Source organism: Drosophila willistoni, unplaced genomic scaffold (assembly GCF_018902025.1).
Source record: "Drosophila willistoni isolate 14030-0811.24 unplaced genomic scaffold, UCI_dwil_1.1 Seg88.1, whole genome shotgun sequence".
Taxonomy (NCBI): domain Eukaryota; kingdom Metazoa; phylum Arthropoda; class Insecta; order Diptera; family Drosophilidae; genus Drosophila; species Drosophila willistoni.
In genome coordinates this window covers 1-72,089 of record NW_025814776.1, presented here as the reverse complement: position 1 = coordinate 72,089, position 72,089 = coordinate 1, and the positions used below count along the sequence as shown (strand labels likewise).

Here is a 72,089-nt window from a genome sequence, read left to right as displayed (position 1 = left end):
AGAGGCACGAGGAATGATCGCCCAGGCCCTGCGAAGCAGTACCCAAAAGTAGTCCCGTTTGACCCGTATTCGTATCCACCTCCCCCCCTCTAACTTCACGAGTTTACTGTATTTTTCTCTCCTTGATTTGTGATGCTTAAAATTTATTGTTTATTATATTCTTTTTTATATATGTTACGTTAATAAGTTGTTATGTATGAGTAATAAATGGAATTAAAAAAAAAAAAAAAAAAAACACACACACACACACACACACACACACACACACACACAGAAAACAGAAAAACATCGAAGCTAGAGGAACGACGCTGATTCGACGCTCCGTTGCAATCCGGTTTTTTCGCTAGTCTACGGGACGTGTATTATCTGCAAAGTAAAGCGGACAGTGTGAGACGGTGTTGGCTACGCAGGCCTACTCACGGTTATCCCGAATCGTCAGGCACCCGGTCGCGATTTCGTTTTAAAACCTGCTGGGGCTGCTGCGGTCATCCGTCCAGGGGGTGAGGGGCGTAAATTGCTCTCCTCGCAGCTCTCGCGCGCGTGTGTGTAGTAGTGGGGTGGTCGCACCCCTATCACCATCATCGACATCGATAACACCAACTGAAGTGTCTCCTGGTTTGAGCCATCGCTTCTAATATATATATTTACATATATACGTACATACACAAATATTTTTTGGTCTCTGTTTTTCTTTTTCTTCCACCTTTTTTTTTCCACAGCTGGACAGCCGACTCGTGGTGCAGGTATCAGCTGTGCACTGGTCAGGCCAACCCGGGCTTAAAGCCCCATCATTGGCACCTGCCAACTCCGCGAAATCGCTGAAAGCTTTAAAGCGGAGCTTAAAGTGAGCTTTAAAGTGATCGCGCAAAGTGCGGCATACTTTTAAGGGCCCCCATAGTATTTAGCTGTGTTTCAGCCCTCCAGCTGTAAACTCGGTCTGTGGGCCCCAAGACAAGCACTCTGCCTTGTAGGCGAAAGTACCAGGCTCAAATCCGCCCTGTGGAAAATTTTTCAATTGGAGTACTTTTTGTTTTTTGTATAGAGATTAATTGTCAGAGACAAGCACTCTGTCTTGGAGGCGAAAACACCAGGTTCAAATCCGCCCTGTGGAAAATTTTTAAAATTTTTTTATTAATTTTTTTTTAAATTGATTTTTTTTTATTAATTTTTTTAAATTAATTTTTTTTATTAATTTTTTTTAAAATTAATTTTTTAAATTAATTTTTTTAAATTAATTTCTTTAAATTAATTTTTTTTTTTTTAAATTATTCAATTAATTTTTTAAATTTTCAATTAACTCGGACCGACATTCGAATTGTGTGGAGCCGAGCAGGGAGCGGCATAACTCCCAAAAAACCCCAGGGGAAATACCTGGCTTCAAGCATTGAGGGCTTGAGATCGGCTGCCTTGATGGCGGGGCCAAGTGGGCGGCGTCAGTCAATGGCGCTCGCCTCAGCACCGGCTCTATGGTCTGAGTCTGTTTGCGCCGACAGTCCATGCAGTCAGCTTGCGATAGAGGCTCTGTTCGGTCATGAGCGAGTAGGAGTAAATGAGTTGTTTGGCGTGACCGATACGCCAAAGAGGCTGCGTGAAGTTTCCCAGAGTCCTCCAGCAGGCGGCGCGATGCAACCAAAGAAATCTAAGTTGCAACAAGTAAGGGGCAAGAGCGAGTTGGCAGAAATGGGAGCGTTACTGGAGGAAATAGCCGAACGCATCAAGCCAGAAAAGGAGGGAGGCAGGCGAGCCATTACGAATGCTCTCAGAGAGAAAGTCGACAGACTTAAAGAATTGCAGCAGGCAGTGAGTAGCATTCTGTGCAGCGATAGCGACCCGGAAACAGTAGCGGCATGCCCCAAGTGCACTAAAGTGTCCCTCGTCACCAGAGGGCAACAAACGGAGAAGCCGCAACAGCAGCCTAGGATGCCCCGCCAGAGAGCAGTCGCCGCCGCCGCCAACACTTCGGATACCGTTTCGCCGAAAAATCGACGGCCGCGAGAAACTTTTTCGTCGCACGACAACGAGGGAATTGTGCCACAAACAGAGCCTGCATGGCAGACAGTGACGACGAGGCGATCGACACGGACTCTACCAAAGAAGCGTCCTGCCGCTATTTTGGTACAACGGAAGAGTGGGATGACATATAGCGACATGCTAAAGCTGGTGACAAGGAGCCAGGATACCAAGCTGCAGGCAGTGGGCGAAAGCGTGCGCTCCGTGAGACGTACCGCCAAAGGAGACCTCCTACTGGAACTAAACGCAGCAGGAGCAGAGAATGTCACCCAGCTGAAGGAGGACATAGGATCCGCGCTTGAAGGTCAAGTCGAGGCAAGGGCACTATCGAATCTGACCAGATTGGAGATTCTGGACATGGATGGCGGAACCACCAAGGAGGAAATCGTTCAGGCCGTCTCCGACCAGCTGAGTCTGAAAATTGTTCCCGCAGATGTTAAGAGTCTGCGCCCAGCGCACGGAGGAAATCAGAGGGCAACAATCTGTGTCCCAGGAGCGGTAGCAGAAGCAATCCTGAAAGCAGCCCACCTGAAGATTGGATACTCGGTATGCAGGGTACGCGTAAGCACTTCGGCGTCTAGATGCTACAGGTGCCTAGAATTTGGACATATGGCGGCAACGTGCAACAGCCCCGTCGATAGGACAAACTGGTGCATAAGATGCGGCGGCAAGGACCACAAAGCGAAGGAATGCAGAAATGGTTTCAACTGCTGTATATGCGAGTCAAGAGGGATCACCGAGCGAAAACACGTAGCAGGCAGCCAGCGGTGCCCCTCAATAACGCAGGCTGGGCCCATGAAGTCGTCTCGACCAAGACGAAATGTTTAGCTTTACCCAGCTAAACTTAAACCACTGCGAGGCCGCCCACGAACTACTTAAGCAGCGGGTGCGAGAGACCAAATCTGACGCGGCAGTAATCAGCGAACCATTCCGCAGGAAAACCTCACCCAATTGGGCGTATAGCACGTCGGGCAAGGCCGCCATCTGGGCATGTGGCAACCCGCCCTCGCAGCTCCTTTCCAGGCTAGCTGGCGAGCACTTCATCAGGGCACAGGTCAAAGGGATATGGCTGTACAGTTGCTACTTGCCGCCCAGTCTGTGCCTTACGGACTTCTGCAAGGCGCTAGATGAACTGACGACCGACGTAAGGACACACAGCCCACCATAATCGCGGGAGACTTCAACGCATGGGCACAGGAATGGGGAAGCTCCTCCACAAACGCGCGAGGCCGCGCTTTGCTCGACGCTTTTGCCTCCCTAGACGTCGAACTATTGAACCATGGCACCCAAAACACGTTCAATCGGGCTGGAAGGGGATCAGTGATAGATCTTACGTACGTAAGCAGTGGCCTTGCGAGGACATCAGCCTGGAAACTGGATAATTGTTACACGGCGAGCGACCATGAGGCGATCTGTGTTACTATAGGCCGTGAAACGGACAGACGACAGCACGCAGCGCACCCCCTCCCTATCGACATGCCCTTCAAAGAAGACACGCTGGACCCCCAGGCGTTCTCTTCAATGCTGACCCGGCAAAGTCTCACAGCAACCACGGCACAAGAAATGGCGAACGAAGCCTGCAGTATGTTGGCTGCTGCCAGCACGGCAAGTATGGCCCAATCCAGACCATTCAGAAGCCACCACAAACCAGTATTCTGGTGGAACGGAGAAATTGCAGTTTTGAGGAGATCCTGTATGGCTGCAAGAAGGAAATACCAACGAGCAAGGAAGCGCATGGACTCGGACTGGACACACCACCACGCCCATTACAGCTCGGCTAGAAGGTCCCTCAAGAAGGCCATCCTTTCTGCGAAAAGGGAAGTTTATTTGCAGCTGTGTGACTCCGCAGAACACGACCCATGGGGAAGAGCATACAAAATAGTGGTCAAGCGGATACATGCAAACCGCCAGCTCATCCCATCTGACGCTGAAGAAGTCTCTCAAATTATCGACGGCCTATTCCCCAATCGCCCGGTTTCCCCAAGCATAGCTCAGCACCCAGTTCCAGCTTCACACACCATTGATGCGATCTCGTCGGATGAAGTCCTGGTGGCGGCCAAGTCGCTCCAACTCGGCAAAGCACCCGGTCCAGATCGGATCCCAAACCGCGCCGTTAAACTGGCCCTGACTCTACGACCAGAAGTCTTCGCGGCCGTCTTCAACCGCTGCCTCACCGAGGGAGTCTTCCCCGAGCAATGGAAGATCCAGAAGTTGGCCCTTCTCCCAAAGCCTGGGAAGCCTACAGATACTTCGCCCTCCTATAGACCGATTTGCCTGGTGGACTCTATAGGCAAGGTGTTTGAAGGTCTCATCGGAACGAGACTGAACGCTTACGTCAGCGAGTGCGGCGGTCTCTCAGCCAACCAATTCGGTTTTCGCAAGGCAAGATCCACCATTGACGCAGTCAGCAAGGTGGTTGGCATTGCCAGCAGCGCCATCGAAGGAACAAGATGGAAAGGAGGCTCCAAACAGTACTGCCTTGTTGTCACGCTTGACGTAAAGAACGCCTTCAACACTGCGGATTGGAGCTGCATACTCAGTACCATTCATGATCTCGGCGTCCCCCCGTACCTCCTTGCCATCATTCGGAGCTTTTTTAGGCAGAGGATCCTGAGATACGGCACCTCCGACGGCCCTAAGAGTCGTTATGTGTCTGCTGGAGTACCACAAGGCTCGGTTCTGGGTCCGCTTCTTTGGAACCTGATGTACGACGGAGTGCTGCGTCTCCCACTCCCGCCAGGTTGCGAAGCCATCGGATATGCTGACGACGTGGCTATTGTTGTTGTTGCCAAGGAGCTGGAGAAGGCAGAATCAGTGGCCTCGCAAGCTATAGCCAGCATCACGCGGTGGCTTCAGTCGGTTGGCCTAGCCCTGGCAGCCGAAAAAACGGAGGCGGTTCTGATCAGCAGTAGGAAAACAGTTGAGCATGCCTCAGTGCAAGTAGAAGGTTCCACAATCACATCAAAGCGAGCCATCCGGTACCTGGGCGTGTGGCTAGACACCCGTCTATGCTTCAGAGAGCATTTGGAGAACGTTCAACGGAAAGCAGCGAGCACAGGACAGGCGTTATCGAGGCTAATGCTGAACACGAGAGGACCGAAACAGGAGCGGAGACTACTCCTGATGAGTGTGCTGAAATCGGTCATTTTGTATGCGGCACAAATCTGGGCCAACGCCATACACACTACGGCGTACAGTAGGGGCATTACCGCTACCTACCGTCTCTGCGCGCTAAGGGTCTGCAGCGGTTTTAGGACGGTCTCTGAGGATGCTGCGCTGGTGGTTGCAGGCATGATCCCCATCAACTTACTTGCGGACGAGGCCAGGAACATCGCGGACGCAAAGAGGAACGGTACACCAAAGCGGACAGCTAGCGACGACGCAAGGATGCAAAGCTTAGCCATCTGGCAAGAGCGATGGGATTCATCTAGCAAGGGTAGGTGGACCCACACCCTTATCCCCACGATCAGGCCATGGATTGAACGGAAGCATGGACAGGCGACTTTCCATCTGACACAGTTCATCACAGGACATGGCTGTTTCAGATCCTATCTCCACAGATTCGGACACGAGGCTGAGCCGTACTGCCTGACATGTGGTGAAGGAATGGTAGAGGACGCGGAACACGCCCTCTTCGCATGCAGGCGATTCACTAGTCAACGGCGGCTCCTGGAGGAAACGGTCGGCACTGTGCTGACTACCGAGAACCTGGTGCCCACAATGCTGGCAGACGCGGCGGCGTGGGAAGCAGTGAGCAGCTTTACAGGCTTCGTGGGAATCAGCCTAAGAAAGGCAGAACGTGAAAGAAATGGCCATACGTAAAGGGTTATAGGTTTTTGCGAAGCAATTCCCCATGGGACGTCCCGCAGAAACCCCCCCTATACGTATTTGCAGCTTTAAATTTCTAATATATATATATTTTGTTGTTATTTATGTAATAAATGAATTAAAAAAAAAAAAAAAAAAACACACACACACACACACACACACACACACACTGTGATAACAGAGAGAGTGGAATGTGTACTTCGTCGCGTCCCGGTTTTTTCTGTAAAATTCCCGTCTTATCCGTGCTTGTAAATCTCGTAGTCCTGCAACATAATAGTTTGTTAGTGTAGCAGTCAACTCTTGTTGTTACCTACGTTTCGCCGGCCGCCAGTCTGCATCGCAAGTGGAAAAATTAAAACATAATTTTTTTTTTCTCGGCCTCCCGCCGCGTCGGTCTTTTGGTGGTTGGAGGGGTGCGGGGCGCCTCCTTTCTGCATCACCCAACTTTTTCCTCCGTATTGGTGTTAGTGGGGTGCCAGTCGCACCTTTAGATAAATAGCACGCTGTAAGTAAATACACAATTGGTGCGAAAACCAGCTGTTGGCGGACCTGCCAAGCTGGTCTCGAAAGCTCTCCAGGGTCATCTTTTGGGAGTCGAGCTTTCACCGCAAAACTTCTAAGCCGGGGTTCTCGATCACCTCCCACCAGACTAGCAGCATAGCAGCGCACCAGCCTAAGGCTTGGTGACGTAAGCGGTGGCGTATCTGGCAGCGGTGCTGCCTCTCATCGCCTGGTACATGGTTCAAATCCGCTGAGTGGAGCGAAGAAATTTTAAATAAATTTGGAGCATTTTTATTTTTTCTTTCGGACGCGGGCCTCCAAGTACCTGGTTCGACTCCGCTGTGAGGATTTAGAATTAAAATTAAATTTCAAATTCTTTTAGAGTTGAAATTTGATCAATACTAGTGGTTTTTTTCTGCGATACTCCTAGGCACGGTAGGGGTTCAAATCCGCGGCGGGTAATCTTGGATTCAAAAAAAAAATTTATTTTTATTTTATAATTTTTTTTTTTTTTGTTGTTTTGTTTATCCGTCCATTGCACACCGAGTGGCCCATATTCCCGCTGACTGCCTGTATTATCTAAAAGAAGCCGAGCCGGAGCGGTATAACTCCCAACGCCCACCAGGGGGAAATACCTGGTCGTCAGGCTGTAGGAAATGGTCGGCGAGGAGCAAATGGTGTTTGGGCGTAGTAGATTGCTGCTACATTCGCCTCCAATCCATAGTGAGTTGCCTTTGCGAGCGGCTGCTAGCCAGCAGGAGGACACTCCAAAGAGATCTAGGGACGCCATGAGTCCAGACGGAGAAGCAGCAAATGCTAACGAATGTGCCCCATCGAAAAGGTCAAAATTGCAGCCTGTCTGCAATGAGCTAGCGGAAATGGGCGTACTGTTGGAGGAGATCTCGGAGAGGATCAAGCCCGAGAAGGAAGGTGGCAAGCGGGCCATCACCAACGCCCTTCGCGAAAAAGTGGAGAGGCTGAAAGAGCTGCATGCGGAAGTCAGCTCCCGGCTCAGCGGGCACCCGACCGAGACAGTTCCATTGGAGGCGTGTCCCAATTGCTCGAAGGCGCCACCTGAGCGTGCCAGTCGTGGGCAGCAGACCGATGAAATGTCCCCCACGACCATGCTTTCCCGGCCCACCCAGACTTCACCACTGGCAAAGCGAGAAGGCAAGGCACCATTTTCGTCTGAACCAGCTGGAAAGCAACTGCGGCAGCCGAGTGCTCACGCATCAAAGCAGCGTCCAAAAAAACGGCACCCTGTGGATCCCCAGCAGCAGCAGCAGGAGTCACCTACTCCTCAAGGCGATAAACCGCACCTCACAATCGCGGATCATGGATCATCCGAGGACAACCAAGGATGGAAAACAGTCGGTCCACCAAAGCCTCGACGTGGTGGCTCCTCGAAGCAGGCCAAACCCAGAATCAGGCATAGACCGGATGCAATTCTGATCGAGGCCAGCAGCGGGCTTAGCTATAGCCAAGTCCTAACGATGGTGACCAGGCGTACGGATGATAAACTAATCCACGTCCGTGAGCATGTATCCAGAGTACGTCGCACAGCTAAAGACGCGCTGCTACTGGAGCTTCGCAAGGACTCTGCTACGAGCATAAAATCGCTCCAGGATGACATCACCCAAGTGCTGGGTGCAAAAGCCGATGTGAAGGCCCTCACACAGCTTAGGACGGTAGCAATCTACAACCTAGATGCAGCGGTGACCCCTGAGGAGCTTCTAACGAAGTTATCCTCGCAAGCTAAGGTAGACGTAAACGCGCTAACCGTCAAAAGCCTTCGGACAGGTCTCCGGAATTACCAGACGGCAATTGTGAGCGCACCTGAGTCTGTGACCCGGACGCTCATCGAACTTGGTCGCGTAGAGATAGGCTGGGCAAACTGCCGTATCAGAGAACTCGAGCAGCGGCCTTTGCGCTGCTTCAAGTGCCTAGCTACTGGTCACGTCGCCGCGAAGTGCCCTAGCAAGGTGGACAGATCAAACTGTTGCTTCAAGTGTGGTGTAGCAGGCCACAAGGCAGCTGTCTGTCCCTCTATAGAACCGCACTGCTTCCTCTGCGTTGCACAGGACCTAAGCCCAACAAATCACCTTGCGGGTAGCCGTCTATGCCCAGCTACAGGCGAATCGAGGACCCCCAATGACCTCCAATGACTCAGCCAGCCCTGAAGATCCTGCAGTTAAAGGATCAGCCCAAGACCTGCTGCAGCAGACTGTTCGGGAGATACGAGCGGATATAGCCCTGCTAAGCGAACCTTATAAAACCGGCACAGGTCCCTGCTGGGCCAAGGACTCGAGCGGTAGAGCAGCGGTTTGGTGTTGTGGTAGCAGCGACGGCGTATTGCAGGACATTCTACGCGAGGATGGATTTGTGAGAGCGAGGTTTGGCAGTTATTGGCTCTACAGCTGCTATCTCGCGCCTAGCTTAACCCTGGAGCAGTTTGGCCGGACGGTAGACAAAATCGCCGATAACATTAGAGGACGACAAGGAGTGATTATAGGTGGCGACTTTAATGCTTGGTCAGTCGAATGGGGAAGTACACGCTCTGACGCTCGAGGTAGATTGCTGCTGGAAGCTTTCGCCAATCTTAACATCTCCTTGCTAAATGTTGGCTCCGAGAATACCTTCAGAAGGTCCGGCACAGGATCTATTGTGGATCTTTCTTTTGCCAGCGACAGTATCGCCGCCTCAGCCACATGGCACGTGGGATCAACATACTCGGCGAGTGACCATGAAGTCATCACCTTCACCATTGGCGACAGCAGGCAACCGCTCCCTAGGACGCAGCATTTTCGAAGGGTTTTTAAGGCAGAAACCCTTAACTCGCAGGTCTTTGGCCACAACCTGGAGGGCCTAAGCGTTAGGGACAACATGAGCGCGGAAGACGCCGCAAATTCCGTAATGGCACGGATAGTAGAGGCATGCGAGGCTAGCATGTCTCAGAGTGGCACATACACACGCCACCACACCCCAGTCTTTTGGTGGAATGACGCTGTCGCTGAAGCTAGGAGATCCTGCCTTCGCGCAAGGCGTCTCTATCAGCGCGCACGTGGTTCGACAAACTTCGAGGCCCTGGGCCTGGAGTATAAGAGACGTCGGAATATGCTCAAGATTGCGATCCGTTCCAGCAAACGTGAATGTTTCCTCGCTCTGTGCGACTCTGCTGAGCACGACCCCTGGGGCAAGGCCTACCAGCTAGTGGTCAAGCGTTTAAACTCCAGTAGAAACCCACCCCCAACGGATGCGCAAGCGGTACGTTCAATTGTCGACGGACTTTTCCCTGTGGTCGACGAAGAAATGCATGTGCCCCGCCTGACTCCAGTCCTAGACTCGGCGGAGTGTACGCTAACCGAGATCCTTGAGACAGTGAGGCGTCTGAAGCCCAAAAAGGCACCAGGTCCGGATTCGATCCCCAATAACGCATTCAAGCTCGCAGTGCTGCTCTACCCACACGTGTTCGTAGAGCTTTACTCCAAGTGTCTTAGCGAAGGTGTTTTTCCCGATAGATGGAAACTACAAAACCTGGTGTTGCTGCCGAAGCCGGGGAAGCCGCAAGGAGAGGCGTCTTCTCATAGACCCATCTGCCTCATCGACACAGCTGGCAAAGTCCTCGAGGCAATAATCTGCTCGCGTCTGGAAACAGCAATCATGGCAGGGGGCGGCCTATCTGAGTACCAGTTCGGATTCAGGAAGGCGAGATCTACGATCGACGCAATAAACCGGGTGGTAGGATTAGCTGCAAGGGCAATCGAAGGTACAAGATGGAAAGGTGGTGCCAAAGAATACTGCCTAGTGGTAACTCTGGACATCAAAAACGCCTTTAATTCAGCGAGATGGAACAGGATCTTGGAAGCGCTTGGGGCCTTCGGGATTCCGAGCTATCTCATCAAGTGCGTAGCCAGCTACTTCTGCAACAGGAGGATACGTTTCTGGACGGACGCAGGCTTGGAGGAAAGGGTCGTATCTGCTGGCGTCCCACAAGGGTCTGTTTTGGGTCCCCTGCTGTGGAATGTCATGTACGACGGAGTCTTACGCTTGGATTTCGACCCTGGCACCCATATAGTTGGCTTCGCAGACGACGTAGCACTTGTAGTGATAGCCAAGGATCTCACGGCAGCTGAAGAAATAACCAACAGGGCGATTAATAAGGTTGGCCAATGGCTCTCTGCAGCCGGACTGCAATTAGCCGCGCAAAAGACGGAGGCGGTACTCATAAGTAGCCGCAAGCGAGTGGAGACTGCCAGCATCAGGGTCGGCGACACCACAGTTGTCTCCAAGCGGGCTCTAAAGTACCTCGGAGTCATGATCGACACAAGGCTGACTTTTAGAGAGCACTTAGAGTACAGTAGCAGGAAAGCTGCATCGGTAGCGCAATCGCTCTCTAGAATATTACTAAACACGCGTGGACCGAAACAAGGACGGCGTCTCTTGCTATCCAGCGTCATCCGTTCGACTGCACTCTATGCGGCGCCTTCGTGGATAACGGGGATGGAAACTAGATCCTACAGGCGGAGCCTTGAGTCGACGCATCGCTTAAGCGCAATCAGGGTGTGCAGCGCTTTTCGCACCATCTCTGATGACGCCGCACTGGTGATCGCTGGGCTGCTGCCCATCGATGAGTACGCTGCAATTGCATCGGCCACCTTCACAGCGTCGAGGCAAACTAACAGTTCTACCACTAATCAGCAGAGAGGCCTCGAGCATCGGAGGGCATGGCAGTCAAGTCTGCGCAGATGGCAGGAAAGGTGGGACTCCTCCTCCAAGGGGAGGTGGACTCACACTCTGATCCCTGACATCACTTCATGGGTTTCGAGAAAACATGGGGCAGTGAACTTTTACCTCACACAGCTCCTGAGCGGCCACGGTTGTTTCAGAAGCTACTTGAAAAGATTCAACCACGACGTGTCAGACGAATGCACATGGTGCGGAGCGGGCATTGTTGAGGATGCAAGCCACGTGCTCCAGCACTGCCCTCGCTTCGAAGTAGAACGGTGCCGACTGCAGAATGTAATGGGCGAAATGGTGACGGCGAGAAATCTGACGAGGATGATGATTGCAGATCCAGACGTATGGGAGGCGGCCAGCGCCTTCGCCGTGCGCGTAATGGTGGCACTTAGGAAGCTGGAGAGGGAAAGGTCTGCCCAATAAATTAAAGCCCACGGTCTGCGATGCAATACCGGCAGGTCGTCCCGCAGTAGCCGTTATCTTTTATTTTTTTGTTCTCACCTCATGTTCCCTGTCATTGTTGCAACTTTTTGTATTAAACGTTTGTAAGTTCTAAGAAATTAAAAAAAACACACACACACACACACGCACATATACGCCAAACATGCCATAGACTAAAAATAGGAAGCGAAAAGAGAATTTTCCCCTCCAAAAAGAAAAAAAGAGAAAAACCAGAAAAAATGAAAATGCAGTCCAGAGGGGGTAACTGCAGTTGGTTTAGGTTAAATGTGGTTCATGGTTTGAATTGGGGACTTGAAAAATGTTTCCAAGTTGAATGAAGCGTATCAAACCTCAGTCGATAAATTTAAAAGCCAAAGCTATTGACTTGCAAAAATAAAACCAAATAATGCTCTGACCAAGTAAGTTGGGAAAGGTTAGTAGTTGATAGCAGGGGTGAGGGATATTGGAGTATTTGAGAGGTGGCATTGAGGTGTAAGGCAACTACTTTCTCTATACTGTGACATTTTGCTGACAGCACAAAAGCAGCATCAGCAGTAGCAAAGTATAGAAGCCGTAGACGGAAGTCCAAGTGTTGACAGCGTTCTCTATGGAGAGGTCAAAAAAATAAAAGACGAGAAAAAAACGAAGAGAAGCTGAGTGACTGGAACGAAAGATGTAGACGACGACATCAACAAGGATGAGGAGAAGACAGAAGAGGACATGGTGATTGGCTACTAACTCTTTGGAAAACTCTTCCCCTCTTTGTCTCTCTTTTTGCTGACTGACTCCATTTCTATATCACTCTCATCGAGCAGCTGCTGTCGAAAGGTGGGCATATATGTACATATGCATATACATGAGAGTGGGCGTGGCACCCTCATATGGGTATGTGTGTTGCCCTTGACAAACTTTGTCTTTTGCATGCTGTCGAAAGTTTTATAGAAATTGAATTTCTATTACTATATCTAGTTTTTTTTTTTTTGTGTTCATTCTGTTGGCTGGAATGTTGCATATGTCGTTGAGTTCGATTGAAACAATAAATTTTAAACTGAAAGGTCCCACCATATCCATATCGAGAGCTGTTTGAAAAAAGTGCTGATGCATGAAAGAGAAGAAAAAAGACACTCCTTTTACAAAGTAAAAGTTTACAGAGTCAAAAATTCGTTTCAAACTAATTTACAAATCAAATTTTCAACAACTCGGTGCAGTTGAATGAAAGGCACAGCTTACTACAGAGTTGGATTTTAAATGTACGAAAATTACTTTTAGTAATATGAGCGATTAGTATTAGAAATATATAAAATTAGTCCTCTGAGAAGTAAGTACCTTTACACTTTTATACCATATGAAGAATTAAGTAAGGATTTACTCATTTCAAAAAATTAAGTTATGTGGGGTTTGTAAGAATCCATAGTTTGATTAAGGAGTTATTTATTAATCTTAAATTTCTGTGATTAAAAATCTAAACAGTTGTTGCTAATAAAAGCTGATCCATGATGTCTAAGTCAACAACTATTTAGCCCCAAAAAGTTGGCAACAAAATTTGTTCATGGGGACTTTTTTAATTGGTTACCGATATTTGCTTTTCAGATCGCCTAAGTAATTAAGACCAAATCATGTCTCCCTTTTTGTATGATGTTATCTGATCAAAAGTTTTGTCTGAATGTATTTTTTCCACTGTTGTTATACTTTTGCAAAAACGGTATATTAATTTTGGTCAGAAGTGTGCAACGCATTGAAGGAAGCAACTCCGACCATTTAACGTATACATATTCTTGATCAGCATGACGAGACGAGTTCATATAGCCATGTCCGTCCGTCTATCCATCCGTCCGTCCGTCTGGATCAGCGCAAACTCCTCCTAGACAGTAAAAGCTATAGAGCTGAAATTCGGCATGTAGGCTTGTATATACTGCACAGGTTGTATATCTCGGATTCAGCCGAATCGGACCAATATATCATAAACCTCGCATACAAACGGCCAAGTCACGAACACTGATTTTTCTCAATAACTTCGTTATTTTCTTGTTATTGTCGTGAAATTTAATACTGGTGAGTTTATTACACATATTAATGACTATGCCAAATTTGATAAAAATCGGGAGACTGTATCACATAGCTCCCATGGGAACGATCGGTCAAAAACAGTGACTTTGATTAATATCTTCGTTATTTCCTATACTAAGATTGTAGGCCGTTCTTTCGCAAACATAAGCCTTTTTAGCTTAAACGTTTTTCCACTTTAATGGTTATAGGTAAGGAAGAGTTACCAAAAAAGTTGCAAGAATATACAAACTTTGACGCGGGCGAAGTTAGTCCTCTGGTTTATTTCTTTTTATCTCTCAACTGTTTAGCTCAAGCTCAATTTATTTGGCGTAGTCGAATTCATAACATTAAATGCCGAAACACCAATATTTTTGCGTCCGCGCAGACTACCGTTTCAAGAAACAAAAACAGTCTACGAATAAATTGAAGAGTGGATAAACAACGATATAATTGAAGAATCTAATTCAGAGTTTACAAGTCCTGTAGTCCTTGTCAAAAAGCGTGACGGCTCACCGAGACGTTGTATTGATTTTAGACGCATCAATAAGGTAATTGTAAAAGATCGTTTTCCCCTGCCTCTTATTGAAGACCAACTTGATAGACTCCAAGATGCAAAGGTATTAAGTACAATAGAAAGAAAGTACCTTTTGGGCTCTCCAATTCGCCTGGTGTGTTTGTATTGTTTGTATTGTGTAACGCAATATTTCGACCCGTTACTCGCCGAGGTATTGCACTTTCCTACATAGACGACGTAATAATTCCAGTAAAAGATGAAAAAGAAGCTATTTTAAATTTAAAAGAAGTCATTACTACCTGCAAAGACTGGAACTCAACATTAAGAAGTGTCATTTTTTGAAAAGACGAATCCAATTCTTAGGACATATTATTGAAAATCAGATGTTGTATCCGACCACCGAAAAGATTGTTCCTTTTACCAATTTATTTTTATTTTGTAAATTAGATTGCTCTGGTTGCGCTTTTCGCCATGGAATTTGCTTACCCACAATGGGGCTTTGGAGGCCACAAAGAACAGCAACATGAAGGATTTAATAATGAGGATGGAATCAACAACAACAACAACAATACGATGACTTTTATAGGTTATTTTACAGGCTTTGGAATTTTTGGCTTTGGAGGTCACAAAGAACAGCAACAAGGAGGATTTAATGGTGAATTTGGAGGATGGCATCAACAACAACAACAACAATATATGATAGTTTATTTTACTGGGTTTACAGAACAGATTTCATGCATATCAATCCGTAGCGAAGGGGAGCCGATGGTTCCGTAGCTCTTTCGGGTGGGGGTGAGTTTGTTATTCCACTGACTCTCCCTCTACACAATTTTAATTAAGGATCCCTACATAAATTACGTTGATAAGCAAAAGCCATAAATGGTAAAAAAAAAAAAAAAAAAAATATAAAAAATTAATCTATATACATATATAGATCAAACTATATCTAAAAATTAATAAGGGAAAGGGGCGTGGCTTTATACATACAAAATGTGCGCATTTACCAAGCATTTATACATGCCAAATATGGTGTCTAGCTCGTTTTTGAGATAAACGCTTTTTTTTAAATTGCAGGGGCGGAAAGGGGCGTGGCCCTTGAACTAAACGTGATCACTTTACATACTACACGAGTCTACACATCAAATTTGGTGGCTCTATTTCTTATAGTCTCCGAGACTTACGCGTTCATACGGACGGACGGACAGACGGACAGGCGGACATGGCTAGATGAAGAATATATATACTTTATGGGGTCGGAAAAGCTTCCATTTGCCTGTTACATATATTTTGGCGACTTTAATATACCATTTCACCCTAAGGGTGTATGGTATAATTAAGCTTAAATTTATACAATATATGTGTATTTTGTGTTTTGCAAGGTGTTGAACCAGTCTTCTTAAGGGAAACATTTGTGACCTTCGATTAATAAGAACTGCATGACTATGCCTTGTAATAGGCTATACAGCAAAACAGGTCAATTGAAATGGAAAATCCTTTTGAAGCGCAATCGCAATTCGAGTGTGAACGAGGTCACTAATTAATTTAACTTTTACAAGGCAAAATGCAATAACAAAGAAACTTCAATTAAATTTCAAATTTAAATACCATAACCAAGGTAACCTATTAAAAGCAACTGCAAGAAAGTGTACAAAAACACAGATATTTGTTTAAAATTAATTCGCCTATCTGGTTCAAAGTTAATTTGAATTTTTTGTGTCAATATTTAAATACTTAATAAAATTGTAAGTTGTTTTTTACTGTATGTCTGTTAAGAAGAATTAAATTTGTTTATTATCTTTTATTAGTTAGTTTTTTTTATTTAAAGTTTTTGCTGATGTTCTATGAATGTTTTTCATAGCGGCATTAAATGGTACAATATTTATTACAAATATAAGTAAAATAAAATAATGTGTCTATCTTAAATTTATTAAAAACGTAATTTCCGAGCAAATTAAATTGTATTTCTGCATTTTATAACCCAACAAAATGTTCAATTTATATTTAAAACTTAATCTGAAACAGATGTTAGAGAATTTGAATTGCCTTTTTTCCTGTCAACTCTGACTAAATTCAAATGCTTATTTGAGACAAATGTTTTGACTGACCACATTAAGAATATCTGACTAGTTTGTTTGTGCGTTTTCCAATAGAACTGGCTAGTTAAAAACAGAAATGAATAAGAAGATTTCAACAAATTGAAGAACAAGGACAAAGAGATTTTCGTACCCAAAGTAGGTTAAGAATCCAAAAAAAAAAACGTTGAAGTCATTTCATTAGTTAGTTCTTAGCTTCTACTATGAATTTCGAAAACTTTGTTCAACTATTTGTAGGTTTAAAGAAATAAAAGGCCATTATGTCATAGTTGTTGTCTTTTTTGTAGTTGTTGTTTTTGTCATGTTTGTATGTTTAGTGTTTTTTATTAATCAAATGGATGAATGTGTCCTGGTCCTTGGTTTTAATATATATGTATATGTTTGGTTTTTCTTTTATTGTTACTGCCGTTTGCTGTCTCAGCAGAGCAAACAAAGCACATAGCTGTTGTACAATTAATAAAATTGAGTGAATGACTTGCATGCTCCTTTTTTTGTCGCTATCTCTTTTGCTTTCACTCTTTTGATTCTCCTTCTCCTTCTCGTTCTCTTTTTCACTTGTTTAGTGAAAAATGTCAAGGCAAGTTCTCAACTGAAGCCCAACTTAACCCAAAAATGCAGCAGCTACAACAAATATTTATTTAATTCTTCTGCGGGCAGCACTCACACACACAGTTACATCTACACACAGTGCGTATGCGCAATTTATTTAAGCAGATTTATGGGACATTCCACACTAGGCCAACACGGCTCTCATAAAGCTTTAGTATTTATTTGCTTTTCATTTAGCAATGTCAACAATTTTAGTCCAACGATTAGCTGAAAGATATTTGTATAGAGAATATGCATTCATACTTACTTGTATGTATGCAAAGGCTGCTATACTCATATACGTACATCATACATACATACTATTTACTTATCCACAATATTTCAATTTGCCAACAGAAAGTTTTAGTATAACTTTCTTTTTGTTCCTTTTTGGTGCTAATTTCATATAAAATTCGAAGTTGAGCAATCCAAAATTGCGAAAACTTTTACTGCATTTTTATTATTTTTTACAATCATTTCAGATATGTTCGACATTTGTTCTTTAAAACCATATTTATTCATAATAGAGCATATAATTAAGAATACTTTTCAAAGCGCTAAAATTCCTAAAAAAAAAATAGACTGGCAAAATCGTTTAATTATCTTTAATACAAAGACTTGTCTTTACAACAATGGTATTAGAAATATTTTAAGCCAGAGCCGAATACAAAACAAATGGCGCAATCCAACCATATACAGTGGCGGACACGAATTTAAGACGTTTTTTTTTTTTTTTTAGTTCTAATTTTCTCGGCTCCTAAATAACTTAATCGAATAATTAATAATCGAATATAATAATAATCTGTAATTTGTTGGTTATTGTGTTCAGATTATGAACCGTAAAAATGGTGTTCATAGTTTAATCCGTTTTTTTCACAGGTGCACAACAAAGAGAAGTCCTTTTTTGGGGGGCATTTATTTAAGACGTTTTTTCCAAAGTCTTAAATATTGAAGATAGACGTTTGAAATCTTCGAAGAAGTTGAACATCTAGCAAAACTAAGATAAACTGCTTACCACTAGTTTTGGATTTAGCCCCAACTTTCAATTTGAGGCCAATTGAAAATCTAAATTGTGTATGAAAATTTTTGGTCCTTTGGGCGAGTCCATTTTACGACACTAATTCATACTAAAGTACTTTTTTTCTTGAACTACGAAAGAAAGTAAATTGAATTTCCCGTCGAATGACATATTTTTCATTAAAATCGAATAAAAATTATATAGTTTTTTTTGCCTATCAATATGAGACATTTTATGCAAAACTGCCCTTCTATTCTCCGTCTCTTTCTTTTTATGGGTACCTGTGAGTTCAATTGCAGTCAAAGTCCCTTTTACCTAAACAGCGGAAAAGGTCATACCGATAAAAAGAAAGAGACGGAGAATAGAAGGGCAGCCAAAAGGCAAGGAAAACGAATTATAAAAAGAAGGGGAAAAATAGAGGGAGGTAAAATAAATTAATAAAAGTAGAGCATTTTTGTTGTTGTTTTTTAAATGGATGGAAACTCTGCCTGCTGATCTGCCATGAAATTAACAAAAATGAAGCTGCTGCAATTGCTGTCATTGTAGCTATCACTGCAGAAGTCGCTGGCAGGATCTACATCAGAACAATAGAAGCTGTCAACCACAATGAGGAGTTCCTTGAATAGGAGTGTAGTCAGTCGAGTGGAGTGGCTGCCGGTGGAGACGTTTGTATGTATGTACGTGTGGATGTATGTAGGTGGAGTCAGTCTGGCTCGCTTAGTGACATGTGCAGCCTGCATGGCATAACAGAGCCAAGGCAAACAATAAAGGATAACATTTACACAAGCCAACCATTCAAGCCACCCACCGCCCATACATGTACACTCAAATATGCATACAGATACACATGCAGCCAGAGAAGGGTCATAAAATCCCTTGACCAAGTCTGCTTTTGTCTTCGTCATCGTTGCAGTCTGTACTTTGCATCCTCGTACCACTCTTGCATTGTCTTTATGCCGGTTTAATATGTGTCAAAAGGCGTGAGTTATTACAAATCAGCCCCGCCCACCAAGCAGCACCAGTAGCAGCTCAGTTCAGTTCAGTCCAGCTCAGCTTAGCTCAGTCAGTCCCTCCTCCCAATCAACCAACATACATGAGCAAGATAGAAGGTCTGGCCAAGTCAAAGGTTTATCTTTAGTCAACGGCTTTTCTGTTTCTGGCATAATCAGCTCTCGTTGATCGGTTGTCCATTTCGAGGACCTAACTAAATGTCACACGCTGCCCCTGATAATCTTTACATCAGCAGCTTTCATCTCTGTTTTCCACTCCATTCAGACTGCAGGCCAACTTAATTAATGCGAGGGCCATTCAAAGAATATTGTATTAAATAATTATAGAAGTCATAAAAAATAATGGAATCATAAAATAACAAACACAAAATAAAAGAAACCATTACACAAAAAGCTTATAATATAATTCCCTTTTCACTACTTCTTTTCTCAAAATTTACTTTGTTACGAAGCCAATATATATGAACAAGCTCTATAAGCTTATTTCACAGAGTGTATTCTAAAATCGATGAATCTTCCCAATTGGAATTCGGTTCTAAATTTGTGCAATCGAAAAATTCAGAAAATAGAGAATATCTAATAATTATTTATAATTAATTATCAATGCCTAAGTGAAAACTAACATTTGGGTTTGAGAACTTTATTTGAACTTGATTCAAATCATAAAAATTGTTTGTTTATTTGTTCCTTTGGGGTTATATGAAAAGTGATTATATTTCCGATATATGCACTTGTCTTCGTCTCAAGAGTATAAAATTCAAAAACATAACAAACTTTAGTTTAAAGAAATTCCCTAAGTTATAGGCTACTCTAAGATTTTTTTAAACTATCATTTTGTTGACTTGAGTAAAAATTATATGTAGTTTGCATATTTACCATTACTTTGAGCTCACCTTTAGAAAAAATGAACATTTACGAAATGATTTTGTCCCTTTATTTCGCTTTCCACTCACTGTCTCTCTTACTTTGTTCCAGTTTTCTCTCAGACAAGCATCATGCATAACATAAATTTTCTTGTAAACGAGTCGACTGAAAGGAATATTCTATGCATTTTATATTATGCTCACAGCTAAAGGCTATATACCACATACATATACACACACATACATCCATATACATATTGTCCCGTATATGGAGATCTCGGCACCAATTTGATGCATCTTTCACCATGTAATATATTCATATGGAATTCTACTCTGACATTTTCTATGCGTGGCAAAGCATTCCCCATGTAAATAAGCTAAAACCAAAAAAGGAAGAACATAAAAATCGAAAATAAACAAAAAGAGTAAGTTTTATAGTTGATAGGCTAACTTGAAAACAGTCTAGACTTATTAACTATGTGAGGTGTGGAGTATGCAAGAGATGCAAAAACATTTGATAAAAATATCCAATTTGTAGACCAATTCAAAATATTTGAAACAAAATCAATCAAATAAAGCTAAAACCAAATTAGGATAGTTATTCTGCCATATCCTCGATGCAAATTTATTCTCATATGTTGACACAATTCTTTTTATATAGATGCCAACTTTTCCCTTTGGTTTTCCGTTAGTGTCGTTGGAAAAAAGAAAAAAACTGCCTAACCGCACTATGTTTCAACTTTTTTGTCAATCTCTTACAGAAGGACACAGTAGGCGGCAAAAGTTAACGTCACACTGTTCGAAGTTGTGTTTGCTGCTGGCTGGCCACCAACTCTCAACTTTCAACTTTCGACTGAAAGAACGAACGAAGGACAACGCCATCGACTACGACTACGATGAGGACGAGGACATTAGCGGCAGCAACTGTTTTGAGTGCTCCATCCTGTGTCTGTCCTTTCATGTGGCATTCGAGTGGCAGCCATTGTGCACCATTACGATGGAACTTTGTGTTGCAAAATGCAAATATTTGAAAGGTAATTGAATTTTAACTTTCCCGTCTCGATATGACTGGCATCGGTTTGCTTAAAATGCCACGATATACACATTAAAGTTAACGCCGCCCATTTTCCGAACCAAAAACCAAAAATATCAAATATTTACCAAACCGCTTACATGTTTTGTATTTACAAGAGCCCAATTAGTCAACACAGACACACACACACACACACACACACACACACACCACAAGCGACACAGTGAAGTTCAAGTTGTGTTTTTTCCAAGTGCTCCGCAGGTTTGTCGGGTCTGTGCCTATAATTAAAGTATTCTTAATTCAGGAGTGGGACTCGGCGTGCCACACGACTCACCCCAAGCAGGCTTACATCGGCGGCACCTGGCCAACGCGAGGGCTTTGGGACTTTTCAAGCCAGCTTCGTTCTCGTTGGCGCTCGAGGGGGGGGAACTTGGCGCGTTTTGTCTCCAGCCGCCGCCTTCGTCATAGTATTGGTGCGTAGATCTCTCCCATTCTCTCTGTTATCCGGAATCCACTCCGTTCTGGACGCACGTTCACTTGTGGCAGCGAAATAAACTTGTAGAGTTGCCCCTCAAAGCGCCCCTGATCAGCTGAGCGACCAGTGTTGGACAACGCAAATAGGCTTTGGGCTGTGCCCAAGGCTGCATTCGCCAGGTGGCGCCTACGCGCCGTTCCCTTGCCGTTGCATTTTTAAATTTAAATTAAAATTTAACTTTGAAACAATATAGGGAAATGGACAAAATGACTGCGTCGATGGATCAAGCCCGCTGGGATGGTGTGGCCACTGATCAGGGGGGCGAAGAGATGGCGTTTAGAAAGAGCAGTAGGATGACGCGGTCGCCAGTGGCTTCGCCGGCCAGGCCACCGTTACCACCGTCTGATAGCCATGCGAGTGCGACGCCGGTACTAAGCCCGGTTGTACTATCGCGCATTCCGGAGCTTGACGACTTGGGCAATCTCCCACGCCAACTGGAGAACACTTTTAAGAAGAAGGATGACGGCAACCCGCAGGTTCGGCATGTGAATCAAAACACGATGCACGACATAAGGCGCATGATAGAGCTGCAAACAGCGATCTGCCATTTAGTTCTTGGCGGAGAATGCGTAAAAAACACCACAGTGGATGTGGCCACGCAGGCCACATGGCCGGCAACCAAAGCCAAGCGTATTGAGAACTCGGTAGCACACTCCGACAGTCCAAAGCGCCCGAGAGAGGAGCCAGCCGGACAGAGAAATACTCCACCCAAAAGAAAGCGAGGCAGCGGGCAGTCTAGGCCCACGTATGCGGCCATGTTAGGCGGTAGTGCACCCACAAGCGCTAATGCTATTGAGGGCGATACTGTGGGTACTCATGGGCCATCCCCAGATTGGCAAGTGGTCTCAGCGAGGCGCAAGCCGCGCAGAGGTCGGCCAGATGCCATTATAATCAAGGCGGAAGAGGGCATTTCGTATGCGCAAATGTTGGAAATGGTAACCCGACGGGACGACGGGCGGCTAAATTGCATTAAAGACGAAGTGGTAAGGGCCAGGAAGACACAAAATGGCGATCTGCTTCTGGAGCTTAAAAGCAAAGATGGAGACCGGAAAATACAAGAGGAGCTATGCAACGTATTGGGCATGAACGCCAAAGTTCGAACTGTCACTGACTTGTCATACATCGAACTGCGGAAGCTAGATTGCCTGGTAACGGAAACTGACATCATTACGGCCATTACAAAGGCAACGGGTATATTGGGAAGCGCCATCACAGTGAAGACGCTGCGACCAACCTTCAACGAGACCCAAATGGCAGTTGTATGTCTGCCACAGACAGCTGCGGCCTTTCTTGTAAAGAAGAGAACACTGGTAGTGGGCTGGTTCAGCTGCCACATCAGGGAAAGAGTGGCTCAGCGGAGATGCTACAAATGTCTCAATTTTGGACATGTGGCTTTCAACTGCAAGAGCACAGTTGACCGAACCAGCTGGTGCTTCAGATGTGGGCAGCCTGGACATAAAGCTGCGGCTTGTGAAAACGATCCAAATTGTTATAACTGCGTCGAAGCAAACCGCACCGACAGGAAGCATTTTGCCGGCAGTAAAGACTGCCCGTTGACAAGATCTGGCGCCCAACTAACAAACAAACCGGGATGAAGTTTATTCAACTAAACCTCAACCACTGTGCAGTGGCACAGGATCTGTTGGCGCAAACAGCGCGTGAAGTAGACGCCGATATAGCGATTTTGAGCGAGCCGTATAAAACAGGCGATGGCCCACTGTGGGTAGTGGACTCGTCTAAAAAAGCTGCCATTTGGGTATGCGGACAAAACGTACCGGCTATGGAGTCGATTTATTCGTCCCTTGGCTACGTTCGCACGAAAATCGGGGATATGTGGTACTATAGTTGCTATCTAGCCCCCAGCCTGAGACTCACGGAATTCGAGAGAATAATTGACTCCATCGCCGCTGATGCAAGCTCAAAGCAAAATGTTATAATCGCAGGTGATTTTAACGCTTGGTCTGAAGAATGGGGCAGCAGTTCATCTAATGCTAGGGGTATAGCGCTTCTCGAATCCTGGGCGATCCTCGATATTGCTGTGCTAAACACTGGATCCAAGCATACGTTTAGTAGGGCAGGATGCGGCTCTGTAATCGACGTTACATTCACAAGTGCCTGTCTTTTCCCTCACTCAATCTGGAAACTTTGCGATTTTTACACTGGTAGCGATCACCTGGCTATTATATGCTCCATCAATAGAAGCGCACACCAAATGCCCAACCAACCGCGAACAGATCAAGGAGGCCAAGCATTCCGCGTGGATACTCTTAATCCATCTATTTTTACGTCGGCACTCAACATTCCCCGACTAGACGGAGATGCTTCAAGCCAGGCGGACACCATTATGGACGCAGTGAGGGCGGCATGCAACGCTAGCATGAAGGCCCGAAGAGGGCATAGCCGACATAGAGCCCCTGTCTACTGGTGGGACGAGAACATTGAGGAGGCAAGAAAAAAGTGTCTTCGTGCTAGAAGGCTCTACCAAAGATCGCGTGGCAGATCAGAGTTCTTGCTGCTGCAAGCAGAATTTGCAGCCAGAAGAAGGGACCTTAAAGAGCTTATTAAGTCACGAAAAAAAACCTGTTTTCTCGAACTTTGTGACTCGATAGAAAATGACCCCTGGGGCTTGGCCTATAAAGTAGCCATGAAAAAGCTTAGGGCTGTTAAGCCGGCGGCTCCTGACGAAGGGCGCATGGCTATGATTGTGAAAACTTTGTTTCCGGCCACCTCGTCAATAGGCCCGAAACAGATGCAGCATACTGCTTTGCCAGTAGATTGGCCCATCACTGGAGAAGAGGTGTTAGTGGCGGCAGCGAGATTGCAAAATGACAAGGCTCCTGGCCCGGATACCATCCCAAACAAGGCCTTAAAACTAGCCATTGGCCTACAATACGAAAGATTCGCGGATGTTTTTAACGCTTGCATGGGTGAAGGTACATTTCCAGACAGATGGAAAAGACAGAATCTGGTACTGATTCCAAAGCCAAATAAACCTGTAGAAGACCCATCTGGATATAGGCCAATTTGTCTTCTGGATGCGGCAGGCAAAATTTTTGAGAGGCTACTCAGCACCAGAATTGAGGCAGCAATCAAGGCGGCTGGCGACCTCTCGCCTATGCAATTTGGATTCCGCAGAGCTATGTCGACTGTTGATGCCATCAAATCTGTCGTCGACACTGCTGCCAAGGCTATAGAGGGGCAACGATGGAAGGGAGGGCAAAAGCAGTATTGCCTTGTCACCACGCTGGACGTTAAAAATGCCTTTAACACAGCAAATTGGAACAACATTCTTGCAGCATTGCGAAACTTTAGAGTCCCGGAGTATCTCACAAGAACAATGGAGGACTACTTCAGAAACAGAGTTCTGTACTACAGATCACACGGAGGGACGCATACTTATGATGTAAAAGGAGGCGTACCCCAAGGATCCGTTCTTGGCCCTCTACTTTGGAATGCAATGTACGACGGAATCCTGCGCATCCAACTTCCGAGTGGCGCGCGACTGGTGGGCTTCGCTGACGATGTTGCCATAGTAGTGGTGGCTAAATATCTGGCACAAGCCGAGGAAATAACTGCGCGTTCCATCGGAATGGCCAAGGACTGGCTAGCTTCTGCAGGTCTCGAGCTTGCAGTACAAAAGACGGAAGCTGTGCTAATAAGTAGTCGTAAAACGGTTGAGGTTGCCAACATCATCGTGGACGCCACCACGATTACCTCTTCACGGGCCATCAGGTATCTCGGTATACACCTGGACACGCGCCTGTCCTTCAAGGAGCATCTGGAGCTTGTTGGAGCCAGGGCAGCTGAGTTGGGACGGTCACTTAGCCGCATCATGCTCAACAGCAGAGGCCCAAAACAGGGTCGGCGCCTGCTCCTGATGAATGTCATGAAGTCCACGATGCTCTATGGGGCACCAGCCTGGGCTAATGCCATGACGGTCAAGACATATAGGAGACGCCTAGAGACCACATACCGTCTTGCGGCGCTGAGGGTCTGTTGCGGCTTTCGCACAATATCAGACGATGCAGCTCTTGTCATAGCAGGTATGACGCCCATCGACCTGCTAGCACATGAAGCACAACGCATCTATGCCACCAAGATGGAGTCAGCGCCGAGTCCTGCTGAGCTAAAGGTTGTCAAGGCTGCGGCACGTCAGGAAAGCTGGGACGCTTGGCAACTTCGCCGGACGAACTCGATTAAGGGCAGGTGGACATTCAGGCTTATTCCCGATCTGAAAATGTGGCTGCAACGGAAGCATGGCGAGGTAACTTTCGAGCTGACACAGATACTCAGCGGTCATGGATGCTTTGGGGAATATCTCTTCAGATTTGGTCACCAGGCGAGTGTGGAATGCACTTGGTGCAGGAACGGTGAATCGGAGAGTCCTGATCATGCTCTCTTCGCATGCACTATGTTTGCGACAGACAGGCGGTCCCGCAGTCTCCTATATCTTCAATCTCCCACTTTCTTCTCCTTCTTTCGATTAAACCTATCTTTCTTGGTTGCCAACTATTTTCTTTTTTGTTAACCTATTTGTAATTCCTTTTTTACCAAATAAACGAATTAAAAAAAAAAAAACACACACACACACACACACAGCAGTGGGAAGCAGTGAGCAGCTTTACAGGCTTCGTGGGAATCAGCCTAAGAAAGGCAGAGCGTGAAAGAAATGGCCATACGTAAAGGGTTATAGGTTTTCGCGAAGCAATTCCCCATGGGACGTCCCGCAGAAACCCCCCTTATACGTATGCAGCTTTAAATTTGTAATATATATATATTTTGTTGTTATTTATGTAATAAATGAATTAAAAAAAAAAAAACACACACACACACACATGAACCGGGAAAAAGAGCCACTCTTTTTTCCCGCGAATTTCAAAAATTCAAATACAGCCGAGGCGCTGGCGCCAAAATTGTTGTTTGAGAGATGGAGCGTTATGTCCTGGAACGGCTGGAACACCGGCAATAGTTCCCAGCAGCCAGGAGACTTCCGTTTCTCTATAAGTTGTATCTAATGTGGCAGAGCTAGATGAGCTGGGATCGCTCATCTGGGAAATGGACACGATTTTCAATAAAGGAGATGTTGGCAAAAAACCAGTAAGCCACATAAATCTCGGCACCAAGAACGCAATAGTACGAATGAAGCAGCAAATCGCTGGTAAAGGCGGCAAGGAGCGAAATCGCCACCCAAATCTCTGAATGCTAGACAGCCCAGAAATGATGCGAGAGAGTGAACAAGCCATCTCTGAGGAAAGCCAGACTTGAGGTTATCCTAATCAAAGCAAATGAGGGCTGCACATATGCCGAAACCCTGAGCCTAGTCACCAGAAGGCCAGACGGCAAGCTCGACGAGGACTAGAAAAACAGCTACAGGCGATTTACTTCTTGAATCGCCATCAAGGGTGGTGGAAAGGCCAACAGCAAAAATTTGACCGAGGATTTGAGCCAGGTCCTGGGCCAACAAGCGTCAGTTCAGAGGCAGAGCAGAGGCGTGGCTTGAAATGCGCAACCTCGAGAACTTAGCGACAGAAGGTGCCCTGAGTAGTCCGTCCTTGTCGATCATTGGCGAGAGTTTAGCCAGCTGAGATCGACTTCGCAATGGTTTATTTGCGAGTAGCAATTGATAGTCATCCTGAAAGCAGGTTTGCGCGTGGCGCAAGCATACAATGCGTGCCGCGGTGATTTCCTCAAACGTAAGACAATTTGAGCCCTTGTCCCCAAATGGACCCTTCGTGCACCGTAGAAAGCGAAGGACATAGCCAACAGGTGTGAACGAGCGTCAACCATGAAGATACTCGTTGAACAAGATGATCAAGTGGATGATCAGGAGCTGCCTCTACTAATGCAGTCAGACAATTGCTTTTGACTTCCTTTTCTATGTTCTTTTCTGAAATATTCAAACAGACTTGTGAGTTGTTTAACCTTACCAGAAACTGATCCGCGTCACGTATCCATGACGGGCCATTCCACCATAACTGAAAGTCCTTTAGGTCTGCAGCCATGAGACCTCTGGATGCGCAATCAGCTGGATTTGATTTGGAGTCCACATGACGCCAATAATGCCTTGGAATGGTGTCCAGAATTTCCGAAGTTCGGTTCCCAACAAATGTCTTTAGTCGAGAGGGTGCGTATGATAGCCAATAGAGAACGATTGTGGAATCGCACCATGCAAAAACCTTGACCTTTTGATGTCGAAGTGCCGCCTTTATCGAACGTATGAGTTGACTTAGGAGAAGTGCCGCGCAAAGCTCTAGGCGGGGCAGAGATTGCTGCTTTAGCGGAGCCACCCTAGACTTCGCAGCCATAATCAATGTAGAAATCGAGCCATCCTTGTTGATTACTCTGCTGTACACTACAGCAGCGTATGCCTTCGTAGATGCATCGGAGAATCCATGCAATTCAATGTTGTCGGTGTCGTTGACAACCAACCGGGGTATTTGAATGTGTTGTAGCATATCCAAATCTGCTCGCCATTTGAACCAAGTATCCGCTAGTTGCTTAGGGAGTTTGTCATCCCATCCCAAATCGAGAAGCCATAATTGTTGAAAGAGTATTTTGAATTGGACCACAATTGGTGCCAAAAGCCCAAGTGGATCGAAGATCCGCGAGACATCCGATAAAACTTGTCGTTTTGTACAATCGACATTTCCTTTTAGACCAACATTATAAGACAATGTATCAAGACCAGGTTGCCAGTAAAGTCCAAGAACCTTGACTGGAGATGATTGTGTAGAATCAGTTCCTTCTGTTGGTATGCGAGGTGTGTTTGATACCCATTTCCCAAGCTCCAAATTAGCACAGGACATAAGTTGAATAAGTTCCTTTCGATTTTGTATCAGTTCCTCCTCACTGTTTGACCCAGTGAGCACATCGTCGACATAAAAATCCTCTTGTAAGATTCTTGCAGCATTCGGGAATTCCTGCTGATGATCAGTAGCCAGTTGCTCTAATACCCTAACAGCCAGGAATGGTGCACATGAGGTGCCATAAGTGACGGTGCATAGTTGATAGTGTTTGATTGGATCCGATGGCCTTTCTCTCCAGACAATTCTCTGGAAGTCGCGGTGTTTGTTGTTCACCCAAATCTGCCAAAACATCTTGACTATGTCGGCTGAGAATACAAATTTATACATCCGAAAGCGCAAGCAGACAGCAAATAAATCGCGTTGAATGCTAGGCCCTGTAAAGAGATAATCGTTTAGTGATTTGCCTTTGGTGTCGCAAAATGATCCGTCGAAAACTACACTCAGTTTCCGACCCAAAACCGGGTGATGTGGTAGATAAAACCGTTGGTCATTATTGACTTCATCTGGTGGCAGTTCGCGCATATGCCCCAAATCGAAGTATTCCCTCATAAAGTTGACATATTTTGCTCTTAGATTTGCATCTTGTTGTAAACGTCGTTCCACCGATTGGAAACGATTAAGAGCTCCTTGTAGAGTATCCCCAAATTCTGGATTAGTGACCTTGAATGGAAGTTCCACGATGTACTTCCCCTTTTCATCTCGAGTGTGCGTAGCGAGAAAGTGTTTCTCCACCTGCTCATCATCAGGTTCCAATTTGGTTGTAGAACTGATGTCCTCTAGTTCCCAAAACCTCTGGAGCGAAGCGTTAACATCGATGTATGATGTCAAAGCGAAAGCGTTGTTAGCTTGGGGCATCGTTATAGAGCTGATGACCCATCCGAAAATCGATGATATTGCAATGAGTTTGCCCGTATTGTCGTACAACTTTTTCCCTGTGATTGTAGACCAAACGTGTTCACCGCCCAAAAGAACGTCAATTGGAGCGCTTGTGGTGAATTCCGAGTCAGCGAGTTGAAGATCGCTAAAGACATCAAGTGCCGATGCGTCAATGTTTTGCCTTTCCAGTGTTGATGTGATTTTGCCAAGAACATGAGCCTGTACCGTAAAGTGATTGTTTGAATACCTTGACTTTATCTGAAGCGTGCTGCTTCCCCTTGTGGTGTCAGCCTGAACCGAAGAGATTCCTGTGACCAAAATGGATGATGCCGACCGTGGCAATCCAAGTGCTTGTATGCATCGTTCTGATACATATGAAAGTTCCGACCCAGTATCTAGTAAGATACGACATGTAATGTAGTCTCCATTTACCTTTTGAACATAAACCGTTGCAGTAGGCAATATGCTTCGATTTAAACCTTTCCTGTTTTCAATTTCGCAGAGCTTTGTGAACAAACCGTCGCTGGTGCACTCCCATTATGAGCCACTAGACTTGTTGTAGACAAATCGTGATAAGAAGCGTTTGGACTACGCTGATTCTCCCTTTTTCCTTGTTGCAAGTTCCTTAAAGCCATTGAGTTACCTGGATCATGGATCAGAGAATGGTGCTTACCTTTACAATATTTGCATGAGAATGATGATGGACAGTTTTTGACCATATGCCCTGGTTTCAGGCAATTATAACATAAAGCCTTTTCCCTGATGAACATACGACGTTCTGCAAGTGTTAAATCCATGAATTGTTGACAGCCATACAACTTATGATCCGTCGCCTGACATTTGGTGCAGCTGCCAGCTTGAACTGCAACCATCGAATGTATGACCCATTTTGTGTGTGTGATTTGCGCCGGCATTTTGCCTCCAAACGCAATCTCCCGTTTGCTGAGCTCTAATTCCTCACAACGATCATCTAAGAACTTGAAGAATTCCTCCAGTGTGGGCGCCTCGTTGCCCATGCTGCGCTCAATCCACCTGCGCCGTGTATCAGCGTCAAGCTTTTCCAATACCAGATATTGTATCCAGCAGTCCGTCCTGTATGATTGATCGCTTCCAGACCGGGAAGAATCTCATTTGTGCCATCTGATACCTTGCGTAAGATGGACACATCAATTTTGTTTGTCGTTGGTAGACCCATAAATTTCTCCAAAAATGAGTTCACAATATGGCGTGGCCTATTGTATCTTTCCTTTAAGCGTTCCAAGGAGTGTTGTAAGCCGTGTCAGTTATCGCCAGGTGCCGCGCCAAGTTGGCAGCATCATCGACGAGCAGTGTTTTTAAATGATGAAACTTTTGAGTGTTGGTTAACTCCCTTTTGTTGTGTATCGTGCTCTCATAGATATCTTGAAAAGCTGGCCACTCTGTGTAGAGTCCAGCGAACCGTTTTATTTGAATTTTTGGCAATTCGCCGGCATGCACAAATGCCGTCGTGCCGTTTCCCGAAGTCGAACCCGAAGCAGCCACCTCATTGCGAGCGGGCATCGACAAGTTTGAACTGCTCTGGTTTGCAGCTAACTGTTCAAAGAGTTGTTGTTGTTGTTGCAGCAAATGAACGATGTCGTCGTTATATGCGTGCAGACCCATGGCGCCATTGCCGTCGCCAGACAATGATGCTTGTTGCTGAACTAACCGTTTTTTTCCCAGAAATAAAGAATATGCCTTCAAGTACTTCTCTTCGTAGGTCACGTGATCGACCTCTGGATCCACATAGCCGTCCACATCTTCCAGAAGGGCTATGGAATCCCCGATTCCATTAAATTCCTTCCACACGGACTGGAGTTGATCCATCCGAGCGGCTACCTCAGTAGTTGATGTAGTTTGGGTTCGTTCCGACCAATCCAGAATTCTTGTTATGCTGGCCTTGAGTCGGCTCCGTCGACCCACCAATGACGAAAAGCACTTTATTCGATCGAAAACCGATTCCCTTATCCGGCTCGAATGACTTTAATTTTGGCTGCTCAAATTATGATTTGGTCTAGCAGTGGACTGTACCTTGAAATTAAGTTGGATAACTTCACTTTGTATTTCTTCGCTACTGAATCAGTTGAGTGCCAATTTATTACTAAACCAAACGAGAAAAAGCGCTGTCGCAGCAGCGCACAAATATATGTGTGTGTACAATGCTTATGTATGTGTCGATTCTTACAACTACATCTGACTTATCGATAAACGCAATCCGTTCCTGAACAATAGAAGTTGGCTGGGACATGTGTCCGATTCGCGAGAGGCATGCCCAAAAAAGATGCTACAAGTGTCTATGCTTCGGGCACAAAGCAGAAATTGCACTAGTGCCAAAGACCGCACAAACTGGTGCGTTAGATGCGGACAGACTGAGCACAAAGCAGCCACATGCAACAATAAGCCAGTTTGCTTTAACACCGTAGATGCAAAACGCACGGATGCGAGCCACTATACTGGTAGTCGCAAGAAATGATGAAGTTGCTACATCTAAATCTAAATCACTGCGGGGCGGCGCAAACTATACGCGAGCTAAACGTGGATGTGGCAGAACTAAGCGAGCCTTACAAGACTCAAACTGGATGTTTTTGGGCTGCGGATAGAACGTCTAAGGCTGCCATATGGGCCTGCAGTAACAGAGCGCCGGCCGCAGAGGCTGTATACTCCTCTGACGGCTATGTGTGCGCAAAACTAGGTGATATTTGGCTATACAGCTGCTACCTACCACCTAGCCTCCGTTTGGAAGAGTTTAAAAGTAGACTCGACAACCTCGCTACGCACGCAAGGGGTAAAAGAAAAGTCGTTATTGCTGGAGACTTTAATGCATGGTCCCACGAATGGGGAAGGAGCTCAACAAATGCACGAGGACGTAGCCTGGCAATTCTAAATACAGGTACAAGCTACACTTTTACCAGAGCGGACTACGGGTCAGTGATTGATGTGACTTTTGCCAGCAGCCAGATTGCAAGCGTCATACAGTGGCAGCTAAGCAGCCACTACACTGCCAGCGACCACACGGCCATTATTTGTAATATTGGCAGTCGAGCCCAACAAGCAGCGGTACAAGAAAAACGCCAAATGTACAGAGTTGATGCACTAAACCCTGAAGTATTCGCATCATCACTAGTGATCCCAGAACTAACTGGAGATGCCAACAAGCAGACAAAAATGATTATGGAATCTGTAGTTGCAGCTTGCGATTGCAGCATGCCCATCCGCGGGGCTTATAGCAGGCACCATCCCCATGTATACTGGTGGACCAACAATATCGCCAAGGCCCGGAAAAAATGGCTGCGCGCAAGGCGCGCCTACCAAAGAGCGCGGGGCAGCATCACCTCTTCACATCTCGGGGATGAATTTGCAAGCAGACGCCGCGAACTAAAACGCGCTATAAAAGAGAGCACACGCCGTTGTTTCCTACAATTATGCGATGAAGCGTCGAGCGACATTTGGGGCATGGCGTATAAAATGACCGTTAAAAAGCTGAAAGCAGTCAGACCCGCTGCACCAAGCGAGGACCACATGGTGAATATAGTGCAAACGATCTTTCCCGATACCTCATATATGGCTCCCAGGGAAATGCTGCAAATGAATCACACTGATCACATAAGTGTCAGCACAGATGAGTTGCTAGCGGCAGTTGCACAAATGCATTACCAAAAAGCGCCCGGTTCGGACTCGATTCCCAACAAAGCGCTCAAACTAGCAGTGCGACTTCAGCCTGAAAAGTTTACAGGTGTACTCGAAATGCTATGAGGAATGCATTTTACCAGACATTTGGAAAGAACAAGATCTAGTTAGCACTAGTTCTGGTATTAGCATACCAAAGCCAAACAAGCCGCAAGATGACCCGTCTGCATACAGACCACTCTGCATGCTAGACTCTGCAGCCAAAATGCTAGAAAAACTAATCTGCACGAGACTGGAGAGTGCGATTGCTGTAGCTGGTAATCTCTCGCCGATGCAATTCGGTTTTCGCAAGGCCAAATCAACAATACACGCATTGGCAACAGTTGTTGAAATAGCGAGAAAATCAATTGAGGGACAGCGTTGGAAAAACGGTAATAAAAAATACTGCTTAGTAACCACACTTGATGTGAAGAACGCCTTCAACACAGCTAACTGGAGCCGCATCATCGAGGCGCTAAGTATGTTCCACGTGCCGGTCCCGCTTATTGCCTTAATAAAGGATTACTTCCGAAATCGCAAGCTACGATATAGCACAAGGAGTGGCGATCGAATTCATGAAGTACGAGGGGGAGTTCCACAAGGCTCGGTACTTGGCCCGATACTGTGGAATGCTATGTATGACGGCATCCTACGAATAAGCCTCCCGACTGACTGCCATATCATATCAGAAGCAGAAGAAAAGACGGTCACATCGAGTGCCATAGCAAAACAGTGGCTTGCGAACGCAGGACTAGAACTCGCAGATCAAAAAACGGAACTTAGGTGTTTTCTTGGATGCACGCCTCTGTTTCCGAGAACACTTGGGGCACGCGAGTGCAAGAGCGGCTGAACGGGGAAGATCCCTGAGCCGAATCATGCTCAACACAAGAGGCCCCGGACAATCTCAACGATCATTATTGATGAACGTCGTCAGGTCGACCATGCTCTACGGCGCGCCAGTATGGGCGGATGCGATGGAGACGAAGTCATACAGACGAGGATTAGAGGCAACATACCATCTTGGGGCTCTTCGCATATGCCGTGGCTTCCGCACAATTTCGGATGAAGCGGCTCTTGTAATATCAAGTATGGTCCCAATAGACCTACTAGCTAAACAAGCGCAAAACATTTTTAGAAGTCGGCAGAGTGCGGAATGGTCACCACCAGCCAGAAGGGAGGCAACTGCAGAAGCCAGGCGATCAAGCCTAGCAGAATGCCAATCACGCTGGGCAGCATCGCAGAAGGGCAGGGACACGAGTCCAGTGCGGAATGCACCCTGTGTAGACAAGGCATACAAGAAAGCCCTGAACATGTGATTTTTTTCTGCATAAGGTTTACCAACGAGAGGGAAAGGCTAACGGCAGTCTTTGGAGAAGAGCCCACACCTTCCAACCTGGTAAACATGATGATCACATCGCAATCGGCGTGGTCGGCGGTATGCACATATGCTGCAGCAACGATAAGGAAGCTACGAGAGCTGGAGAGAGGTGCAATACTTGAGGGGCATAGACAGCCCACTATAGACCTGCGAAGCAATACCACAAGGCAGTCCAGCAGGATCCCTATAGTAAAATTCTTTTCCTTCCCTTTATTTGTCTTGTCTATACTTTTGCTTTTTGTATATAACTTTTTTCCTATTTATATTTACCTGGTTAGAGATTACGACCTATTGAAATTTAAATCGAACTTACCCGGCTCGAGGTCAATCTTGCAAAAGAAGATTATTTCAAAGGCAACACACAAAAAGTTGAGCAGGTTGTCTGTATAGCTATTTCAAGAACTACCAAGTTCTATCATCAGCAGACTTTGCTAAAGAACTCCAGAATTGCAATAGCCATACCTTGTCTTCAACGCTAAAACTAGTTGGGAATTACATTGCCAACTAAATGAAGCCTAAGGGTATGCACAAAAAGGTGGTCTTCGGTATTGTAGGCTTCGCCAACTTTTTTCGCTTCATTTAGTTGGCAATGTAATTCCCAACTAGTTCAAGTTCTATCATACTTGGTAGTTCTTGAAATAGCTATACAGACAACCTGCTGACCTTTTTGTGTGTTGCCTTTGAAATAATCTTCTTTTGCAAGATTGACCTCGAGCCGGCTAAGTTTGATTTATTTATTTTTACCTTTATATCAATAAATGATATCGTATCTAAATTCACCACCCACAAGCCAAAAACAAAACAGAATTTCTCTACTGAATTGCTTGCCCTACAAATTACAATATAGTATGAGTATACAAAATTTACACTCACATAAAACTAAAAACTTACAGTGTTAGTATTAGGATGGATTGTTTTTTAAACTAATAAATTCGTTTGATTTGGTTTTCTTTATAATATGAAACGCTTTAAATAAAATAAAAGTCATCAAAAAACCTTGACTATTTGTACCTTTATTATTTATATTTAATAATTAAATCAGGAAAACGTTAAAATATTTTGTGTACTACAGTAAAACTACTTACTGGGAAAGTTTTAGGCGATTAAACAAATCAAACAAATCCCTTTTGAACTACTACTTGGTATATCAATTAATAAATACAACATTTTGGAAAAAAATATTTGAATATTTTCAATTTGACTATGGTAACACCTTGACCCATAAAATAAAACCCACAATAAATAAAAGTCTGTATTAGATTATAAAATAATAAATGCAATATTATTTGAATTAATTTTTGAAGAGGGATAAGGAAAAGTCAAATCAGCCCATCGGCTGATTTACGAAAACTTTTAAATATGATATATTTAGTAATTGATTTTATCAAATTGAGTTAATTACCGGAATTTATAATCAAAAAAACTTTTGGAAAACACATTATATATATTTTAAAATTACCATATATATTACCATATATATTCTATATAAATATATAGAATTTAATATATTTCAAAATTATAATTAACCAGAGGGCCGGGGGTAACTTCGACCGCGTCAAAGTTTGTATACCCTTGCAACTTTTTTGATAATTCTTTCCTTACCTAAAGCCATCAAAGTAGAACAAATGTCTTATCTAAAAAGGGCTAATATTTGCGAATGAACGGCCTAAAATCTTAGCATAGGAAAAAACGAAGATATTGATCAAAGTCACTGTTTTCCACCGATCGTTCCTATAAGAGCTATATGATATAGTTACCCGATCTTTATCAAATTCGGCACAGTCATTAACAGATATACTAAACTAACAAATGTTTAATTTGAAAGCAATCGCGTTAAAAGTAACGAAGTTATTGACAAAAGTCACTGTTTTCGACCGATCGTTTCTATGGGAGCTAAATAATATAGCCACCCGATCTTGATCAAATTTGGCAGAGTCGTTTATATGTATAATACACCATCTAATATTAAATTTCACGACAATAGCTAGGAAAATAACGAAGTTATTGAGAAAAGCCACTGTTCGTGACTTTGGCGTTTGTATGGGAGCTATATGATATAGTGGTCCGATTCGGATGAGTCCGAAATATACAACCTCTGCAGTACAAAATACAAGCCTACATGCAAAATTTTAACTCTGTAGCTCTAATGGTCTAGGAGGAGTTTGCGTTGATCCAGACGGACGGACGGACGGGCGGACATGGCTATTTGAACAAAATGAATAGTCGGAACTGATGTTGTTTTATAAGTTGATAATATTTACGTTAGTTCCAAGTTATATTTTTAACTTTCCACATAGAGAATGAAACCAGTCTGAATTACTTATATATTTATATGTGTTTTACATATATTTACCAACTAGTCTCTGTATGATCTGATATCCCTTTCACTCTTTCACTCCAACAGTCACTCAGAGATGCCGCAGGTGCAGTGAACAATAAATTTTGTTGAAAATAAACAATTATTTAGACATGATTGGATTTGTGCCAATCTTAATAGAAAGATTACTTTCATTTTCATTAAATTCTGATGTTTTGTGTTTTTATTAAAAAGGTCAAGTTTTTGTTTATTTTTTCATGGCCAATGGAAATTTAAATAATAGTTTTCATTTTGTGATGTCTTCATCTCAGAAGTGTTCTGATACCTTATAAAGATTGAAGGTAAATAATTTTGTAAATTTGCTATTAGATTATTATATTTGATAGTTGAAATGTGTAGGAAGAATCTAGTCGTAATAACACAAATCTCACCGTGGAAATTCTATAGGATCCCCGACTAAATGCAATAAGTAAACGAAATAAATCAGTTCTTTTGCGGCAATTGAAAAGTGTAGACGTATATCACAAATGTTTTTTGAAATGTAAATGTTTCCCATTCAAAATACTTAAATTTTAAATACCGAAATTTTATTTTATCATAATAATTTAATCATAATTATTATTAAAGGCCCCTTCAAAGCAAATTATATTTTCACTCAGAACGAAGTAATTTTAACCTTAATATATTGCCCAAATATCGTTAAAAGTTAGGCTAATTTGTTCTCCGAACTGTTGACAAACTTCAAGTTAACTATAGATACTTAGAGCCTAGAAGGAATGACTTGGACTTTTCTGTTTTTTTTTTTTTTCATTTAGCAAGTCAAATGGAAAATATAATTGCAATAAATTAAAAAAGGTCAAAGTCTTTTAAAGCACAATAGAAAATGTAGTCCAACCACTAGTAGTTGACTCTTCTGTTATGCCAATTCAAGGTTATATCTGAAGAGTGAAAAGTCAAAGCATAAACTTGACTATGAACTAGAAATGCAAAGGAAAGATGCAACAAGAAGCCATCTATACAGAAACCAGAACAAACTGCCACTAAGCACAAAAACCAAACTTAATTAGCACAACAACAATAAATTACTTCATCTTTCTTTATCCATTTCTTCCACTTGTTTTCCCTCTTTTTTCTCTCAATCTATCTCTATTTTCAACTTCCCTTTGAAGGTGCCACATTGCGTGTGGCTCTTTGTCGCTTTCGTTGCTAACCAACGACTTTTATCTTCGACCACGTCAAAAGGCAGCTCATTTCAAGGTGCAAAAAGCATTTGCTTCTGGTAGTTTCCTGCGGCAAAAAAAAAGAAGAGCAAAAACAACGGCAAAAAAATGCTTGAAAGAAATAGAAATTCAATTGAATTGAAATTAAGTTTTTCTTTCACAATTGACACATTAATAAATGTTACCGCTGCTCAATTACGCACAAGATAAGACAATAATTTAACAATAAAAAATGACAGTGCATATCAAACATAATTTTTAAAAGGTCTTTTCATTAAAAGGACTTGAACCCAATTGACATAGAACTCGAAGGCTGTTTAATGAAGCATGTGGAAATAGTGCAAATAGCGAAACATCTATCAAATTTATTTAAAACCTTTAAAAACTTTATTAATTTATATATTATTATATCTGAAAGGAAATTTTTAACAAAGTTTATGTAATAGTTTCAATTGGAATACATAATTCGGCCATAGATCAACGTGTACATATTTACATATTTATGACTTCAATAAGTGTCTTTTAGTGACCAAAATACACTAAAAATATCAAAGAAGCTAACATCGGCTATGCCGAAGTTTATATACCCTTGCAGTCCTTGGTAATAATAATTTTACATGTTCAAAATTTGTTTTCTGCAACTCAATTCATCAATATACAAACAAAACAATTTTACTCTCTATTTTACAATTTGTTCTTCTTCCCTTATTCCCAAAGCAAAGCCACGCACGCATACACATACAGTTCATGTAGCGTTGCGTCTGTGTGTGTTATATTTATCCGATCACATTCATATTTTGGGATCTGGGGTTTTATATCCAATATTATCACATACGTAAATTTCATAGCATTCTCCGATTTTTATGAAAATGTTTCTTCTAGTTCTTCTAGAGCTATATGATATAGTGGTCCGATCCTTATGGTTTTCATACTTTATTTTTCCCGGGTAATAAAAAACCCCGAAAAAAAATTTCAGCCCGATAGCTCTTAAGAAGGCTGAGTAAAACGCATACACACAGACTGACGGAGGCACGGACGGACGGACGGACGGACATGGCTATATCAACTCAGCTTCTCATGCTGATCCAGAATATATATACTTAATGGGGTCGGAACGGTCTCCTTCTGTGCGTTGCAAACATCTGATCAATTTTATAATACCCTCTGCAAGGGTATAAATATATTGTTGTCTAATGAAAAATAAAGTTATCAATTTCTCTATATGTGAATTTTAATATATCCCAAAGCACGTACCTGCACACTTTGGAAACCAAATGCTCAATGGATTTTCGTTTTATTTTTCTCTTTTTACATAGGTATACCAATTTTAGTTGGTCCCTCAATGCCCCAAAGCATAAACAATGAAGTAAGTAAGTCGTCTCGTTGACTTGGGTATACCATACACCAGGTGAAACAAATATTTCAAATTTCGAAAATCAAATGTATGTCTATTAAATTGTTTTAACATGCCTCGTACCATATGCTATCTCGCTCACTCTACAAACACACGGGCACTTTAATGCAATTTTTTGACCATCGCGATCAAATTTGGCAGACTAATTAATCTTATCTATTTCTACCAAACTACCAAATTTGATTGAAATCGGTCTAGAAACATGCAAAATATGCGTATGAACGTATTTTGCTACGCGATCGATAAGGGCAGAATTGGCCGTTGCCTAGTGGCGGCGCTAAAGTGCCCGTTTGTTAAAACAATTTAATAGACATACATTTGGTTTTCGGAATTTGAAATATTTGTTTCACCAGGTGTGTATGGTATACCCGAGTCGGCAAGACGACTTACTTACTTCATTCTTTATAAATATTTTGAATAGGGATTCCCGGAGAGAAGGAAAATAACCCAATCTTCATTCGTTGAATTCAAATTATGAAGTGATTTTATTTACAAAAGTGTTGTGTACATAAATGAATTTTTAGACTCTAGGCGACAATTGTTCTTAAAAATACTTATTCTAATGACCCATGTTTTCGGGGGTTGAAATTGTTTATACTTCATGCTCAGCGTTGGCCACTTGATACCGCTCCGCTGTTACAATCTTAAGTGTTGTAGTAGGCCCAGTGTCCAAAGCATAAGAAACAGTGGTATTGCAACCACTGTTTAAGCACCGTTATAACTATTGATATTGATTCCTCACTCTCTGATTTCATAAAGCGTCTCTCGCTCTGCCTTGCAAGCGAAGATGCTTTCTTTATTTGTTGAATATCTAACTTTCTAACTACTCTGTCTGCGAGCAGAGACTCAGTTCGTAAGCATAATCCAAAGCGATCAGATCAAATAAATAAAGCAACGAACAATTAACAAGTATCAAATACATATTATTTATATTACCATAATATCAGAAGTGGTTCAAAAATCCATAAAATGTCGGAAGATTTAAACAAAATTTCTACGGCAAGCCTAAAAAGTTGGCTGGTGGCTTTGGGAATGGACACCAAGGCTTCCAAGACGGAGTTAATAGGCAGACTACTGGAAATTCCGTAGGATGTACGTGGAGGTCTTCCATTAGCTCGAACACCAGATCCCGATGCCACTCCAGGTACAAGCGGCGTTGGTACAAAGTCACCACAATAAGAACACCAAATGAGGCAATTGGAGTCTCAAATCCTACAGCAGCAACATGACGAAATAACCGAAAGTACAGTTATGTTGGAGGGACTACGCAACGAAATAAAAGAAGCCAAGAAACTTCTAGAAAGTTTGCATATCGCAGTCGCAAGCGGCGACGCCATGCAAGAGCGAGACAACGATAGAAGCGGCGACGCCATGCAAGAGCGAGACAGCGATAGACGCGTCGGCGCCATGCAAAAGCGAGACTGCAATAGACGCGACGAAAATGAGAGTGGCGACGAACATACTTCAAAAGCAGACGAAGAAAACGACGAAGAGAGTTCGGAGCGCTAGCGTGTAACAGAGAAGGCAACAGCAATGGACCAGCAGAACAATGTGACCAGAGTAGCTGAGCAGAAAATAAATAATTGGACTTATGCTGGTTACCAAATGGCTAAGGAAATGCTGCTGGAATATAATGGCGGACCAGAGTTACAAAATTGGGTTGTACAATTAAATAATGTGTCTGCATTGTGTGAACTCAGCGAGAATCAACGTCATTTGCTTTGCGTTGGAAAACTTAAGACCAATGCACTACAATGGCAACATGCAAACCCAAAACGTATATTGGAGTCAGTGGACAAGTTGTTGGACAAGTTGGTGATGGCGTTTGGTTCCAGGAAGTCGAAAGCAGACTTGCGGCGTGCTTTTGAGGCCCGTGTCTGGAGAGATACCGAGCGATTTTCAGAATACTTTGAGAATAAGGTGAAGCTAGCCCAACACGTCAATATTGAGGACGACGAGCTACTAGATTTCATCATAGAGGGAATTCCATTGGAGAGCATGCGTATACAAGCGCGTGTAGAATGTTTTGACAATCCAAACCAATTGTTAAGAGCATTTGCGGAGGTCCAGCTGCCAAGTAAGAAGTTCGTTGAGAGGCAAAACAGGGTACCCAACGACTCGAGGTGCCACAATTGTAATTCAAGAAATCATTGGGCGAAGGATTGCCTAAAACCTTTACGTGTTCGTGGATCTTGTTATGGGTGTGGTGCCAAGGAGCACCTCATAGCGCAGTGCCCGCAAAGGAAGAAGCCAAAGGACGAAGTAAACAATTATGTAAGATATATTAAATTATTTTCAAGAGACTATATTCATAAACCAATATTCACAGAGTGCCTAATAGATTCGGGCAGTGCCATTTCATTTATAATGAAGTAAGTAAGTCGTCTCGCCGACTAAGGTATACCATACACCAGTAAAGCAAATATTTCAACTTTATTAAACAAATGCATTTTCACATGCTTTTACAAGCATATCTTAGTATCTCGCTCACTCAATCATACGAGCACCCTAGCGCCCCCACCAGCCAACGGCCAACTCCGGCCTTATGGAAAAACGTTTATATGCATAACTCGACTGTTTTTTGTCCGATTTTGGTCAAATTTGGTATTTTGCTAGATATTAGTATTAAATTTAAGTGTGCCAAATTTGATTGCATAAGGTAAAAAAATACGGGAGATAATCAAGTTTTTCAAATTACGGGGGCGGAGAAGGGCGTGGCAAAATTTGTATACATACAAAATGTGTGCATTTACTAAGCAAATATACATACCAAATATGGTGTCTCTAGCTGGAATAGTTTTTGAGATAAACGCTTTTTTTAAATTGCGGGGGCGGAAAGGTGCGTGGCAAAAATTTGAAATAAACTTGATCACTCTACATACTACACTAGTCTACATACCAAATTTGGTGGCTCTAGCTCTTACAGTCTCCGAGATCTAGGTGCTCATACGGACAGACGGACGGACGGGCAGACGGACGGACATGGCTAGATCGACTCGGTTGTTGATCCTGATCAAGAATATATATACTTTGTGTCAAGAATATATATGCTTCCTTCTGCCTGTTACATACATTTTGGCGACTTTAATATACCATTTCACCCTATGTATAAAAACATCAAAAGTGCCTAAGGATGTGCAGCAAAATGATAATTTTAAACACTTTTGCGGGCTAAATCAAAGTCCATTACAAATTTTTGGAAAAATACAATGTTATGTTTTGAAAAATTCAATAAAAATTTATTTTAATGTAATGGTTGTGCCTGACGAATCTATGAGTAGCGACTTAGTAAAAAAGCGAACGAAATTTGTTAGAAGATCAGGAAAACTATTTAGATAAAATGCTGAAAAGTGAAAACGGAATAGAAAGTCAAAATTTGTTAGAAAATCAGGAAAATTATTTAGATAAAATGCTGAAAATGAAAACGGAATAGAAAGTCAAAATTTGTTAGAAAATCAAGAAAATTATTTAGGTGAAATGCTGGAAAATGAAAACGGAATAGAAAGTCAAGTTGTTAGAAAAGATGAGAGAAAAATTGTTAGTAATGTAGATAAAGGAGAAAAAATGAAAGATGTAGAAATTAATATTAGAAATGTGTTGGTAGAAAATTTTGAGAAAGAAATGTTAGAAATCAATTTATGTGGAAAGGCCGAGTCCACTGGACCAGAATAAAATATACTCTTCACACCACTTTGCTTTATTGTATGTATCTTAGCTTATCATTTGTATTTAATTATTAACAAAAGAAAAAGAAACCATCTTATTGAACACTTTTAATTTAACGAGACCAACACAACCTCTTCGTCCAGCAACTCAAGCATCTCTCCCTCTCCGATTGACCATCTATCGATATCTATCAAACTAATATCGTTATCGGCATTCTGATACCATTAGGGGTTCTCACGCAATCCTACATTCGGCCATTCTACAGCCTCATTCGTCCCGAATGATGGTCACTACATCTTCATATACTCTGCTATGGTATTGGTCCTATTTGGGCCCTCATTTTCCCCAATATTCTCTACATCATATTTAGCTTTTCTACGAATTTCATCTTTTCCCCGTTTTAACTCAATAAATAATTCTTCCTCTGACTTAGACTTTAAACCTTGCCAAGTTATTGTCCTCATTTCGTCTTTAAGCGTTTCTTCGGACTTTAAACAACGAGTCATCTTCAAAGCATCTGTATGTTTCATCTTAGTTCCAGGTCGATGTTTGTTCTCAAAATCGTGGTCTTTAATGTTGCGTCGTATTATCTTCGGATTTGGCTTTCTATCATCACCGCATACTATATTCTTGCCATCTTTCCACGAAAGAAGCACCACAGGATATAAGTGCTTGGAAAAGTTTTGACGAACTATTCCAGCCTTCGTCTCTTTCTTTACTCGCTGATCTACTATCGCTTGATCCTGATATGGCGTCTTGGCCTCTGATGAATCGGGATCTCGTCTGCTACTACAGTCTTCATTTCTGGGCACGGGTTACCCTCATTTAAGGTCATCGTCATTATATTTTCAACCTTCTTTTGCAAATCTGGGACTTTTGTTTCGGTTTGCTTATCAGTGCTGATTGGTTTTGGCATCTCATCCTCTTTGTGGAAAACAATTCCTCTTTTCCCAATGGTAACATTTAAGTTTTCCAAAACATCATTTCCGATTACTCCTTTGTACAAAGTATCTTTATCTCGAACAACATGAAAGGCTATTTCCACGACGTTGCCGTCTAACTCTGTATTGACGTTAAAAAATCCAAGGGTACAAATCGTTTTCCCTCCAATTACCTCCTTGCATTCACGGTTTAATTTAACAGGGTATATTTCAATATAGGCGCTCTCGCTAATAGTAGAGATATCACTGCCCGAATCAAACAGAGCAGATAATACCCCATTGCCTATTGGAACATCCTTAAAAGAACGATTAAACTTAAGTGTCATTTGTTGATAATTTGTATTTCTCTTCGTTGTATCCTTTGTATTCTTCGTCTCACACTGATTAGCTTTGTGTCCCATCTGATTACATTTAAAACATTTGAAATCGTCTTTACAATTTTTAGCGATGTGATTATTTCCTCCACACTTAAAGCATTTGAAATCCTCCAAAGCACTCCTCGATTGCAGCTTCTCAAATCGTGGTTTTGTTTTAGACTCTTGGTTGGAAGCATATTTCTCGTACATCGTTAGTTTCTCTCGTAATTCCTTCAAATCTCTCGCTTGGTAAAGAACGCTTTTATTCATTTTAGAGTCAGGGATACCCTCAATGATGTATTCGACAATGCTTTCCTCATCTAAGCTGCCTCTTTTGGCTATACTCTTCATTAGATAAAAGTACTCAACCAGACTCTCGTTGTATTTCTTCTTTCTACTCTTTAATTGCTTGTGAACTTCTTTTGCCGACAATTTAACAGTAAACTCATCCTGTAGCGCGCTCTTAAAGCTACTCCAACTTGTTAGACCCTCTTGACTATTTACAAACAACTTAGCCGCTCCTGTCAACAGCTGTCTACCATAGATAAATTTCTGAAGATCATTCCATTGTACTGTTACAGCAGTACCCTCAAAGTCTGAAAGCCATTCTAACACATCCTTTTTGTTGCTCCCATCACACTCTGTCAACGAATCACGAATATCTTTTAATGTGAACGCCATTGTCACTTCTCTCTCAACTTCGCCTTGAATACTGCTATTAGCTTCTGAATATAAGGATTCCTCGTTCGTGTCTAAATCAAAATATGAAATTAATCTCTCTCTTAATTCAGGTTTGTGGCCTTTTACACTTAAATTCAGCTCTTTTAACTTTTCTTTTAACCCTGCGACGGTCAGTTCGGTGATCTCGTTATACAACATATGTAAAAATATTGATTACAAAATAATTGAAATTAGTGCTTAAATTAGATGTTAGTTTATATGATTACAAATATTCTGATTCCTCTTTGTTGAATTTTCCTTTCTTACTTATTTTCCAAAACTCGTAGTTCGTCTTTTCTTATTTCTCTTTCTCTAATTCGAAAATTTTAAATCTTTCTTATTTTCAAAATTTTAAATCTTTTCTTATTTTCAAAAATTGTTCTTTGTTTTCTTATTTCACAACTTTTAAATCATCTTTTCTTATTTCAAAAATTGTAATTCGTCTGTTCTCTTATTTCAAAACTTTTAGATCAACTTTTCTTTTTCCAAAATTTTAAATCTTCTTTTCTTATTTTCAAAATTTTAAATCCTCTTTTCTTATTTTAAAAATTGTAATTCATTGTTCTCTTATTTCACAACTTTTAAATCATCTTTTCTTATTTCAAAAATTGTAATTCGTCTGTTCTCTTATTTCAAAACTTTTAACTATTGTTAGTATTAAAAATAAATGTACTTGCGATGTAGCCCTGGTTATTTTACGTCTATGTTGTCCGTTTCTCGTGATCTTCTTTACGCAGTTGTCTTCTTACGTGTAGTCTTCCTTACGCAGTTGTCTTCTTACGTGTCGTCTTCTTTACGTCTTAGCTTCTTCTCACTCACACACACACACAATGTTGGATGGATGATGCCTTCTGACTGTGCATGTAGTGGTGAATCGGGTCGTCTCGTCTTGATCTGGTACTCCTCGTGTTAGCAGCCACTCTCCGTGTGACTCCTAGTCCGATCTCTGCTCCAGGTTACTTCTTGGCTTGCATGAATGATTGGATAGCGCCGAATACAAGCAAGTTCAATTTTTCTCCTGTTTTCGTCTTATGTGGTCGTCGTTTTCGTTTTTTGATGCTCTTCGTATTTTGTTCGTCTCTGAACAAATTTTCGTCTTTGGGAAGTTGTTCGTCTTTCAAATATTTTCGTCTTTGTTCTTGCTTTTCCTCATTTTGCTCCTCTCTGAACAAAATTGTCGTCTTTTAAGCGTTACTCATCTTTTCGTCTTTTTTGTTATTTCTCATGTGTTCGTCTCTTGTCTTGTCTTTCGGTGGTGAAATTAAAGCACGCATTTTATTTTGTCTCGCTTGCTCTCATGTTTCCTTATGTTGGCGTCACTCTTGCAATTACGCGCGATTTCTTCAAAAAGTTTTCTCTCTCACTCGCTCTTTGTTATTATCCCGGTTGAGCCCCCAAAATGTTGAAAGGCTGACTCCACTGGACCAGAATAAAATATACTCATCACACAACTTTGCTTTATTGTATGTATCTTAGCTTATCATTTTTATTTAATTATTAACAAAAGAAAAAGAAACCATCTTATTGAACACTTTTAATTTAACGAGACCAACACAACCTCTTCGTCCAGCAACTCAAGCATCTCTCCCTCTCCGATTGACCATCTATCGATATCTATCAAACTAATATCGTTATCGGCATTCTGATACCATTAGGGGTTCTCACGCAATCCTACATTTATTAGACAATACAAAAAAAGAACTTGTATACAACATCGGTGAAAGTGTTGATTTTAGAACTCGATGTAAGTTTGTCAAACTGTTAGAACAATGTTATATTGGGCAGAACAGACCAGAGAATCCAGATTTTAAATGTGAAATGAAGATAACTCTTGAAAATACGAAACCCTTTAGTTGTTCACCTAGAAGGTTTTCATATACGGAAAAAGAGAAATTACAGATATTAATAGATGATTATTTACAACCCAGTAATTCAGCATATGCATCGCCGATAGTTTTGGTCAAAAAGAAAACAGGAGATTTGCATCTATGTATAGACTTTAGAAAATTGAACTAAAGTATGGCTAAAGATTGGCATTACCATTAATAGACGATCTCCTAGATCGCTTAGCACAAAAGAAAGTATTCACAAAATTGGATTTAAACCAGAGGGCCGGGGCTAACTTCGACCGCGTCAAAGTTTGTATTCCCTTGCAACTTTTATGGTAACTCTTTCCTTACCTATAGCCATCAAAGTGGAAAAACGTTTAAGCTAAAAGGGCTAATGTGTCCGAAACTAAGATATTTATCAAAGTCACTGTTTTCCACCGATCGTTACTATGGGAGCTATATGATATAGTTACCCGATCCTTATCAAATTTGGCTAGTCATTAACAGATATATTAAACTAACAAATGTTTAATTTAAAAGCAATCGCGTCAAAAGTAACGAAGTTATTGACCAAAATCACTGTTTTCGAAAGATCGTTCCTACGGGAGCTATATGATATAGTCACCCGATCTTGATCAAATTTGGCACAGTCGTTTATATGTGTAATTAATATATCAATATTGAATTTCATGACAATAGGTCAGAAAATAACGAAGTTATTAAGAAAAGTCACTGTTCGTTACTTTGCCATTTGTATGGGAGCTATATGATATAGTTAGCCGATCCAGCTGAATCCGAGATATACAACGCCTGCAGTATATACAAGCCTACATGCAAAATTTCAGCTCTGTAGCTCTTTCGGTCTAGGAGGAGTTTGCGTTGATCCAGACGGACGGACGGACGGACGGACGGACGGACATGGCGATTTGAACTCGTCTCGTCGTGCTGATCAAGAATATATATACTTTATATGGTCGGAGATGCTTCCTTCTATGCGTTGCACACTTTTGACCAAAATTAATATACCCTTTTTGCAAGGGTATAAAAATGGATATTTTCATGTGTTCATGGACAAGGAGTCGGTTAAATTTACATTGTTTGTAACACCATTAGGCCAGTATGAATTTCTTAGGATGCCAATGGGATTAAAAAATGCACCGCATGTGTTTTAACGGTTTATAAACAGCATTTCTGATGACATGATTAGGGAAAACAAATTTATTTTATATATGGATGATATAATGATTGCCAGCAACAATATTGAGGAACATTTAGAAACGTTAAAAGAAGTATTCAAGAGATTAGTGCGGAACAAATTAGAGCTTAGAATGGACAAATGCGAGTTTATGCAAGCTAGTGTAAAATATTTAGGATATTTAATCACAGAAGAGAAAATACAGGCGGACGCTAAGGATTTAGAAGCAATAAAAAATTATCCAGTGCCAGACAAGACGCAAGCAGCTCACAGCTTTTTAGGCTTGTGTTCTTATTTTAGGAGATTCATTAAAGATGTTTCAATAGAAGCCAAGCCGTTGTATGATTTATTAAAGAAGGATAAACAGTTTGAATTTCGGGAAAATGAGTTGAATTGTTTTTTAAATTTAAAAAAGAAATTGATGAAAGCACCTGTATTGGCTATCTATAATCCTAACGATGAAACAGAATTACACTGTCATGCCAGTGCTTTAGGGTTTGGAGCATTTCTGCTTCAAAGAAATAGGATAAGCGGCTACACCTAATTTCTTATTTTTCCAAACGCACTACAGTGACTGAGGCGAAATACCACAGTTTTGAGCTAGAAACACTAGCAATAATATATGCGTTACGCAGGTTTAGAATTTATGTATATCCAAGGAAAACGTTTTAGAATACTAACGGATTGTAATTCGTTGACTTTGACTTTAAATAAAGTAGATCTTAATCCAAGAATTGCTAGATGGGCGTTAGAATTACAGGAATACTGTTACGAGCTAGTGCATAGATCTGGCAAACAAATGCAACACGTAGTTGCGTTGAGTAGGTGCACAAACATTAAGATCACAGAAGCTAATAGTTTTGAAACAAATTTAGTTATTTGCCAATCAAAAGATGAAAAGATTCAGAGTATAAAAAAATATTTAGAAGAAAGGGAATGGTATATTATATAGGAAAAAAATGATATAAGGGTTGTATTTTATATACCGGAAGATATGGAAGAGCATGTATTATATAAATATCACGACGAATTAGGGCATATTGGCAGGGACAAAATGATAGAAGCAATAGGAAGAGGATACTGGTTTCCAAATATAAAGGAGAAGACAATAAAACATCGCCACAAGCAAATGGACAAGTGGAAAGGATTAATAGAAGTTTAGGACCTATGATTGCAAAACTCACTGAACCTTAGAATGGTTTGTATTGGGATGTGGTCATTGAAAAAGTCGATTTTTCGTTAAACAATATACAACATCATAGCATCAAAAAATTGCCTGCTGAGATGCTTTTTGGTTTAGCACAAAAAGGAGAGGTTAGTGATGATTTGAAAGAAAAGTTAGACGAAGTGACAAAGTCAGTGACAGAAATGTAGTAAATATTAGAAAACAGGCAGAATTAAATCAACGGTTAGCTCAGGCCGATAACGAAAAATACTATAACAATAAAAAGAAAGTTACACCGGAATATAAACAGGGTGATTATATAATGGTTAAAAATTTTGATAGTACAGCAGGAATAACGAGGAAGTTAATACCGAAAAATAAAGGGCCGTATATGATAGCAAAAATCTTGAAAAATGACAGGTTTTTAATAAAAGATGTGGATGGATTTCAGTTATCGCGCAATCCTTATCAAGGCGTCTAGAGTGCTCAGAATATAAGACATTGGATAAATAAGTAAATAGTGGAAATTGTTAGTAAACTATATTTATATATACATCGGTACTAGGTTTAAGAATATAATTAAATTGTAAATATTCCACTATAGAATAAGAAAATAATCAAATTGTAAATTTATGTTAACGTTACATAACAAAGTTCGTCAGAATAATAAAGTAAAGCAGAGATTGAGGACAATCTTAAAGTCAGGACGGCCGAGTTGTAATAGGCCCAGTGTCTAAAGCATAGTGGTGGTATTGCAACCACTGTTTAAGCACCGTTATAACTATTGATATTGATTCCTCACTCTCTGATTTCATAAAGCGTCTCTCGCTCTGCCTTGCAAGCGAAGATGCTCTCTTTATTTGTTGAATATCTAACTCTCTAACTACTCTGTCTGCGAGCAGAGAGTTAGTTCGTAAGCATAATCCAAAGCGATCAGATTAAATAAATAAAGCAACGAACAATTAACAAGTATCAAATACATATTATTTATTCTACCATATGTTTTCCACAGAGTGTAGATGCATATTTTGTATGGTTTTAAGCAATAATTGTCATATGAATCTTTATGATTTATTTTTGTGTTATGTTTTTGTTTCGTTTTGTATATTTCTTGGTGCATCTGATTTGGTGAAGCCATTTCAGATGAACACGATGTTTAATCTTAAACAATTTAATAGGCTTATTTACGTGGCCAGAGTAAAAACATCAGAAATTACTTGAAACTGTGTTAGGAAGATACGATTTTTTTTTGGTTTTTGAAGAAATATAAGATTTAATATAAGCAATTTACTCATCTTGAAATAAAGGAAAATAAACTCGAATTTTTACAAAAATAAAACTTATGATTGAATATAATAAAGAAATATTATAAAAAAAATTATTCTAGTTATATTTATATCCAAACTACCGGAAGTTAGGCCATTGCACAATCGATGAGGTTATCTTTGTAGAGGATTTTATAATTAACCTCGTTAATTTCTAGACCCAAAGTCGAGCTTTCCAGCTAATACAGGTAAGAAAATGATGCCAGTCGTCTATTAAAAAGCTGTATCATCATTAAGTGTCCTTTTGCGGGTATTTTTTTATCTTAAAATAAATCTGTTGAATACCTGCCTTCTTGATCAACGAATGACATTGTTCTCTTTATTTCATTTATTATACTAGAGTCTGAAGCTTTTTCCCGAATCTGTAAGCTACCTGGAGAAACGCAGTGAAATATCCTATTTCATTTCCTCCCTCGTGGGCGTTATTATTGTGTCTGTGTGTGTGTGTCATCTTTTTGTCGGCGCAATTTCAATGCGCATTTTTGTGCCTTATCTTTAAGCTCGTTAGTGACATAGTATATGAAACAGGAGAACTGGTAGTAACTGCAGCACCAGCTACATAGAGCTACTTTTCAAGAGTTCATAAAAATCACTTCAACTTTGCAATATTTCATGATTTTCCTTCAATCTTTTGAACGGAGCGCATCTCATGGAATGTTGCGAACAAGACGACAAGAGCAAGGAAGAGCAGAAGGTTTATTGAATAGAAGGCAAGTCCCTGCTTTTCGTCTGTCCTCCTTTTGTGAGCATCCAGGTTCGTTCGTTCGTTCTACTGAGCACACAAAAATTTAATTATGTTGTTTGCTGCTGTTGTTGTTGTTGTGACGTTGTGCAACTGAAGCCGTTTTCACTTGCCAACTTTTGTCACAGTTAGGAAATAATAATAAAGCGAACGCCACTAAAAATAAAGTAAAACAACTTTTTTTTGATACCCTATATCGTTGGTTGTTTCCGAAGTTTTTTTTCTAAGTTTTTTATAGTTTGAAATCTGAAACAGATTATACACAAAGTCTTCAAATGAACTTTAAAAATTGGCTCTAATTTTAAGAGAGATCAACATAGATCTCAAGAATTTATTGGTTGTTTTTTTAAACAGTTAAATCTAACTTATACATAATGTGTCCTTTATTCTTTATACCCTCAAGTTACTCTTATTAAAGTAAGAGTAGCTCAACTTCAAAATCCCATGGTTTTTCATAAAAATATTTTCGTGACCTGCACATCAAAGAGCGAAGAGTCAAAGTCAAACGAAAACTTTAATACAAAGATAAATTTATTATTCTATTTTGAACAAAATTAGATGCATTTTGTTGCCAACATGTCGTAGTCCTAATTGCTCCAAGCTTACACTAGATTTTTTGTAAGTTTCAAGGATCGCCTCTCCTTGATTCTGACTGAGATCATGGAGTAAAGTGTATCGACTTGTGGAGCCAGATAAACAACCAGTCTGACATAATTCTCGATTTCATGGAGAAGCATCAAACAATAATCAAAGTTTCCCTCATAGAATTTAGCCAAAATGGACCACATTTTGGGTGCCAAGTCAAAGAAGGGTTTAAAAGTCTCCGCATTGATGGCACCCAATTGCAGCATATCTAGTTCCAAAGTGGCCAAGGCACATAGACCAGCATAGAAGGCTAAATCCTTATGAGCTACTATTTTGTCATAATCATAACGACCGAAGGGTGTCAATAAAGAACAATGAGCTGCAGTCTTATAGATTTTCAAGCCCATGTCCGCCAATCCGGCGGCACAATTCAAGCGATTTGGCACTTCTTGTGAGATTCTCATATACAAAGGCATATTGTTTGGCCCAATTTGCCATATAAATGGAGACTCTGATCAGATTCCGGAACATATTCATGACATTGTCAGAACTAAAAACATAAGCGAGCATAAAACTTTACGGCCATTTGTAGGTTACCACTTTTCACATGATAATCACCAATTTTCGCAAGAATGCGGCGCACATAAGTACTTCCTGATGTAGTAGCGCTTGTAACCGTTTGTATTTAGAAAGAAAACGAAAAAAAAGAGTAGGAATGATTTTTCTTCTTTATAACTAAAACGATATATAAACGTTTGATCCCTAAAAGTGGGCAATATAAGTTCACGGAGTAACCTGCGTTCACTGCTTGCACTGCTTGTACTGCTTGTATTGTTAGTTAGTGTTATACTAACTAACAGAATGTAGACTAACATTCTATAATTTTGAGAAAAAAATAGGAAATGCGATTTCGAGATTCATTTTTTTTTGGTTCAGAAATTTTCTTTGAATTTTTTTATCCGATTACTTTCTTTTTTTTGTGGCGCCCCCTAGGCTCCTCTAGAGTTGGGATCAGGGAAGTTTAGGGGTAATCGAGGCGAAGAGAGGGGTCCAAAGAGGACTAAGGGATAGAGATTTAGCCAAGTATGTCGGCCCCCATGGGAATGACTTTTCTTTTCCAAATCATCTTCAAGTAGTGCGGTCGCAAAAATTAAAATCGTAGTGAAAACTAATTTTTTTTTTCGGAAAAAGTCCGATTGTGAAGTTTGAATGGTGAATTCGAAGCAGTTTTATTCCGCCAGTGAGTGATAGTGTTTTATTTCAAAATAAATGTAAGTCCAGCGCTATATAAACGCGCATATCAGTTGGAGTAAAGGAAGCAATTTTTATGAAAAATGTTTGTCTTTTAGGCATATGGGCAGTCTGATGAAGTAGATTGTCGAGAGGAAGTAATATATTTTTTTTTTAGTCCGGTGCCAAGTCAAATGATAAGCAGTAAAAAAATGCGCCTTTTAATGTGTGTAGTAAGAAAGTTTTGTTTTATATGTAGAGTTGGCACCTAGTTCACAGACCAGATGCAATGGTCTAAGCCGGTCAGCCGACTAGAGAAAGGCTTATGAGGGACAAGCTGTCAAAACGGACCGAAGCCCCTGGAGCAGAAAACTTAGAGCATTGGCCAGAAAAGATCTGAGACGGGCATGAAGAGTAAAACAAAAAAATAAAGAGTATAGGATTCTCTAGACTAGAGGAGAGACTCCCCCCGCCCTTACCATGCAAGCAAACTCTGATAAGTAAAAGCTTTTCTTTGTGATAACTATCAACCAGCGGAGCTTTCATATGTGTAGCCGCTTGGCTGGCGTTCCGTTTTGGTTATTTTATTTACTGGTGATCGTTGCATAGCCTTCAGCCAAGAAACTAAATATCTTCGCCAGGCCCTAATATTGCATGGGTTAAACTAATGTTGGGCGAAAATAATTAAATGCCTTGAATTTTTTTTTCTAATACTTTCGCCTTAAAGCTAACTTTTAAATTGTAAAATTCTGAGTTTTTGGTGTACTCCAAAGCCAAGTTAATTTTTTTTTTTGTAATTTTTTTTACTTTATTTGTATAATTTCATTTGTAATTTTTTTTTTCATGAGTGGAACTTCTGTGAAAACTTTAGTTCACCCCTTTTTTGTTTTTTTTGCACGCCACTGGCGAAAGCTTAGCATATTTTAATTCTCTCTCGAATCAACAACATACTCTCTCCCCATATTTTTACCCAATTACTTACAGCGTTCATCAGAAAGATCTTTCTCCGTGGGATGCTTAAGTGTGTACTCTTTGATTTTAATGTCATTTTTCTTGTGTTTTTGGTATATGATTGACCAAGCAAAGTAAAGAGAGAGTTAAAGCCGTTTTCGTTGCTCTCGTTTAAATAACATATAAAATTTGATTTTGGTCTTTTTGGTCATCAGAAGTTTAACTTATGCTCAAAAAAAAAAAGAATGAGTTTTGTTTCTTTCTTTGAGTTTTAATATACTTTTCATATAAACATTGTCATATCTACATATCTATATTTATATCATAATCTTTAATTTTTAATTTTTGAAATGCTTTATATTATTTGTTACTTTTATTAAATATAAGTTTTTAAGAAGAATTTAGGCTGAGACGTTTACAAGGAGGGGGAATCATGCAAAGTAAGTTAGGTTAAAAATTGGTTTGGCATAGGGATCGCTGGGTAATTTGTTTTTTTTCTTTGGATACAGCGATCATGGTAGGGTTGGCGAATTTGTTTTGGCGTCACTGATATCAGACCCCTTCTTGTTCAGCAGCTGCGCCAGGGAACGCGGTATTTCTTTTCTTTTTCTCATTCTTTTCTCTATTCTTTTTTTTTCTTTTGCAAGTACAAAGCGTTAAACCGAGGATAAATTGTGTCAGTACGCGAATTCATTAATAAAATTGTAACTAGTAGAGCGGGTAGTCTATCCATTTTCCCCCATCCCCCATTCCTCACCGACTAATTGAGCCGAAACCAGCGCGTACTACTGATAGATTCTACCAGATTCCAACAGCTCGCAGTAAAGTTGTAGCAGGTTATATGTTACAGTTAGTTAAGTATTCATAATTTTATTAATTGGCGCCCAAACGTGGGGCCAAAACGGTTTCGGGAGCCCCGACGAAAACATTTTAGTCAATAACAGCTTTTCTTATGGGTATTTATATCTCGGTTTTCGAACGCTAGTGTTTCTGATTGTATTGGGTGGTCAGTCGGAGTACATAAAGTTTCGACATAACTCTATGTCCACACCACCAACAAGAAGAAAAATAAAACAACGCACAATCAATTGGTCAGCTGGATCAGCCTTGAATTCTAAAATATTTTCGGCTCCGCGCTCAGGATTGTCGGTTTAGCCACGGGTAATTTTCGATAGTCAGAAAGTTATTTTTCGTTTCGGATCAGGTTTAACAATGGTCAAAGACTATAGCCTCCAAGCGGTTAATACTTCTTAGAACTATTAGTTTTCTTAGTTGCCTACAAGTTAGGTATAAAATGTTGATTGCTTTAAGTAGTTAGGTAAATTGTATGGAGTTATGTGATACTTGGCAATAGGCTAGGGCATACCTGCAATTTCAATTATACTTAAAGTCCTCTTTTATCGTTATTTTAGCAGCTGCTCAAACCATTTTTTTTTAACACTTGGCATGATTCCCCTCATTAGTTTTATGAAAGTTATTTGAATTTTCTTTATATTTTCTCTATTTCTTTGCAACATCAGTATAATAAGTATAGCTTTGTTAATCAATCAATTTAATAGAAATAGTTTTATTAGGAATTAACCAGATCTGGAATTAAAAGCTTAATAATAAGAGGGAAGTCCTTAACATATTTAGTTAACAAATAAGCAAACGTTTTGTGGTGAGAAATGTCGGTAAGGCACAGCAGTGAAGATCTAGTCGCGATTCAGGACGACAATACCCTTTGCCTTATCTGCGATAAACCAATACAATATAGGGCGCAGCTACGGAGCACTACTTGTGGTCATCATTTCCACATAGCGTGCTTCAACATACGCGTTGGTAGTAGGGAAATTTGCCCCACTTGTGCACAGAGGGATTTGAGTCAGGAAAGAAGGTTAGATGAGGGTATAGAGCCATCCGAATCTGTTAGGAATAGCGACGTTAATTTAGCCAGATTAATAGCGAATGCCATGGCGACGGCTGCATCTCGCCAAAATGAGCGACTGGAAATTCAAGCAGTTAGACAAACGGAATTATTGACACAAGCGTTAGAAAATGGATTCCAGAGATTGTATTCAGTAGTAGCGACACACCAAGTGAACGCTGAGGAAAGTACACAACAGGCAGCGAACTTACGTAGCCAAGTATCAGCAACAGCAGCTAGTGAGCAGGCAAGTAATGGTAACAGTATTTTGGAGCTTAGACCAGACAGAATAAGTCAGGTTATAAGTAGTTGAAAGTTAAGGTTTAATGGCAAGTCCGGTATATCAGTGGACGAGTTTATTTATAGAGCGGAAGCAATGACCCATCAGGCTTCAGAAGGTAATTTCGTAGTTCTGTCGCGGTATGTTAGCAATTTGTTTGAAGGAAATGCTAGTGAGTGGTTCTGGAGATACCACAAGAAGGTATCACACATCAAGTGGTTAGACTTATGTAGAGCCTTGAGGGAACAGTTTAAAGACGAGCGTACCGATCAGCATATTAAAGCTGCTATCAGCAAACGCAGACAAGGGGATAAAGAATCGTTCGACGAATTCTACGAGGCGATAGTGACACTAGCTGACAAACTGTCTACTCCGTTACCAGAAATTGAGTTGCTAGAGCATCTTCGGGCTAATCTTCTGCCCGATATTCAGCATGAGTTATTATATGAGTCCATAGCTTCGGTATCTAAGTTAAGGCAGTTAGTGCGTACTAGAGAAACCTTTATGCAGACAGTACGCAAACCATTGAGTGTACCACCAAGACCCATGCCTAGGAGAGTGGTAAATGCAGTGAGCATTCAAACAGAAGAAGAGTCCGAGGCAGAAGATGAGGTGCCAGTGGTGGAAGCAGTTAACTTGGTTTGTTGGAACTGTGATACGGCGGGTCATCCCTATCAAGAGTGTGTAGCAGAACGGCGGGTGTTTTGCTATGGCTGTGGGAAGCCAAACACGTATAAGCCATCTTGTGCCCATTGTAATGATCATTCAAAAAACCCGGCAGGTCGTGCACTTCGGAGAAGTGCACGCAGACAGATGATCTCGAGGGCCAGCAATACAGATTAAAGGAAACACTAGGGTTAGAAAAATATTTGCCCGAATTTACGCATATCTCTGATGAGAAATCGTTAGAAATATCTAAATATTCCGAAACGGAACCAGTAGAGTCGCCTAGATTAGGAATTTATTGGTCACAGACTCGTTCAAGAGAGCGAAGGAAGGCTTTTAATAAAGGTGTTAAAAAGGAGCGAAAGCTAATAGCCTCGGCGGTAGTCGGCAATGTTTTTGATATCCGCCCTTATGCAGAGGTAAAGTTATTCAATAGATTAGTAAGTGGCCTCATGGATACTGGGGCTAGTATAAGTTGTGTTGGTGGCAGTTTTGCCGAAGAATTATTGGCTGTAAAACAGAATATTAGGCCAATGTCAAATAAAGTAAAGTCTTCGCCCGTTGTGTTGGTGAGTAAGCCAGGAAAACATAGGTTATGTATAGATAGTAGACGGGTGAATACCGTTACAGTTAAGGATGCTTACCCAATGCCAATCATAGACGTCATCCTTAGCAGATTACCTAAGGCCGAGTACATTACAAGTCTCGACTTGAAAGACGCGTATTGGCAAATTCCTTTAGAGCCTGAGTCACGGGATAAGACAGCCTTTTCAGTAGCAGGTAGACCCCTGTACCATTTCAAAGTAATGCCTTTTGGATTATGTAACGCGGCGCAAACCATGTCCAAACTCATGGATAAAATAGTGCCACCACATCGGCGTCATCAGATATTTATCTACTTGGATGATCTGTTAATTGTTTCAGATTCGTTTAACGAGCATATAACTCTGCTTACAGAGCTATCCAAATGTATATCCGATGCAGGGTTAACTATAAACGTCGAGAAAAGTCATTTCTGTAGAAAGAATGTCAAGTATCTAGGGCATATTGTAGGTGAGGGAACGATTAAGACAGACCCAGATAAAATATCCGCCATAGTCGATTCTCCCATTAGGAATGGCGGGTTGGTCTCATAAATTCATTCAAAATTACGCTGCTATTGCGTCTCCAATTACCGATACTTTAAAACATAAGAGTAAATTCATATGGACATCAGAAGCTCAGTCAGCATTTGAAGACTTGAAAACACGTTTAAGCCAGGCACCAGTTTTACATAGTCCCGATTTTAAAAAACCTTTCTCCATAAACTGTGACGCAAGCCATACGGGAGTGGGCGCAGTGTTAACCCAGTTAACAGAGGATAAGGACAAAGTACCCATTGCGTTTATGTCAAAAAAACTGAACCAGGCACAAAGAAACTACTCACTTACAGAGAAAGAGTGTTTGGCAGCCGTGTTAGCAGTAAAAAAATATAGGGCCTACGTGGAGGGTCAAGAATTTTCTATCATAACCGACCATGCTTCTTTAAAGTGGTTAATGAGTCAATCAGACTTGAGTTCTAGGTTGGCCAGATGGTCTTTGAAACTTCAGGGATTTAATTTTACCATTTCACATCGAAAAGGTAGTCAAAATGTGGTGCCAGACGCTTTGTCCAGAGTTCTTACCCCTGATTTAGCGGTATTAGATAGTGATTTAGGAATCGATCTCAATTCGGTGCATTTTTTAAGTCCCGAATATGTGGAGCTAAAGGCGAAGGTCGAAAAAAACCCCCAGTCAGTACCGGACGCGAAAGTAATGGGCAATTTAGTTTACCGGCGTAGTGAGCATTTTCCTGGAGAGAAGTTAGCAGATGATCAGTGCTGGAAACTATGGATTCCCAAGGGTTTAGTGGCGCAGTTGTTGAAATTGGCTCACGAAAGCCCACTAGCGGCCCACTGCGGTATTAATAAGACATTGGAAAAACTCAGGCGCTACTATTACTGGCCAAATCTAGTGTCAGAAGTTAAAGAGTTTATAAACAGATGTGATGTTTGTAAAGCCACTAAACACCCGAATTATACGTTAAGGCCACCATTAGGCAAGTCGGGTGTAACGTCAAGATTCTTCGAGAGACTGTATGTGGACTTCTTGGGTCCTTACCCGAGTAGCAAGTCTGGCAATATTGGAATTTTTATTGTAGTGGACCATTTCTCAAAATTTCCGTTCCTAAAGAAAGTAAAAAAGTTTACCGCGGAAGTGGTTACCCAGTTTCTAGAAGAGGATCTTTTCATTGTTTTGGGGTACCTGAGATTATAGTATCCGATAATGGGCTCCAATTTAGAGCACACCATTTTAATGAGCTGTTGCAAAGATATAAAGTGCGTCACACGTATACGGCTGCGTATGCTCCGCAGGCTAATGTGTCGGAGAGAGTAAACCGGTCGGTATTGGCAGCAGTGAAGGCTTACGTAAGTCCAAGCCAGTCTGATTGGGACGAAAAGCTAAGTAGTATCGCTTGTGCATTGAGGTCTACTATTCATTCGGCGATAAACACAACACCCTATAGGTTGGCATTTGGTCAGCATATGGTAACCGACGGGTCCGTTTACCAAGTACTACGGAACTTAGAATTGTTAGAGGATCGGGCAGTAAGGTTTAGTAGGGACGACTCTTTCGAAATAATGGGAACTAAAGCTAAAGAGGAGTCACGAAAACAGCATGAGCGGAATAAGAATCTGTATAAATTACGTAGTCGCGAGGTGTCTTTTTCAGTGGGACAAGAGGTATTTCGTAGGAACTTCCAGCAAAGTAATTTCTCAAAAGGATTCAACTCCAAGTTAGCGCCACCGTTCGTGAAGGCGAGAGTGAGACGCAAGCTCGGCAACGCGTACTATGAGTTGGAGAATCTACAAGGCCATTTGGTAGGCAAATTCCATGCAAAAGATATAAGGCAATAATTTTTTTTTTGGCCCGGTTTCAAGCGAGTATCACCCTTTCCATTAGGTAAGTGTGATTTTAGTGGGGGGTTTTGTAGTAGCGCTTGTAACCGTTTGTATTTAGAAAGAAAACGAAAAAAAAGAGTAGGAATGATTTTTCTTCTTTATAACTAAAACGATATATAAACGTTTGATCCCTAAAAGTGGGCAATATAAGTTCACAGAGTAACCTGCGTTCACTGCTTGCACTGCTTGTACTGCTTGTATTGTTAGTTAGTGTTATACTAACTAACAGAATGTAGACTAACATTCTATAATTTTGAGAAAAAAAATAGGAAATGCGATTTCGAGATTCATTTTTTTTTGGTTCAGAAAATTTTCGTTGAATTTTTTTATCCGATTACTTTCTTTTTTTTGTGGCGCCCCCTAGGCTCCTCTAGAGTTGGGATCAGGGAAGTTTAGGGGTAATCGAGGCGAAGAAAGGGGTCCAAAGAGGACTAAGGGATAGAGATTTAGCCAAGTATGTCGGCCCCATGGGAATGACTTTTCTTTTCCAAATCATCTTCAACTAGTGCGGTCGCAAAAATTAAAATCGTAGTGAAAACTAATTTTTTTTTTCGGAAAAAGTCCGATTGTGAAGTTTGAATGGTGAATTCGAAGCAGTTTAATTCAGCCAGTGAGTGATAGTGTTTTATTTCAAAATAAATGTAAGTCCAGCGCTATATAAACGCGCATATCAGTTGGAGTAAAGGAAGCAATTTTTATGAAAAATGTTTGTCTTTTAGGCACATGGGCAGTCTGATGAAGTAGATTGTCGAGAGGAAGTAATATATTTTTTTTTAATCCGGTGCCAAGTCAAATGGTAAGCAGTAAAAAAATGCGCCTTTTAATGTGTGGAGTAAGAAAGTTTTGTTTTATATGTAGAGTTGGCACCTAGTTCACAGACCAGATGCAATGGTCTAAGCCGGTCAGCCGACTAGAGAAAGGCTTATGAGGGACAAGCTGTCAAAACGGACCGAAGCCCCTGGAGCAGAAAACTTAGAGCATTGGCCAGAAAAGATCTGAGACGGGCATGAAGAGTAAAACAAAAAATAAAGAGTATAGGATTCTCTAGACTAGAGGAGAGACTCCCCCCGCCCTTACCATGCAAGCAAACTCTGATAAGTAAAAGCTTTTATTTCGTGATAACTATCAACCAGCGGAGCTTTCATATGTGTAGCCGCTTGGCTGGCGTTCCGTTTTGGTTATTTTATTTACTGGTGATCGTTGCATAGCCTTCAGCCAAGAAACTAAATATCTTCGCCAGGCCCTAATATTGCATGGGTTAAACTAATGTTGGGCGAAAATAATTAAATGCCTTGAATTTTTTTTTCTAATACTTTCGCCTTAAAGCTAACTTTTAAATTGTAAAATTCTGAGTTTTTGGTGTACTCCAAAGCCAAGTTAATTTTTTTTTTTGTAATTTTTTTTTACTTTATTTGTATAATTTCATTTGTAATTTTTTTTTTTCATGAGTGGAACTTCGGTGAAAACTTTAGTTCACCCCTTTTTTGTTTTTTTTGCACGCCACTGGCGAAAGCTTAGCATGGTTTAATTCTCTCTCGAATCAACAACATACTCTCTCCCCATATTTTTACCCAATTACTTACAGCGGTCACCAGAAATATCTTTCTCCGTGGGATGCTTAAGTGAGTACTCTTTGGTTTTAATGTCATTTTTCTAATTGTTTTTGGTATATCATTGACCAAGCAAAGTAAAGAGAGAGTTAAAGCAGTTTTCGTTGCTCTCGTTTAAATAACATATAAAATTTGATTTTGGTCTTTTTGGTCATCAGAAGTTTAACTTATGCTCAAAAAAAAAAGAATGAGTTTTGTTTCTTTCTTTGAGTTTTAATATACTTTTCATATAAACATTGTCATATCTACATATCTATATTTATATCATAATCTATAATTTTTAATTTTTGAAATGCTTTATATTATTTGTTACTTTTATTAAATATAAGTTTTTAAGATGAATTTAGGCTGAGACGTTTACAAGGGGGGGGGGGGGGGGGGGGGGGAATCATGCAAAGTAAGTTAGGTTAAAAATTGGTTTGTCATAGGGATCGCTGGGTAATTTGTTTTTTTCTTTGGATACAGCGATCATGGTAGGGTGGGCGAATTTGTTTTGGGCGTCACTGATATCAGACCCCTTCTTGTTCAGCAGCTGCGCCAGAACACGCGGTATTTCTTTTCTTTTTCTCATTCTTTTCTCTATTCTTTTTTTTTCTTTTGCAAGTACAAAGCGTTAAACCGAGGATAAATTGTGTCAGTACGCGAATTCATTAATAAAATTGTAACTAGTAGAGCGGGTAGCCTATCCATTTTCCCCCATCCCCCATTCCTCACCGACTAATTGAGCCGAAACCAGCGCGTACTACTGATAGATTCTACCAGATTCCAACAGCTCGCAGTAAAGTTGTAGCAGGTTATATGTTACAGTTAGTTAAGTATTCATAATTTTATTAATTGGCGCCCAAACGTGGGGCCAAAACGGTTTCGGGAGCCCCGACGAAAACATTTTAGTCAATAACAGCTTTTCTTATGGGTATTTATATCTCGGTTTTCGAACGCTAGTGTTCCTGATTGTATTGGGTGGTCAGTCGGAGTACATAAAGTTTCGACATAACTCTATGTCCACACCACCAACAAGAAGAAAAATAAAACAACGCACAATCAATTGGTCAGCTGGATCAGCCTTGAATTCTAAAATATTTTCGGCTCCGCGCTCAGGATTGTCGGTTTAGCCACGGGAAATTTTGGATAGTCAGAAAGTTATTTTTCGTCTCGGATCAGGTTTAACAATGGTCAAAGACTATAGCCTCCAAGCGGTTAATACTTCTTAGAACTATTAGTTTTCTTAGTTGCGTACAAGTTAGGTATAAAATGTTGATTGCTTTAACAAGTTAGGTAAATTGTATGGAGTTATGTGATACTTGGCAATAGGCTAGGGCATACCTGCAATTTCAATTATACTTAAAGTCCTCTTTTATCGTTATTTTAGCAGCTGCTCAAACCATTTTTTTTTAACACATGGCATGATTCCCCTCATTAGTTTTATGAAAGTTATTTGAATTTTCTTTATATTTTCTCTATTTCTTTGCAACATCAGTATAATAAGTATAGCTTTGTTAATCAATCAATTTAATAGAAATAGTTTTATTAGGAATTAACCAGATCTGGAATTAAAAGCTTAATAATAAGAGGGAAGTTCTCAACATATTTAGTTAACAAATTAGCAAACGTTTTGTGGTGAGAAATGTCGGTAAGGCACAGCAGTGAAGATCTAGTCGCGATTCAGGGCGCAGCTACGGAGCACTACTTGTGGTCATCATTTCCACATAGCGTGCTTCAACATACGAAATTTGCCCCACTTGTGATCAACCGTTACAGAGTATGGAAGAAGAAGGAGCTGAAGCACTTAGTGGGGGACCACAGACCAGCCGTCAGGCAAGAATGCAAACCAGGGCAGCAGCGCAAAGGGCCAACTTACTAGCAGAAATGGCACAGAGGGATTTGAGTCAGGAAAGAAGGTTAGATGAGGGTATAGAGCCATCCGAATCTGTTAGGAATAGCGACGTTAATTTAGCCAGACTACTAGCCAGACGGCTGAATCTCGCCAAAATGAGCGACTGGAAATTCAAGCAAATAGGCAAACGGAATTATTGACACAAGCGTTAGAAAATGGATTCCAGAGATTGTATTCAGTAGTAGCGACACACCAAGCGAACGCTGAGGAAAGTACACAACAGGCAGCGAACTTACGTAGCCAAGTATCAGCAACAGCAGCTAGTGAGCAGGCAAGTAATGGTAACAGTATTTTGGAGCTTAGACCAGACAGAATAAGTCAGGTTATAAGTGGTTGGAAGTTAAGGTAAGTTAAGGTTAATGGCAAGTCCGGTATATCAGTGGACGAGTTTATTTATAGAGCGGAAGCAATGACCCATCAGGCTTTAGAAGGTAATTTCGTAGTTCTGTCGCGGTATGTTAGCAATTTGTTTGAAGGAAATTCTAGTGAGTGGTTCTGGAGATACCACAAGAAGGTATCACACATCAAGTGGTTAGACTTATGTAGAGCCTTAAGGGAACAGTTTAAAGACGAGTGTACCGATCAGCATATTAAAGCTGCTATCAGCAAACGCAGACAAGGGGATAAAGAATCGTTCGACGAATTCTACGAGGCGATAGTGACACTAGCTGACAAACTGTCTACTCCGTTACCAGAAATTGAGTTGCTAGAGCATCTTCGGGCTAATCTTCTGCCCGATATTCAGCATGAGTTATTATATGAGTCCATAGCTTCGGTATCTAAGTTAAGGCAGTTAGTGCGTACTAGAGAAACCTTTATGCAGACAGTACGCAAACCATTGAGTGTACCACCAAGACCCATGCCTAGGAGAGTGGTAAATGCAGTGAGCATTCAAACAGAAGAAGAGTCCGAGGCAGAAGATGAGGTGCCAGTGGTGGAAGCAGTTAACTTGGTTTGTTGGAACTGTGATACGGCGGGTCATTCCTATCAAGAGTGTGTAGCAGAACTGCGGGTGTTTTGCTATGGCTGTGGGAAGCCAAACACGTATAAGCCATCTTGTGCCCATTGTAATGATCATTCAAAAAACACGGCAGGTCGTGCACTTCGGAGAAGTGCATGCAGACAGATGATCTCGAGGGCCAGCAACACAGATTACAGGAAACACTAGGGTTAGAAAAATATTTGCCCGAATTTACGCATATCTCTGATGAGAAATCGTTAGAAATATCTAAATATTCCGAAACGGAACCAGTAGAGTCGCCTAGATTAGGAATTTATTGGTCACAGACTCGTTCAAGAGAGCGAAGGAAGGCTTTTTAATAAAGGTGTTAAAAAGGAGCGAAAGCTAATAGCCTCGGCGGTAGTCGGCAATGTTTTGATTTCCGCCCTTATGCAGAGGTAAATTTATTCAATAGATTAGTAAGTGGCCTCATGGATACTGGGGCTAGTATAAGTTGTGTTGGTGGCAGTTTTTCCGAAGAATTATTGGCTGTAAAACAGAATATTAGGTCAATGTCAAATAAAGTAAATACTGCAGATGGAACACCCCAGCAGATAGTAGGAAAGATAAGTACTGAAGTTAGTTTTAGAGGAAGTAGTAAGATATTGAAATTTTATATAGTCCCTGGGCTAACCCAGGATCTCTACTTAGGCATAGATTTTTGGCTCGCTTTTGATTTATTACCATCTGGACTGTCATTAGGACCGCTACAGATAGCTAGTTTAAGCGTAGAGGATACGGCGCAACGGATGTTAGACAATAATCAGAAGCAACGTTTGTCTGAATGTATGGGTTTTTTTCCATCATTCGCTAAGTTGGGACTAGGGAAAACGCAGTTGCTGTCACATTCAATAGATGTTGCTGGTGCGGCACCAATTAAGCAGCGACACTATCCTATGTCACCAGTAAAGGAACAAATAATATATTAAGAGTTAGATCGCATGTTAAAATTAGGAGTTATTGAGGAATCTCAAAGTGCTTGGTCTTCGCCCGTTGTGTTGGTGAGTAAGCCAGGAAAACAAAGGTTATGTATAGATAGTAGACGGGTGAATGCCGTTACAGTAAAGGATGCTTACCCAATGCCAATCATAGACGGCATCCTTAGCAGATTACCTAAGGCCGAGTACATTACAAGTCTCGACTTGAAAGACGCGTATTGGCAAATTCCTTTAGAGCCTGAGTCACGGGATAAGACAGCCTTTTCAGTAGCAGGTAGACCCCTGTACCATTTCAAAGTAATGCCTTTTGGATTATGTAACGCGGCGCAAACCATGTCCAAACTCATGGATAAAATAGTGCCACCACATCGGCGTCATCAGATATTTATCTACTTGGATGATCTGTTAATTGTCTCAGATTCGTTTAACGAGCATATAACTCTGCTTACAGAGCTATTCAAATGTATATCCGATGCAGGGTTAACTATAAACGTCGAGAAAAGTCATTTCTGTAGAAAGAATGTCAAGTATCTAGGGCATATTGTAGGTGAGGGAACGACTAAGGCAGACCCAGATAAAATATCCGCCATAGTCGATTTTCCCACCCCAAAATCGGTTAAACAAGTTCGGCGCTTTTTAGGAATGGTGGGTTGGTATCATAAATTCATTCAAAATTACGCTGCTATTGCGTCTCCAATTACCGATACTTTAAAACATAAGAGTAAATTCATATGGACATCAGAAGCTCAGTCAGCATTTGAAGACTTGAAAACACGTTTAAGCCAGGCACCAGTTTTACATAGTCCCGATTTTAAAAAACCTTTCTCCATAAACTGTGACGCAAGCCATACGGGAGTGGGCGCAGTGTTAACCCAGTTAACAGAGGATAAGAACGAAGTACCCATTGCGTTTATGTCAAAAAAACTGAACCAGGCACAAAGAAACTACTCAGTTACAGAGAAAGAGTGTTTGGCAGCCGTGTTAGCAGTAAAAAATATGTGCATTTTTTAAGTCCCGAATATGTGGAGCTAAGGCGAAGGTCGAAAAAAACCCCCAGTCAGTACCGGACGTGAAAGTAATGGGCAATTTAGTTTACCGGCGTAATGAGCATTTTCCTGGAGAGAAGTTAGCAGATGATCAGTGCTGGAAACTATGGATTCCCAAGGGTTTAGTGGCGCAGTTGTTGAAATTGGCTCACGAAAGCCCACTAGCGGCCCACTGCGGTATTAATAAGACATTAGAAAAACTCAGGCGCTACTATTACTGGCCAAATCTAGTGTCAGAAGTTAAAGAGTTTATAAACAGATGTGATGTTTGTAAAGCCACTAAACACCCGAATTATACGTTAAGGCCACCATTAGGCAAGTCGGGTGTAACGTCAAGATTCTTCGAGAGACTGTATGTGGACTTCTTGGGTCCTTACCCGCGTAGCAAGTCTGGCAATATTAGAATTTTATTGTAGTGGACCATTTCTCAAAATTTCCGTTTCTAAAGAAAGTAAAAAAGTTTACCGCGGAAGTGGTTACCCAGTTTCTAGAAGAGGATCTTTTTCATTGTTTTGGGGTACCTGAGATTATAGTATCCGATAATGGGCTCCAATTTAGAGCACACCATTTTAATGAGCTGTTGCAAAGATATAAAGTGCGTCACACGTATACGGCTGCGTATGCTCCGCAGGCTAATGTGTCGGAGAGAGTAAACCGGTCGGCATTGGCAGCAGTGAAGGCTTACGTAAGTCCAAGCCAGTCTGATTGGGACGAAAAGCTAAGTAGTATCGCTTGTGCATTGAGGTCTACTATTCATTCGGCGATAAACACAACACCCTATAGGTTGGCATTTGGTCAGCATATGGTAACCGACGGGTCCGTTTACCAAGTGCTACGGAACTTAGAATTGTTAGAGGATCGGGCAGTAAGGTTTAGTAGGGACGACTCTTTCGAAATAATGGGAACTAAAGCTAAAGAGGAGTCACGAAAACAGCATCAGCGGAATGAGAATCTGTATAATTTACGTAGTCGCGAGGTGTCTTTTTCAGTGGGACAAGAGGTATTTCGTAGGAACTTCCAGCAAAGTAATTTCTCAAAAGGATTCAACTCCAAGTTAGCGCCACCGTTCGTGAAGGCGAGAGTGAAGCGCAAGCTCGGCAACGCGTACTATGAGTTGGAGAATCTACAAGGCCATTTGGTAGGCAAATTCCATGCAAAAGATATTAAGCAATAATTTTTTTTTGGCCCGGTTTCAAGCGAGTATCACCCTTTCCATTAGGTAAGTGTGATTTTAGTGGGGGGGTTTTGTAGTAGCGCTTGTAACCGTTTGTATTTAGAAAGAAAACGAAAAAAAGAGTAGGAATGATTTTTCTTCTTTATAACTAAAACGATATATAAACGTTTGATCCCTAAAAGTGGGCAATATAAGTTCACAGAGTAACCTGCGTTCACTGCTTGCACTGCTTGTACTGCTTGTATTGTTAGTTAGCGTTATACTAACTAACAGAATGTAGACTAACATTCTATAATTTTGAGAAAAAAAATAGGAATCGCGGTATTTCTTTTCTTTTTCTCATTCTTTTCTCTATTCTTTTTTTTTCTTTTGCAAGTACAAAGCGTTAAACCGAGGATAAATTGTGTCAGTACGCGAATTCATTAATAAAATTGTAACTAGTAGAGGGGGTAGTCTATCCATTTTCCCCCATCCCCCATTCTTCACCGACTAATTGAGCCGAAACCAGCGCGTACTACTGATAGATTCTACCAGATTCCAACAGCTCGCAGTAAAGTTGTAGCAGGTTATATGTTACACTGAATTCGATTTCCTGATTCGATTTCCTAAAATTTAACTCAGTATCGAGTTCTTGTAGTAATAATGTAACCTCCATTGTATTATCTTCCACCCAATAGGCATCATATGTGAGGCTAATATTGCTGGAGTTTGCCGAAGTAACCAAACGTTTTTTTGAATGCGAACAGCTCGCAGCTTCTTCAAATTCCTCTTCTCTGGCCTGTTCTTCATCATGTTGTTTATCTTCTGCCTGATTTGGGTGAACGCTTCTGCCCACCTCAAGACTCAGCGTGTTGTAGAGTTCTTCATAGAGTTTACATTATATGTGGTCTTCACATGGTCTATGGCCAATTCCAGGGCTGACACTCGTAATTTGGGGCACACTTGTGCTATAACTTTAATCGTATTAGCCGTGGAATATCCGTATATCGTAGCGCATTGCTGTGTAAATGTAAGCCAAGCTCTCGTACTAATCGACAATGAGTACAGACATTGGGCCTCACATCATCATCGTCTTCAGTTTGCACTCTGGTTATGGAACTCGATAACATTTGAACGAGACGAGAAAATGATTCAGTGAAGATTTAAATGTAAATTGATTTCCCTGAATTTGGTTTGTTTCATGTAGGTAGATATGTATTTAAGTTAACGAAATAGAGTACTAAGTGAAGGCTCACCGAGTTCTTAACGATTTCTTCAACTCATGTTGCAGTCGGGCAGTCGGAGTTTAAATTCGCTTTACAAGATATGCCACAGTTCATAATAGTTAAATTTCCATTCTATATTAAATGGTTTCATTCATTCATTATGTGCTTTATTTCCAGTAATATAAATGTTTCATTAAAGCTTATGATTAAATAAGGATAACTGGTTTGTTTTAGTCAGAAAGAAGACTTAACTTCTTTACGAAAGTATAGAACATCAAATGGATTTGACGGTTTTCAACTTCCCTCACTTAGTTGTATTCCACTTAGTTGTATACCAACTATATGAGTTTATATCTCGGGAAAAGATTACAAGACCCCTTTGTAAATGTTGTGAATTTCTTTTGGCTGTGCTCAAACTTTTTAACCATCAAGGTGTTTAATTTTCGATCTCTTTTAAAAGCATAACATTAATATAAAACATTTTATCGTATGTTTTAATTAAAAAAACAGAGCTGATCTCTTTCATTCATTTGAATATTTTAAATATGCCTGGTAAACTTTTCAGTTGTTTATTTATTATTCTATTATTTTATTAATTACAAAAGCACCGATAAGAATGTATAATTGACTGTAGTCTAGGATGAACTAAATTGAATCGGAATGAAAACAAAGCGTGTATCATGTATTAATTCAGAAAGTTAGACCACGATTATATTTCACTATAATTAACTCTTGAGAACCAAATCACGGATAAAGTTTGAAGTTCAAAGCTTTTGAGATATAAATATGAAACTTTTTCTTCTTTCACATATTTCAGTGTATATAACAATCAAGAGTATGCCAAATGTCGATTCAACCATAAACTAATACATATACTTATACATACCTGGGTCCTTTTTTTTCTCCATTTCTATCTATTCCTTGGATCAAAACTAAATGATTCTCGTGGTATTTCTCTCCTTTCAATGGGTATCATATTATCAGCTTTTTGGTTTGATGCCTCCTTGATGTTGTTGTCCTTCGTTTAAGTAATGTCTGGCCGGGTAAAGGTAAAAGTTGGAGGTAGTTTCGCTAACGAAAATGTCAAATCAATTTTCAGCTTTTTAGACATTTTGCCATTTTGCTTTTTTTTTATTTTTTGGCCAACGACCAGGTACGACCAGCAAAGAGCATCAATAAATTTGGCTAAAGCAAAGCATCAATAAACCGATAAATATCGGTACAATTTCCTTGACTTGCGCCCCTTTCCATCCCCTTTTTTTGCCATCTCCGCCTGATTTATGTGTCTCTGATGTCTGCGATTTTTCAAGTTCTGGTAATTTGATTTTGCATATTTCGTATTCCGTTTCTAACGCTTTTTCTTTTTCTTTTCACTTTGATTTGTATCTATATAATCGAATGTACGACAAGCTGCAGTTGTAACAAGGACACCTTCGATATGCAGGAATCGGCAAGTTGTTACACCACCTGGCGTTCAAATGGTGTAATACATATATAGATGTTTGATGCAATTCTATATTACATATTAAACTAAAAATTCATTGTTTATTATACCCTTACAAAAAGAGTATATTAATTTTGGTCAAAAGTGTGCAACGCATAGAAGGAAGCATCTCTGACCATATAAAGTATATATATTCTTGATCAGCACGATAAGACGAGTTCAAATCGCCATGTCCGTCCGTCCGTCCGTCTGTCCGTCCGTCTCGATCAACGCAAACTCCTCCTAGACCGTAAGAGCTACAGAGTTGAAATTTTGCATTGTGGCTTGTATATACTGCAGGCGTTGTTAGTTTAAGTATCTGTTTGCTATTGACATGTAATCGGCGTTAACTGTTCGAAACGAAAGCGGAAATTGTAAGCTGTCTGAGAGGTGACATGGAAAATTGGGACAGGGGGTCAAGTCCTTAGACGTTGACAGACACAAATCGACAATAGACGTCAACACATACGAGAATGACTATGTTTTTTTTTTTATTCAAATTTTTAACGCTTAACTATAATAAAACATAACATATAAGAACAAAATTTGATTCGGTGTGGTAAAAAGCAGGGTGCTGACTTCTCCGGAACTGCTAGTGTGCATTGCGTCGAAGAGCCGTGCACCTACTATAGTCCTGACCTAATCCGTTCTTGCCTCCGTTGCTCTCTCATGACCTTTGCTGCAAAGTCGTTTACTGCTGTAAAAATTTCCGCGTCACCGAGCTCTTTCTCACAAGGTTGGAGAGTGTGGCCCCCTCACCTAGCATGTGGTGTCGTGCCCGAAACGTTTTAGGTAGCTTCTGATGCAGCCGTGTCCGCTCAGTATTTGCGTCAAGTAAAAGTTTACTTGCCCATGACGCCACGCCTCAATGTTCGGGATCAGTTTCCAGGTCCACCTGCCCTTGGTGGAGGCATCACAGCGGCTCTGCCACCTAGCGAGGCATCCATGCCATTGCGAGCTGCGCTCCGCTTGACGTGATGGTGCGTTTGAGGTCTCCTCTCGGCGACTAAATATGCCTTCTGCCATTGTTACTTGCTCGGCTATAGGCATCAGTCCCGCTATAACAAGGGCAGCTTCGTCCGAAATAGTGCGAAAGGCACTACAAACACGAATAGCGCATAACCGGTGTGTTGCCTCTAAGCCTCGTCTGTAGCTTTTAACTGTCATACCTTTGGCCCAGACAGGCCTTGTGTCTATCATAGCCTTGAGTCTATCATTACTCCTAGGTACTTGATAGCCCTTTTTGAAGTAATCACTGACTCGCCAACTCTTATTTTAGCAAGCTCCACCTTTTTGCGGCTGCTGACCAGCACCGCTTCCGTCTTGTGGGCTGCTAACGCAAGGCCTGCTGTCGAAAGCCAGTTGCCAACTTTACTGATAGCTCTGTTGCATTGGTCTTGTGCTACTTCGACTTCCTTAGCCACCATCCGATTATGTGGGTATCGGGGTCAAACTCGAGTCGTAGAACGCCGTCGTACATCACATTCCATAAGAGCGGACCGAGAACGGATCCCTGCGGCATTTAGTGGGCGTGTCATCGTGTCTGCCATCGTCTATAGTGCGTATAATTGCCATCACGTTTTCCTTTCCTTTTTTTTTGTCCAAGAAAAAATGCGTAAAGCGAGATACGTGCATGATGAAAATAGTTTACTGCTTTTGTCTAGATATTTTGACTAATGTGTCAAGTACGGATATTTTATCGAATTTATCACCCTCGCAACTACCACAAAGTCATGTGACACTGCTCAAAGGCAAATCAAAACAGATACGGAATGGACAAATCAAAAACTGACATTAATTGTTGTCAAAAAAAAAAGAAATACAGATTGAATACAAAAAGAAGGTTTGCAATAGGTTAGGTTTCTTTTGCAGAGGATTGAAGTATAAATTTACGGCTTATTTGAGAAGAAAACTGTGCAAGTGCATTAAGTAAATGTAAAAAAAGCATGTTCGGACAGACTCCTTATCTGACAAATATTATTTGTCTTTGGCTTGGCTTTATGTTATTGAATTAACTTAATACAGAGAACAATAAAAACAATGAATAACAAATATCACCCACTGTTTGCATTGTTCTCTCTATATTACTTTAATTCAATAGGAAGAAAATTTAAGGTAGAAAATGTATAAAGACATATTACTGAAAAGATTCAGGTAATACAAATTTTCTCGCAAATCGGTAATGAAGAACAAATAAAAATTCTAAAAGTTTTTCATAATCACAATAAATAAACCCTCCAAACTTAATCCAAGAGTATATCAACTTATTAAAAATAAATAAAATACATA

General features: G+C 41.3%; 3 protein-coding genes and 1 pseudogene across 3 annotated transcripts; 1 reads left to right on the top strand and 3 right to left on the bottom strand.

Annotated features, from left to right (window-relative positions):
- Nucleotides 1-26,684: 26,684 nt before the first annotated feature.
- Nucleotides 26,685-29,915, bottom strand: LOC124462091. Its single transcript, XM_047013473.1, has 3 exons — nt 29,861-29,915; nt 27,145-29,294; nt 26,685-26,945 (listed from the first exon to the last, which is right to left on the bottom strand). The coding sequence occupies exons 1-3, from the start codon at nt 29,913-29,915 to the stop codon at nt 26,685-26,687; spliced, it is 2,466 nt and encodes an 821-aa protein (XP_046869429.1).
- Nucleotides 29,916-31,386: 1,471 nt separating this feature from the next.
- Nucleotides 31,387-32,670, top strand: LOC124462090. The gene has a single exon (XM_047013472.1). It carries the CDS (start codon nt 31,387-31,389, stop codon nt 32,668-32,670), a length of 1,284 nt encoding a protein of 427 aa, XP_046869428.1.
- Nucleotides 32,671-51,453: 18,783 nt separating this feature from the next.
- LOC124462089 lies at nt 51,454-68,240 on the bottom strand (annotated as a pseudogene).
- Nucleotides 68,241-70,559: 2,319 nt separating this feature from the next.
- Nucleotides 70,560-71,322, bottom strand: LOC124462092. Its single transcript, XM_047013474.1, has 2 exons — nt 71,225-71,322; nt 70,560-70,899 (listed from the first exon to the last, which is right to left on the bottom strand). The coding sequence occupies exons 1-2, from the start codon at nt 71,320-71,322 to the stop codon at nt 70,560-70,562; spliced, it is 438 nt and encodes a 145-aa protein (XP_046869430.1).
- Nucleotides 71,323-72,089: the final 767 nt, after the last annotated feature.

Coding starts and splice junctions, on each gene's coding strand:
- LOC124462091 (XM_047013473.1), bottom strand. CDS start 29,915: ATGGGCAACGAGGCGCCCACACTGGAGGAATTCTTCAAGTTCTTAGAT. Junction 29,295..29,860: donor CAAGTTCTTAGATGATCGTT/GTGAGGAATTAG, acceptor GTATCTTACTAG/ATACTGGGTCGGAACTTTCA. Junction 26,946..27,144: donor GTGACGCGGATCAGTTTCTG/GTAAGGTTAAAC, acceptor CGGTGCACGAAG/GGTCCATTTGGGGACAAGGG.
- LOC124462090 (XM_047013472.1), top strand. CDS start 31,387: ATGATGAAGTTGCTACATCTAAATCTAAATCACTGCGGGGCGGCGCAA.
- LOC124462092 (XM_047013474.1), bottom strand. CDS start 71,322: ATGCCGCAGGGATCCGTTCTCGGTCCGCTCTTATGGAATGTGATGTAC. Junction 70,900..71,224: donor GATACCCACATAATCGGATG/GTGGCTAAGGAA, acceptor TCGTGTTTGTAG/TGCCTTTCGCACTATTTCGG.